General features: G+C 31.3%; 1 long non-coding RNA gene across 1 annotated transcript; it reads right to left on the reverse strand.

The window, feature by feature from the left end:
• Nucleotides 1–26,577: 26,577 nt before the first annotated feature.
• LOC145279976 (uncharacterized) lies at nt 26,578–44,589 on the reverse strand. The gene is made up of 2 exons (XR_013868513.1): nt 43,869–44,589; nt 26,578–28,336 (listed from the first exon to the last, which is right to left on the reverse strand). It is a non-coding gene; the product is annotated as an uncharacterized LOC145279976 (long non-coding RNA).
• Nucleotides 44,590–72,089: the final 27,500 nt, after the last annotated feature.

The following is a 72,089-nucleotide window of genomic DNA, read 5'->3' on the forward strand; positions in this document are numbered from 1 at the left end:
AGGATCCCACCATCTTTCCAGCGACCTTGGCAACAGACTTGATGTACGTGTTCCATTTCAGATCAGGAGTAAAGGTCAAAACACGGGGCCTCACCCAGACGAGAGTCATCCATCACAATTGATGCCAGATGGGGATCAGAGCGTTGATGATGTAAGGATAGGAGTTTGGTTTTGGATGCATTAAAGGTAACCAACCACATCTTCCCCCACTGAACCACGCGCTCGAGATCAGAGGAGAGAGAATCAGAGAGAACTTTGTCATTTACAGCCTTTGATGTGTTGCTGTAGATGGTCGTGTCATCAGCATAGATGTCAACGAATGATTTAAGTATGTGTCTAGGGAGGGCATTGATGTAGATCAGGAAGAGAGTTGGGCCCAAGATTGACCCCTGAGGGACTCCAGCATTTATATTGCAGGCCTCCAATTTTTGTCCATCGACCACTACTCTTATGAGCCTATCGGAAAGAAAATTATGAATTTTCTTCTGGATGCATTCGCATATGTTTGACTAAATTTGATTTCTCAGAAGAAGCATAAGCACATACTTTATAAGAAAACGGTCTTTCTCTTTTCTCTTTTTTTTTCATTTTTCTTTCTTTGAAGATTGTAATACTGGGTATGAGGAAGCCAAACCAGCTACCAACATTACCCCGCTTTTTATTGAAACCAACCGAGAGCTCTTTTTAGTATCCTCGCTGTTCCCTTAAGTGCAATTGTCTGGATCTGTTTTGCACTTGGTTCACCAGGAATATTAATAAGGTAGGACTTCAGGTTGTTCTTCATAATCCCTGTAGCACCTATGATAACTGGTATGATTGATATCTCCCTAAGATTCCAGTTTCTTTTCATATCATACATGAGACCTTGGTATTTGGTCTGTTTCTCTCTTTCAGCTCTGTGCAGACCGCCATCATTAGGAACACTCACTTCAATCAAGGCTGCAACTCTCTCTGACTTATTCCAGCTGGATGCATTCGCATATGTTTGACTAAATTTGATTTCTCAGAAAAAGCATAAGCACATACTTTACAAGAAAACGGTCTTTCTCCCGTATGTGTTCTCATATGTTTGACTAAACTTGATTTCTGAGAACAAGAATATCTGCATACTTCGCAAGAATATGGCTTTTCTCCTGTATGCATTCGCGTATGTATTACTAGACTTGATTTCTCAGAACAAGAATATTCACACATTTTACAAGAATATGGTTTCTCTCCCGTATGTATTCTCATATGTTTAACTAAATTGTATTTCTGATGACAAGAATATCCACATATTTTACAAGTATTTGGTTTTTCACCTGTGTGTGTTCTCATGTGAGCAACTAGACTTGATTTCTGAGAAAAAGAAAATCCACACACACTACAAGAATATGGTTTTTCTCCCGTATGTGTTCTCATATGTCTGACTAAATATGATTGCAGTGAAAAACAATGTCCACATACTTTACAAGAATGTGGCTTTTCTTCGGTATGTGTTTGCATATGTTTGACTAAAGTTGATTGTACAGAACAAGAAAATACACATATTTTACAAGAATATGGTTTTTCCCCTGTATGTGTTCGCATATGTTTGACTAAGTTTGATTTCTGTGAACAGGAATATCCACAGACTTGACAAGGATATGGTTTTTCTCCAGTATGTGTTCTCATATGCATCGTAAGTCTGTATCTTTGTAAACTGCTATAGCCACATATTTCACATTTGTGTGAATTTTCAGTGGCATATTTTTCCATGCGTTTTGCTAAAGTTGACTTACAACAAAAAGAAGTCATAATCTTTTTAACAAGAATATGGCTTTTTTCTTTACAATTTTTTCTGATCACTTTAGCCTTTAATGTAAACGTAAATTATCAGAATGTTTAAGCTTAAAATATATATTTAACTTATTTGTATATGAATATGATTAAATATTTTTACGTTTATTATCTATTACAGTCACCATTTTGCAAGATTTTAAAAAAAGTAATATTTTATAGCAAATAAACTCATATGAAATTATTTTACACTGAAGATGTTGCTTTTATACTAATTTTATTTTATTGATGATTGTTAATTGTGCAATTATTTTTATGTTTTCTTAATTTCCAAATTTTTTTTGTATATTATTTCAGATTATGCTTTCTGCTAGTAATTGAACAACTGCAGAATTGTATGTTTTTGGTTGTTGCTGTGTGCTGAAGTCAGCATTTCTTCTCAGGATTTATGCATTTTTGTAGGATAAGATGTTCTTGATTGTGACCTTATCCTTTATTTATAAATCATCGTTTTATATGTACATACTCAGATCTTTTATAATCATAGATTTCACTTTTGTATTCAATATAAAAGTCACAAAGAATATGATGATGATTTATTTCAATTCACAAACTGCTTCAAAACAGGAACATCTGTAAATAAAAAGAAAATCAATTTTTTTTACACTTCAATGTATTCAATTTATTTATTCTTATCATTGCATTGAACTCACAACTTCTCGGTAGAATTCACTCAGGGACGTCATACTAGAGACACACAATTACCCAAGATCTTTCTCCTTGACACATAACCTTATAAATTCACTCTGGAAACTTATAATAAAGATATTATGGAAGCATCTAATATATATACATAACAAATAGCCTTGTGGATAATGGCAATATTTGAAAGATATTCTAGAGTGACTTCTACCTTGAGTTCGTGAGTTCAATTCCTGGTAGAAAAACAAGAATTAAATGCATGTCATTGTATATGAAAAGTCTGTTCCAGTGAAGTAAATACAGTTTTCAGGTTGTTTCACGTCAGAAAGTTTATTATTCTTATAATTGAAGATGCTTTTTATTTATTTACCATTGAGGTCTCCATTTTGCTAGATTTTATAGTAAATAAACCTATCTTGAATTATTTGATGTTGACGATGTTACTTTTATATTAATGTTATTTTTGTTGGCGATTGTTAATTGTGCAACTATTTTCATGATGCTTTCTATATTTCCAAATTTTATTTGTATACTATTTCAAATTATGCTTTTTGTTGTTAATTGAACATATGTTGAGCTGTGTGTGTTTGGTGATTGCTATGTGGTGAAAGCAACTTTTCTTGGGATTTGTACATCATTGTGCATGATCTTATGGACCTATGTGTCGCTATGACACATAGGTTATGAGCTTATAGCTTAGGAACTTAGGAGCTTATGAACTTATGGACCTATGTGTCGATATAGCACACAGGTTATGAGCTTAAAGCTTAGGGACCTATGTGCCGATATGGCTCTTGAGGTCACCTAATTTACCTGGATTATTACATCACTTGATATCCACTGATAGTCGATTAGAATCTTGTGAGTCGGTGTGTAATCAGCGATTAAACATTTTTTTTTTATTTGAATGGCTTATTAAACAGGCACAATAATATGCGACGTTGGTCAGAAATAAATCCAAACTAGAAAGGGGAAGAACCTCATAAAAACAATCTTAACATCATGGTCTGTAATATGTGAAGAGGAAATCATTTTTCAATAATAATATCATCGGTAAAAGGAAAAAAAATAGAATTTCTGCAAAACTTTTTGTTTGACTACCTTGGACATGTTCCCATAACTCAATAGTAAAATTTTTTCAGCAAGATAGGGCTCTACCATACATTGTAATTTGAGTGTGTAACTACTTGAATAGACCTTTACTCGAAGAGAGATTGGGTGAAATGATCCTATAAAGCAGCCACCTTGATTACCAGATTTGTTCTCCTTTAAGAAATTCTTAGATTATTTGTGGGGCAGGTTTGATGATTTAAAACCTGAAACAGAGTGAAACAAGTTCATTACTGATGCTTAACCTTGACGCATCTACAATATATATATATATTAGGATTTATATGCAAGATGTCCCAGAAGTTTACTATGCTTCATGGAGTGGCCACCCCGATTAACAGATTTGTACCCATTTGACTTTTTCCTTTGGGGAGATTTCCAATCTATCGTGTACCAAAATCGTCCACACATTCTTAATGATTTGAAAAAACAACTCATTGTCAAAGGATCAAAACTCGAACACAAAACTTAAAGACATTTTCATAAAGAGAATCGATGCACATTTCAATGAAGAGAGTTAACAATTTGAGCATCTGTAAAGTTAATGATTAATAAAATAGATATGTGTATTTTATTTTTAAAAAAACTCACTAGTACAGGACTTGTAGTATACCATATATTAGCATTACAAGCATATGCTGTTTTTTGTGGACATCGGCAATATTACATACCTAATGTGATTCAACAAGCCGTATCTTTTTTATTTGTTGGTCAATTTTTAAAAGAATTACATTGCTAAAAAGAGAATCGAATAAGCATTCCAATGATGTTAATTTATTTTTTCTTTTATGCGTTCAATATTTTTATGCTCCAAGTTAAAAATAAATAAAACGATAAAAAATGACGATCGCAAAACGGGAAACTGTTATGTCTGGCTACAAATGCGCGGAGTCACATTTGACTGCTCTACTGGACTTTGATTTATATTTTTATGACCACAGAAAGCAAAGTTACGACTGAGCAAAGTTGAGGAAGAATATGTCAAAATGGATAAGATAAAGCAGCATATATCATCCATTTTCATATAGATAATAAGTTTCAGAATTATTTTCATGTATAATATGTAAATATTTGATAATTATTAATTGTGCAAAAATTTCTTTAAAATGTTATCTTTTATAGAAATTACAGAATATAGAATTTAACGGGAAAACAGCTCGCTATGCTGACCAGCATTGAGCAGACTAAAGTCAGCGAATTAACGAGTTTCGTTTGTATTCTCTTAAAAATAGAAAACTGTTTTTTCCACTTTCAAAATGAAAGCGGAAAAAACAGTTTAATTTTTGATTCTGAGTTAATTTTTTAAAATTCTGTCAATTTAAAAAAAATATATTTTCAAACAATACCGGAGCAAAACTATTTTGTTGTTTTTAACGCATTTAGTACAATGTACTGAAACGCTTTTAGCACAATATACCAAAAGCGTTAAAAACAACAAAATGTACGAAGTACATGCGTTTCTGTTATCGTGGTATTAATAACTTCTTACTTGTACTTAAGGTAGAATTGTGTTTTTTAGTGGTCAAATATATATATATATATATATATATATATATATAAACAAATAAAAGGTACTTGTGCACTAGCAGTGTCAGAAATGCCATTAAAAATGCGTGATAAAAACTTGAATAATTGGACCTCCTATCTTTCGCAGCTTATAACTACTTGAAAAATGTAATTCAAACCCAATTTTTTTTTTCAATTAAAGGAGCAAAGACCAAATTTAAAAAAATAACAGGTTTAATAGCTAATTATGCAATATTTGTTTTTTGTTAATCGGTTTTCTTTAAAAAGATTTAAGAAAATCAACGAATTTTAACTTCGATAATATATATATATATATATATATATATATACATTCCAAAAAATCACTTACCTATAAAAAATACTAATCAATGGGTACTTCCATTCTTCATTGTTAAGAATCTATCCATATTTGTATTTTATATTCCATGTCCTTTTTAAAGAAAATACTTTTTTAAGCAAGGATTAAAAAAATGTGACATCAGATGTTCTTCAGAGTTTACATCTTCGGTGGCTTTAAGCGCCAGAATTAATGTCGCTTTCTATTGCATGCTGTAAACAAAAGATAGTAAATATGGGCCACTGTAGGTGAAAAATGATCCCATTTCACTTATCAGTTTTTGCTGTTAAAAATCACTCTACCGATTTTTTTTTTTATTATTCTTTTAAAGAATACATGAGTTTTTGATTTAATATATGTTATTTCTTCTTTATGAATTTTTTTTAATATCTAAAAAAGTATTGAATGACATAGAAAAAATTGTTGTAATTCTAAGAAATTTTCTGAACAATATAACAAGATTTTGAGGTTTCACTTAAAAAAAATTCAACGTGGTTTTTAAAAAAGAAAGATTTTAAACTTTGGACCTTCCAGGTAAATTTGCAAATAGTGTTCTTTCTTGTTTTAAATTAGCTTATTTTATTTATTGATCTTTTATCTTCAATTTGTGATATATAAATTTGAGATGAGAAAATTAATTTTCTCCATTTTAATAGACATTTCAAAATGAGGGATTGAATTTAAAAAAAAACGCTTGTCTAGAATATTATATTCGGTTTATTGGAAAGAGCATAAAATTTCACATTGAACCGGAAAATATCTTAAAAATTGACCCAATAGAAAAATGTTGATAGATTTTTAAAGCTTAAAAATTGAAAAAAATTTAACTTGTAAAATTCAATTGATTTCATTATGTACAAAAAATGGCTGCATGAACGCATGCAGGCACTTTGTAAACATTGTTTTTTAAAAAACAAAAAATAATATTTCTATTATTTTTTAAACAACTTTAATAGTTTATTTTGGAAGTATATTCCATAAAGAAAATAAACAACCCACTTTAAAAAGAGAAATTACGAGGTTTTTATATTTTATTCACAGTTTTGTGTTAGGGGTGTCAAAAATTCCAAAAAACATTCTGATACACCTACTTGTGCACTTATGCTACCATGCTGAAATAATAACAATATTATTTAGAAACCCATTCTTAACATGGGGGGAAGTGCTTTGTTAACTATTCTGTACTCCCATCTAACAATTAAATAAAAAAGATATTGTTAAACTTTAATTTAATTTGAAAATACTATTTGAAAAAATAGCACAGTAATATAAGCACCCAAATAAATATTACCAACGGCAAGATAAGTTACTCTTTCACGTAGTTGTATAAGTTTTTAGTGTATTTATTTAATGTAAAATGTTTGTTTATTTCATCAATTAATTAGTGTCGAGCGTTACACAAGCATAAGAAAAATAGCCACGGGGTATCTCATGTCTTTGAAATCTCGGCAATGACTTAAAAATATACAAAAATATTGTTAGAAACCCAACCAATAAATGTCCTCGTGACATTTATTGGTTCGGTTTCTAATAGTATTTTGTATCATTTTTTTTTAATTTTTAACTCATTGCTTTTCGAATCTGTAAAACAAAACCGTTTTTATTTTTAACTGAGGATAGGCGGTTCGATAAAGAATTTCTTTGTGACGCATTTTGTAAATTTTTACCTCGTTTCCAGATTAACACTTTTCTTTAAAATGACTACCGCTTAAGGTTTTCGGGTATGTTGAAAACGAATATTGCATTTAAATTTTCCGCAAATAAATAGCTTTCCAGATATTAAGCAATGTCATTTCTTATGTTATTGCTGGTGGCCATCTTGGTATGCGCGTTTGTGAATAGTTTTTCGGGGTTACGTTTGCGCTCTCCAAGATGGCCACCAGCGATAACATAAGAAATGACATTGCTTAATATCCGGGAAACTACTATTTGCAGAAAAATTAAATGCGATATTCGTTTTCAGCATACCCTATAACCTCTAAAAGTAATCATTTTAAATTATAAAAATTTACCGTTTTATTTCTTTGTTTACATAATTGAATTTTCGGTAAAACAACAATAAAAATGACGAAAATTACCATCAACTGGGGAATATATAGTTGTTATTTATCAGCATTCCTGGTATCCTGGTACTGTGAAAGCTACATTGAGAATTCATGTAGAGTACAATTTATGGTTGCATCTCAGAATATAGGGATATATTTTGGGCCAGAGAGAGAGGATTTACAAAATTGAAAATTGGACTGGTTCCAAAATGCATAACTTCTGGCCGACTATAGGAATTTTCATCTTTTACAGAAATCTAAAATCTATATAAAAAATTTTCTTTGATTTATTTCTGAGATTAATTCATATCTACTCAATTTTTTCTTTTCTTTGAGGGAAGTAGTAAATACCGGCCATGAATGCTCTTTAAGCATTCAATGGCTACACCCAAAATTAAGCTTCCTTTGCTGGGGAAGCAGGTAAATACCTACTCTCAATAAAGCTATATTTAAATACCACTATAATACTTAGTTTTGTTCACTGTATGATACCATGCACCAGTTTAAAAAAAATTTAAATTTGTACATCTTAATTTATAATTCATGGCTTATGGTAAAGAGATACATCAGATTTGACTGCATAATCAGACAGAGTCCACAATATTACATAAGAGTACAAAGTTTCATGAGAATAGCTTGAAAAGTAAATAAATTACCGAATTTCTTGCAATGTTTGAGGTCCGTAATTTAGCCCACTTTTTCTAAAGAAAAATGTCCACGGAAAAGCCTAAATTTTGGCACTTAAAATTCTCATAACTTTTGAACCACTGATGGTATTTGCAAAATTCAAACGGTTTTAAGCATCTTTTACATAGCTCTTTTAATGCAAGTTGATAAAATAACAATTATCTAAAAAGAAAAAATCAACTTGTGATGCTACATATGTGTTTTTGTGTGTGCATCCACAGATGCTTGCTTTCCTTATGCTAAATATCTAACACATGTAATAGTGTCATTATTTCACAATAAGGTAGTTTTCATAATATTAATCTTACTAATTATAAAATTCTCTGAACCGTCTGGGCGTTCTTGCTTGCTTGAACCTTTTATTGTACTAAAAATGAATTTCTTTGTCACTGTCGCAAATTTTAACGTCATGACGTCATTTCTAGCAAACTGTCAAACTTAATAACTAAGGCTGGAAGGCTATAGGTTTTGATTTCGATTCTGGCTGATTGCACCTAAGCCATATTTTGTTGTTTTAACTTTTAAAATCACTACTATACATTGAGCACAATATAATAATCCCTGGAGCATTAGCTGCATAATCTGAAAAAAAGAGCACCCAATTTTATATAAGAGTAGAAAGTTTCATGAGAATAGCTTGAAAAATAAATAAATGGTGGCGAAATTACCGAATTTCTTGCAATGTTAAGGTCCGAAATTTAGCCCACTTTTTCTAAAGAAAAATGTCCACTGAAAAGCATAAATTTTGGCACTTAAAATTCTCATAACTTTTGAACTACTGATGGTATTTGCAAAATTCAAACGGTTTTAAGCAACTTTTACATAGCTCTTTTCACACAAATGAAAATAAATACGAAATTTGCATGAATTAAAATATATCCAAGCGTATTTTACAACTGGCCATGCTGGAGTAGGGCACAACTTAATATTAGTTAAAATATAGTAATCAATAGAGAATTTGCTCTAGATAATAAATCTGAAATCTACATAAATTAAAATATCATATTAAAGCATATCTTATGACCGGACAAGGCCAGGCAGCCATCTAGTATTTATTAAAAAGAAAAAGAAAAAAGTAGAGAAGAAAGGAGAGAAATACAAAGATAGCAAACAGTAATACTATTGCTGTTACTAATACTATTACTAATACTATTACTAATACAGCCTGTTTAGATTTAGAATATTGGCACATTCAATTTGCAACATTTTATTCAGAACAAAATTTCTGTGCTATTAAAATGATTAAGTATTTATTAGTGATGGGACGATTCCAAACTTTTTCTCGATTCCGATACAATTACCGATTCTGTACGAAATTCCAGATTCTGATACAATTACCAATTCCGATTCTTTATAAATCTCTAAATATTTAACTATAAAAGTGTTATTTCATCCCGATTACTGTAAAAACACATCTTAAATGTCCCTATATTTTCTCAAACGTAAAAACACACTTGTGAGAGAGTGTGAAACATTATGTAAAAGAATACCAAAACATGAGATTCATTTATGAGAAGCAGAATACGGTCTCCATTTTTTATCGAACGGAAGTGAAGGTATATCCGAGACTTCTTTACTGAAGAGTTCTTTAAGGGGAGGTAATGGTTCATACTATCACATCCCTCTTCTTTCAATAATTGAAATGGAAAGAGAAAAAAAAGGAATTTATTTACAATGATTAGATAAAAAAGAAAATAAAAAGTCAGTTAGTAACTGTCTCATCTCCGAATCTTTTGGGGGGTCTGACGACATGTCCAGATCTGGTGGTTTGAACTGTCGTATGGTTGCTATAGGTGCCAGTGTCTGGCACTCCATGGGGTGTACGTTTGAAAGGTGCCTGTTGACATTGTGTACTGTCCGTCTCTATACTCAATGAACCGTCCCTGGTAGGTTCCTGAGAAATTTCAGTGGAGTGCATCTCTGGATGTGCTATGCTTCTGGAGGGGATTACTCTAAGATGCTGTCGATTTCGACGAAGAGTTTTTCCGGAGGGGGGCTGTACTATGTACGACCTTGGTTCTCGGTCCAATTGTGTGACAACTGCAGGAGACCACTCACCTGCTTCTTTATTTAACACACGTACAGGTTGTCCGATGGGCAGTCTGGGCAGCTCTTTTGTATGTTGATCATGGTACATCTTCTGTTTTTCTTGCTTCTGATATAGTCGTTCCATTATTTTCTCCTTGTTAGCGTTTTGGTTGGTGCATTTGACTGGGATGTTCCCTGCTAACTTCCTTTGGTATATAAGCTCATCTGGTGAGGGAAGGGTATGATCTAAAGGAGTCGAACGCAAGCATAATAGTACCATATCCAAGTCATGACCGCTTGAGGCAGCTTTTTTGAATGCAGATTTCACTCCCTGGATACAGCATTCAGCAAAGCCATTTGACTGCAGAAACTTAGGTGAGGATGTGTGGTGTTCAAAACCCTATTCTTTTGCGAATTGCTTGAAATGTATAGAGCTGAAGTGTGGGCCATTGTCACTTATCACTCTCTCTGGAATTCCTTGTCCTCCAAATATTTGCTTTGTCAGTTTAATAACTTCCTGACTGGAGAACTCCTTCAACACTCTCACAAATGGGAACTTGGAATAATAGCCCGCAATGAGCATAAAGTTGAGACCTTCAATGTGAAATAAGTCGGTAGCCACTATCTGCCATGGCATCACCGGAATCTCATGGGGCATCAGGGGTTCAGCACTCTGCATTTTTTGGTGCCGCTGGCAAATGGTACATTGTTGTACTATGTTGTCGATGTCTTTGTTAATGTTGTGCCAAAAAACGCAACTTTTGGCTCAGAGTTTACATTTCTCCATCCCTTGGTGCCCATAATGTATTTTCTGTAATACCTCTCGTTGCATCGATTTAGGTATTATTATTCTGTTTGCTTTCAATAATATGCCATTTTCAATGGACAGTTCATCTCGATAGGACCACTAAGGTTTCATATTCTTGCCCATTTCTCTGAGAGTGTCGGGCCAACCTATCAGAATAATGTCCCTCAATTCACATAGTGTGGCATCTTCACTTGTTGCTTGGTTTAGCTGAGCTAGCTTTTGGGTTGAAAATTGAACAAAATCCACCCTCAGATCCAAGTCAATAGCTTCTTTAGCTTTTTTATTTGGTAACCTTGAGAATCCATCTACTAGTGCCATATCTTTTCCAGGACGATATACAATTGTCATATCATACCCTTGCAAACGTAGTAGCATGCGTTGTAGGCAAGGTGGAGCTGTAACCAAATTTTTTAAGTTGATCATTTCCAAGGGTTTATGATCACTTTCCACCTGGAACGCACTTCCATAGATATAAGTCTGAAATCGTTCGCAGCCGAAAACAACTGCAAGGAGCTCACGCTCTATGTTGGCATAGCGTTGTTCAGTTTCTGTTAAGGACTTGGATGCAAAAGCTATGGGTTTACCTCCTTGCAGGAGTGCGGCGCCGAGTCCTTTACTTAATGCATCGACTTGGATAACAGTTTGCTTGGAAGGGTCGAAGTATGATAGCAACATGTCTTTGCAAATTAGATCCTTGATTTGCTGGAGGGATCTCTGGTGACTTTCTGTCCACTGGTATTCCACTTATTTCTTTAGGAGATCTCTCAAAGGTGCTGTGAGATCGGACAGGTGTGGAATGAAAGGTGGCTTTTTTATGATGATTCCCAACACCCTCTGCAGGTCGGTAGTGTTTGCTGGACTAGGTAACATTTTTATTTCTGTTACCTTGCTAGGATCAGGGTGCATACCATTCTGATCATAGATTGCGCCAAAAAAACAAATTTGTTTCTTATTGATGGCACACTTTTCGCGGTTGAAGCACAGTCCTTCCTTTTGAGCAATTCTCATTAGATTGTGGAGGTTCCTATCATGCTCCTCTTCGTTTTTTCCAAAGACAATGACATCGTCAACTAGCCCTAAGGTGCCAGAGCACTTCTCCAGAATCATGTCCATCCTCTGGGCAAACACATCCTGAGACATCACCAGACCAAAAGGCATCTGCTGGAAACAGAATCTTCCAAAAGGGGAGTTGAAGGTAGTCAACAGTTGTGAGGCTGCATCTAGTTTGATGGACCAATATCCATTCTTGGCATCCAACTTGGAGAAATATTTGGCACCAGAGAGTTTATGTGCAAGTTCTTCCATTGTTGGGGTCTTGTAATGACATCTCATGATGGCCTTGTTTAAATCTTTTGGATCTAAACACAGACGGAGCTTTCCATTGCCTTTCCGCACATAAACCAAGCTGCTGACCCATGGTGTAGGCTCGGTTACTTTCCGTATGATGCCTTGTTTTGTCATATTTTCCAATTCGGTCTGGAATTTATTTTTACTTTCATCATATTTTGCTTTCGTTTTAATACCGCCAAATTCGAAGCTATCTCTTTACAACCCTTCCTTTTCATAACCTATTATACTTTCATAAATCAGAGTCCATTTTCTGTAGGCTTTTTTTGAACCCAGTCAATGACGGGTACTTTTGCTAGTATATATATATATATATATATATATATATATATATATATATATCTAATAAATGTTAGCAAAGGCAAGGTAAGTTACTCTTCTACCTCCCTAGATAAGGTTTGTGTTTTAACTAATTTTAAAGTGAGTTTTAAGTGTGAAATAAAAGTTGTGCTGAGCGCTTAAGTTAAAATGAAAACAAACATGGTGCAATGGAGGCTCTTGCCTTTGGAAACCCGAGAATCAGTCAAAAACATTTTTTTAAATAAATAATAATGATGACAAAAATCCACCCAATAAATCTTGCCATAACATTTATTGGATGAGTTTCTAACAGTAAATATTTTTATTGACTTTTTTCTTTTTTTCTTTTTTTTTTATCATGGCCGAAACTTCAAAAATGTAAGAGTCAAGTTGTGGCCATTTTTTTTCTTGTTCTCGTGTAACACTAGACAAAACTTGCTTTCAAACAAAATAAATGTTTAAAAGTGACATGACTAAAATGTATCCAGATAGATAGGAGAGTAACTTGTCTTGCCTTTAATACATTTATTTGTTATATATTTGGGGGGTACCATTTTTTTCGTACCTTGGTCTATTGTAAAACAAGCCAAAAAAAAAAAAAAAAATAGGTACGGGCAAAAATGACCGAAAAAACAAAAAAAACAAAATAGGACGTAGTTTTGATTGGTTTGGTTGGTTGGTTGGTTGGTTGGTTGGTTTTTGTTTTACGGCATATCAACCCTTTTTGGGTTATTTAATGCCGAATCCAAAGATTTTGAAGAAAAATTTTTTTAATAGAATATATTTGTTGTTTTCACGTCGGTTTCTATTTAACCCATAGTTGAGACCCTAACAGGTAATACCACTCCGGTTCAGAGTGGACCTGGGAGCAATGGTAATTAAAGGGTGGCTCCACACTCCCCAAAGCTCACAAGCTGGGGCCTCACCACTGGATATAGTTTAAGGTCATATCCAGGACCCCCATTGAGGGACTTTTACCCTCTCCAGGGGGGCAGTCGGCGTATTCTAATACCCCACCGACAGGGCCACGTAGTTTTGAAAGCTGGTTTATCATTATGTTTTGTAGTTCTTTAGGTACCTCCACGGCGATGTGGAAAACGTCAATAGTATACATTTTAATAGTGACGTTATCATTTCGGGTGTTTGTGTTAATTTCTATGGATAAGCGTGCGCGTTATAATTATTAATGGAGTTACATTTTTTTTTGTTTTTTTTTGATATGGATAAAAAATAATATAAAACTTACCTTTTGTAAAACAAATACATTTTTATTAACAAACCACACAGACTAGAGTTAATAAAATAAGATTAATTTTAACGTCTTCTGTTGACACATGTATTTAAAAATAATGTTATTTACAAGCCTCCGTACATTTTTGAAAAAAAGTGGCAAACATAAGAACCACCCTCTATCAATTTAAATAATAAAATCAAAACGAATTTTTTTAAGGTTGATTTTGGATTTACAATTTTTATTATTTCAATAGTCTTATATTCTTTTATATGAATATATTTTTTTTATTATTTGAAACCTATTATTTAAAAAATCCCTTTAAACTTCATATCACATAATATTTGAATTTAATATCATTTAAAGCTGTTTAAAAATAATTATTTTTTAGAATTGTTTTTGTTTTTTGTAATTCGAATAATTATATTACCGAGAAAAAATTATCCAGAAAGTTTGTTTTTGTTCTTTTTTAACATAATATTGAACTTATGTCCAATTTTATTTACAACTTTGGGGTAAGTAAAATAAATAACAGGATTTTATATATATATATTTTAATTTTTTGATCTACTTGGCTTTAAAAAATGTTTAAACTTTTATCAACCCACATTTATTTTGCTTAGTTTTCGGACCATGAAATATAGGGGGGGGGTAGAACACCTAAAAAATATATTTTCGCTAATATATTTATCGAAACCTACGTTTTATATGTATGTTTATTTAATATTGATTGAATATCGAAATTTTCAGGAAAATACGATTATTATTTGATTTTTACTAGATTTTTACAACATGGGTGTGTGAACAGCTTAAAAACGTCACTAAATAGGAACGTTGTTTTAAAGCGTCGATAATGTAAACACGATTTTTGTCTCGCATTTTCATTAGTTTTGTATGCTGTAAAAAAAATTTTTTAAATATTAGTTTATTTGAAGCTTTTTCTATTAAATGATAAAAAGTTAGGATGATAATATTTAATTAAATTACATCGTATTACATATAGGGGGGTAAAACTGTGGCGCGCGTTGGAGGTACCTATAGTTCTTCGACTACTTTTGGATTATATTTGAAAGATTAAAGACTAAAAAAAAAAGGGTTTGTATTACTGTACACATAGATTCGAAAAAGTTGTCAAAAAACAAATATATAACAAATAAATGTTATCAAAGGCAAGATAAGTTACTTTTCTACCAAACTGGATACATTTTTTTTGTTTTTATTCAATGTAACATGTTTATTCAGCTCGAAAAACATGCAGCGTTTACCGATGTATTGGAAAATTTAAAATGGCGCCCGACACTCTCTTTAACATGGTAAGTTTGGGAAAAGGTGTTATAAATAATAAACTAAACAAAATACTATTAAAAAACCACCGAATATATGTCAACTTATGTCACGGTAACATATATTGAGCGAATTTCTTACAGTATTTTGTCTAGTTTATTATTTATAACATCTTTTCCTAAACTTACCGTGTTAAAGAGAGTGTCGGGCGCCATTTTGAATTTCCCAATACATCGGTAAACACTGTATGCTTTTTGAGCTGAACTAACATGTTACATTGAATAAAAACACAAAAAAATATATCCAGTTAGGTAGAAAAGTAACTTATCTTGCCTTTGATAACATTTATTTGTTATATATTTGTTTTTTGACAACTTTTTCGAATCTATGTGTACAGTAATACAACCCCCCCCCCCCCAAAAAAAAAATTAAGTGTAAATTGTGGAATTTAGAAGGGGAGGGTCATTTTCCTAAACATCCATCAAAACCAGTGTTTACTTATTAACATACCGGTGAGTAGGGAAATTTGGTTCCTTTTATGTGATATAGGGTTCAAGACTATTTTACCACCTGCCTTGAGGAATATGCCGGATTGCCGACAATTTTTTAAAAATATTTTATCTTCGTTCCGTGACTGGTACGTACATCACATCATACAGATTTTCTGTATTTTCTTCACTTTTAATTGCCGCCATAAATGCAATTCTGAACATGAACTAATGGTACTTATACAGTTTAATGACGACATTAAAAAATGGAAATATTGAAAAAAAAATTTTTTGTACGTACCTGTTATAGACTGAAGTTCTTTGAAAAAAAATTTCACTTCATTTGATCAAGTAGTTTTTTTTTTTACAGCGAAAAACAATTATTTATCACGACGACGTCAATGTGCCCATTTTGGAAATGTACCTAGCAGAATACCTCCATTTTAGGCCAGATTTCGCAATCTAGCCTTTTTTTTCGCCAGAATGAGATGCGCACATCTGCAATTTTTTTCTGTTTTTTTTTTTTTATTTTTAAAGCAGAATACGATTGAATATGCCAAGAAATTGAAGAATGCAAAGAACTGAAGAATTTTTTACGCGATTATTTTCGAAACATGCGCAGTAGTGTTTACCGATGTATTGGAAAATTCAAAATGGTGCCCGACAGTCGACACTCTCTTTAACATGGTAAGTTTGGAAAAAGGTGTTATAAATAATAAACTACACAAAATAATATTTAAAAAACACCGAATATATGTCAACTTATGTCACGGTAATATATATTGAGCGAATTTCTAACAGTACTTTGTCTAGTTTATTATTTATAACGTCTTTCCTGAAGTTACTGTGTTAAAGAGAGACTCTGGCGCCATTTTGAATTTTCCAATACATCGGTAAACACTGTATGCTTTTCGAGCTGAATAAACATGTTACATTGAATAAAAACACTAAAAACATATCCATATACAGTAATACAAACCCTAAGTTTTTTTTTTTTAATTCGAAAATTTCGGTTGCATATTTCTAATTTTTCTAATATTTTATTTTTATTTTCTTCTGTTACAAATTAAAAAAAAAAAAAAAAAAAACACTCCAAAAATGGCATCTGTCTTCAAAAAAAAAAAAAAAAAAAATTCTCATTCTGGTGGGAAAAAAAGGGCTAGATTGGCCTAAAATGGAGGTATTCTGCTACGTAGGGCAGTTACCGGCCCTTGGGGAAAGCTACCTGCCCTTGGGGAATTCCTGGGCGCTGCAATAACATTTCCAAAATGGCCACCTTGACGTCGTCGTGATAAATAATTGTTTTTCGCTGTAAAAAAAAAACTACTTGATCAAATGAAGTGAAATTTTTTTTCGAAGAACTTCAGTCTATAACAGGTACGTACAAAAAAATTTTTTTTCAATATTTCCATTTTTTAATGTCGTCATTAAACTGTGAACTAATAATTAATCGAAACAAAAGGGATTATTCAAAGTCTTCACCGGTTAGCTGGCAGGCCCGCAGTAAACCGTCGAGAGACGTAGTTTGAAGATAATCGAAAAAAAAAATGGTTGGCATATTTACAACAAGGCGGTTAGAAAAATTGAATTTTTAACCTTTAAAACTGCACTTTAGGGGGAGCGGGTAAAGGAGCTTGAATAAAAGTTTCGGTGACTGATCCGCGCTATTTTTTAAATCGTATTTCCAAGTTTAATTAAAGTTTTATGATATGTTTTTTTATTCAATTGTAAGGCTAAAGTACAGAATAAGTACAAAACACCCTCCCCTCCCATATTAAGAATGGCTTTTTAAATAATACCGTCATGATTTCAGCACGGATCAATAAGTGCACTAGTACCAAAGTTTAAAACGCACTGTGTTGCATTATTTCTGCTCTCTTCTAACAACATTCGTTTTTGCGCGCAGCCATACAAAGAAACCGGTTTTTCTCATATAAAGTAAAATATAACCAGAATTGAAATGTACGATGAAAGCCCAAGATTTACACCTTACAAAATAATTCGACGTAACAAAAAAATAACAAAAATTACCTATATTCGTATTGTGATGCAAATTATTCATACGATTGGAGGCTTTTCAGTTGTTTTGATTTGGCCATTTTTCCATTTTAAAAAGAAATTTTTTGTGTTGGTTTTGGGCTACTGAAAAATTACTGTTCACTGATTGGATAAAATTTTAATATCTACTCAGGCTTGCCAGACAAAATTAAATGTTTGAAGCCAAATTTTTTAACAAAAAGGCCAAAAAAGACAAAAAGAAATTTTTTCTTTATTGATAAAGGAAAAAAAAAAACGTGGCTATATTGAAGATGTTAGCTTCCAAATTATTAGTGTACTTTCTAAAAGTTAATTTCGTATTGTTTTCTTAACATTATAGTAAAGACGTTCTTTGTGAAATTGGAATCATTATATATATATATATATATATATATATATATATATATATATATATATATATATATAGCTGAACGTACGTGTGTGTGTGTGTGTGTGTGTGTGTGTGGTCACGAATAGGCTCGTATATGGTTGACTATTATAGAAAACTGATCACATATAATGATAGATGTATCGAGACACAGGAATGGGTATGTTTGATCTGGCATAATGATGATTCATTAAAAGTGTGGGGTCTGCGTACGTGCCTGGTCCACAAAGTATGTAAATAAAAAATTAAAAAAAAAAACGTTTACAAGTGTTTTTGATATAGATGTACATAATAATACTTTGATAAGTATGTTTTAACTTAAATAGGGATGGTATAATAAAATTGTTGGGGTCTGCGTTCGCGCCAGGTCTCCATAGAATGGAAATAGACACAAACTTTAATAAAGACTTTTCATATCTCTCTGCGTAAGTATACTTTGATAATTACGTTTTAGTTTGAAGAAATATGGCCATTTTTTTTCATATTGCTATTCTTTTTCCCCAAATTATTAAGTGTTTTTTTTAATAAAACACTAAAACTCAAGGTCCCATGAAAATGCTGTGCTGCGCCCTCCAAAAAAAAAAAAAAAAAAAAAAAAAAACATAATAATTTGGACAAAAAAAAAGAATGGCAACATGAAAAAGAAAAAAAAGGTATTTTTTTAGATTAGCCCCACCTCCACAATTTTCTTTTAAATAACACCTTTAATGGGTTTTCGACTATGCTGAATACGAAAATCGCATTGAAATTTTGCAGAAATAATTAGTTATCGAGATATAAAAACTTATATTATGCATTGTATTCTTTGGCGGCCATCTTTTTTACGCGCGTGCAGTGTCAGTTATATGAGTAGATTTGTTTATGACGCACACGCGTAAAAAAGATGGCCGCCAAAGAATACAATGCATGATACAACTTTTTATATCTCGATAACTAATTATTTCTGCAAAATTTCAATGCGATTTTCGTATTCAGCATAGTCGAAAACCTATCGAAGTCGTCATTTAAAAGAAAACTGTGATTGTGGACCTAATCTGAAAATATACAAAAAAAAAAAAAAAAAATGGCCACTAATGTCTTAACAATAATTTACGCACTTGAAGTACACATTTAGAAAAATACCCCCCCACACACACACACACACACAAAAAAAAAAAAAAAAAAAACACGGCGGCCAAAATCGTGGTTCCATGCAAGAGCGGAAAAAAGGCTAATCTGGCAAGCCTTAAAAAGGCCAAATTTTCAAAACAAGATGGCGGCCTCGATTGTCGTACATTTAGTCTAATAAAAAATGTTGAAAAAATAATCAAAATTAAATTTTTTTCGGGTTTTATTTCAGCCTTAGGGTCTAATCATGTGTTTTATATAAAAATAAATAATTTTTATAAATGTTTGTCAGTCAAATAATTTACGCCATTGAAATACACATTTGCCAAATTTTCAGTATTTATCAAATAATGATCACGGAATATATTGAACTATTATTTTTATTTAAATCTTCGTGGTAATGATTATTTTGTTTAAACAAAAACTACCTTTACTAAAGTTATGGTTTTCAGTAGTGAAAAAAAAATTCATGAATTTATTTTTGCTTTTTTTTTATAAAAATAAAGCATCGTAAATTATAACAATTAAAAAATATATACATTTCATTTTTGCAGGAACATTATGAAAAAAAGTCACTAAGTCTGTATTAATGAATTCGATACAACTCGAAGAAAAATGAATTTCTCGAACTACCGATATTATCATTGAATTAAACATTGTTTATTTAATATTTTCACACAAAAAATTATAATTGCAAAAAATATTTCTACTTTTTTTTTTATTATAGGTTTCACATAATTTTTATATGTAAGATTCTTTTCTTTGCTTGCATGAATGTGAAACTTTCAGCGTAACATAATTTTTACATAATCTTGAAAAAAAAATTTAATTTAAAAACAGGAACATAGAAAATTATTTAAATTAAAAAATGCTCGTGTAACCACTCAATATTACAGGTGGAATGGTAAAAGTCTCACCCTAAAGAAAACAATACTACAGCTTCATTTCAAAACTTGGATCAAGTAAAGAATAGATACCCTGTAACAGACGGCGCCGCCTGGCGGCGACCGGCGCACATTTAAACTAACACCGGTGATTCGACCTTGACATTGGCACAAGCACATGGCGTCGGTTGTTTGTAAACACGTCAAATAGCAAACATGCTCGAATATTCGCCAGCATTTTTTTTTTTTTTAAATATATTTACAAAACTTTTGAAGATTTAAAAGAAAAACTATATATTTACAAAACATTTTTTTTAAGTAAGTAACAAAACGAACGTATTTAAATAAAGATATTTAAATAAATGGGTGTCTTTCTGTTTCGGATTTTTGCGACCAACATTGATTTTTATGTACCGTGTTTTTTTTTGTTTTTTTGTTTTGTTTTTTTTTTTTTGTGGCGGTCTGTGTGCGTTTTTAAGATAATTCAATATTTATTTAATTATTTTTTAAAATATTAACTTCAGCGACAATTAATATATTTTTAAAATAATATTTTTAAATATTAAATTTGGACGAATATTCGCGAGCAAAATTTTTTTTAAATAAATGGGTGTCTTTCTGAGTGCGTTTTTTTTTTTAATAAAAATAAAAATTATAAAAAGATTTCTATCTTGTGATACTACATTTCATCTTTATAAAAATAAAAGTTATAAAAAGATATGTGAATAAAATAATATATTTTTTTTTAATCTCGATTGCTCATACTTGTGATTTTATTATGTATAAAAATTGCCTCGGCCTAGAAGGATTTCTCCTTCACTGACCACCGACATACATCGCACTTTAAATAAATATTGAATTGTATTAAAAACGTACACAGAAAAAAAAATGGACCAAACCGTATAGAATGAACCTATTTTTATATATAAGTTTTATTCAGTCTTTATTTGAACTTAATGGACTGTTTTTTTTTGGGGGGGGGGTTGTATTTATTAACTGTTTTATTCTTGTTATCAAACAAAAATAAAACTTTTATAATGAAATATATATTATGAGCTGTTTTTCAAACATCGAAATTTTAAAATTAAAGTTTTATTTTAAAAATTAAAAAAGACGAGGTGTTTTTTCTTTTCGAGATATTTTTTTTTCGCCATTTATCACTTTGAAATTTTATTCAACAATGAAATGATAAAAAAAACTTTTCGTATAATATATTTTTAAAAAATTAGTATAAAATATCAATAAAGTTTATTTTTTATGTCTGTAAAAGGTTGTTGAAAGTTCAAATAAAGTTTATAATTTAATTAAAAAAAAACACCTCGTTTTTTTTTTAAATAAAACTAACTTTAATTTTAAAATTTCGATGTTTGAAAAACAGTCCATGATATATATGTCATTATAAAAGTTCTATTTTTGTTTGATAAAAAGAATAAAACAGTTATTAAAAAGTTCTGTAAATATATTTAAAACGCACTCAGAAATATCTTTTATTTTAAAAAAAATCTTGCTCGCGAATATTCGTCAAAATTTAATATTTAAAAATGTTATTCAAAAATATATATTACTTGTCGCTCAAGTTAATGTTTTAAAGAATAATTTAATACATATTGAATTGTCTTAAAAACGCACACAGAAAAAAAAAAAACTAAAAAACACGGTACATAAAAATCAATCTTGGTCGCGAAAATCCGAAACAGAAAGACACCCATTTATTTAAATATATTTTATTTAAATACGTTCGTTTTGTTACTTACTTAAAAAAAAATGTTTTGTAAATATATAGTTTTTCTTTTAAATCTTCAAAAGTTTTGTAAATATATTTTTTAAAAAATGCTGGCGAATATTCGAGCATGTTTGCTATTTGACGTGTTTACAAACAACCGACGCCATGTGCTTGTGCCAATGTCAAGGTCGAATCACCGGTGTTAGTTTAAATGTGTGCCGGTCGCCGCCAGGCGGCATCGTCTGCTACTGGGTATCTATTCTTTATTTGATCCAATAAAAGATATTTAAATAAATGGGTGTCTTTCTGTTTCGGATGTTTCAGACAAGATAGAAGGCTCCTATTGCTCTTGAGATTTGTACACAACTGGCCAACTAATAAATGGTCTTCAACCAAAAAATAAACCTGGTTTTCATAAAACGGAAATGGAATCATGTCGTCTTTTCTAGGGTGACAACCTTATCGTTCCTCCCTGTACTTGTTTTTCAAACCGAATAAACATTTTACATCAAATAAAAACACAAAAAAACTTATCCAGCCAGGTAGAAGATTAACCTATTTTGCCTTTGGTGACATTTATTTGTTATATATTTGATTTTTGACCATTTATTCAAATCGCTGTGGATTGTGAAACATACCACACACACACACATATATATATATATATATATATATATATATATATATATATATATATAAAGCTAAGAAGATAAAAAGTAAAGTTACATAGGAACTTTATGGCATTATCAAGTTAATAAGGATTACAAAAAGAGGAATAAGAAAAGAAACCTTTTATGCCATGGCATTTCGAAGCTAAATGCTTCTCATCAAAAAAGGAGAAAAGCCGGCATTATACAAATGTAACCATTTGTTGTCTCCAATGTGTAATGTCCATTGAATCAACTATTTATACACATTGTTGTTGCTTTGTTGTTCTAACATTTGTTTCCTGTTTATCTATTTTTAAACATTTAAATTTTGGGCAATCATGCATATTAATTAATTCGAGCCATTACTCCATGACACTTAATAGGAAATAGAAGACGGCAGCGATTTGACATCCTCACTGAAAAAAAAAAGATCAACGAGTTCTTGTTTGTTTCATTTCAATATTGTTTCTAAATATAACTAGCAGAGAGACCTAACGTTGTCCAGGATTGAATGAGGATGAACAAATTTTCCACCTTCCCATACTTTTATTGTCATCGTCCATTTTGAATAAAATAGATTGATCGCCTGCTCCAGTAAGGGGCCCCCATCCTCACAGTGTACCAGAAGGAAGCTGACTTCTTAGTTCAAAATAGATTGTGGTTTACATTGCACGGTAAAGAATCTACTGTTGATTTCATAAAATTATCTGTAAATAATGGCTTCACTTAAAGTTTTAAATGCAAAAGTTAAGTATTATAGTTCAATTGTGCTCTAAAAAGAAACCTTCATTTCAAACGCGCCTCTACCCTATAAAAAAATCTACGGCTGATTTTATAGGCTGGGTATTTCTGCTTTTGTGGTGATAAAACGTTTGAAAAGCACTCGTATAAAAGTGTTACCTTTGGTCAAAATCGGACTTCCTCTTTAAATCGAATTTTTCCGATTATCGTTACTTACCAGATGCATTTTTCTGATTATCGTTACTTACCAGATGCATTTTTCCGATTATCGTTACTTACCAGATGCATTTTTCTGATTATCGTTACTTACCAGATGCATTTTTCCGATTATCGTTACTTACCAGATGCATTTTTCCGATTATCGTTACTTACCAGATGCATTTTTCTGATTATCGTTACTTACCAGATGCATTAAAATCTATGTAAGAACATTTCCAGACACATCAAATACTTTCATGTGAAAATTTTTAAAAATCGGCCTAGACGGTTTTGTAATCCATAAGGAACAAACACACACATACACAGTTCCTTTTATATGATAGTAGAGATAGATATAAAAATCCTTAAACAAATTAAATGAATGGCTCTCGTCTTGGGGAGGCGTCATGTTTTGACAAGCTTCTGGGCTTGACCTTTACTCCTGATCTGAAATGGAACACATACATCAAGTCTGTTACCATAGCTGCTGGAAAAATGGTGGGATCCTTCTATCGATCCAGTAGATATCTCACTACTGATGCAATTCTCTATCTATATAAGAGCCAGGAACGTCCAAGGATGGAGTACTGTTGCCACATCTGGGCAGGAGATGCTAGAAAGGACTTGTCCTTCCTTGACAGAGTCCAAAATAGACTTTGTAGCCTCATAGATGTCCTTTTCTCTTCCCTACAACCTCTTTCTCACAGAAGAGATGTTGCGAGTTTGTTTCTGCTTTATCATTATTTTCATGGCAAGTGCTCGACTGAGCTTCAATCTATGGTCCCCCCCTCGCCAAACTTTCACAAAAACACTTGTCTAACTGAAAACACTATCAATAATTCCCCCCATTCTTTATCTGTGCCTAAACCTAAACGTAGATTCCATGAACAAAGCTTCTTTCTTAGAACTGTACGCCTGTGGAATTGTCTTTCGTTTTCCTGCTTTCCAGCTGACTACAATATGGTTATCTTCAAGTCCAATGTAAACAAGTTCTGGAGAAGCTTTCCCCTTAGGTTAACAAATTTACTGAATTTCCATTACTGACAATTACTATATTGTCTAATTGACTACTATATACTCTTTACCCCTTATCCTTGAGTGGCCCCTTGGCCTTGATAAGTGGTGATGCCTATGTAAAAAGAAAAATTTTTTAAATGTCAAATCACTTCTCCCACTTTGTAAACAAACTCAAATCACTATCGGCAGAAATCGGCACTCCTTGAAATGTGACATGGTCATGCATGCTAAAAATAGCAACAACTTTTTTGCAGACAATAAAGAACAAACACAAAAACTCAATTTTTCAAAACTAAACAAAACAGACTTTTAATTTCAAACTAAAATTATTAATAATAATAATAAGGTAATAAATGCCGCAGACATTTTTTGCTGTAAGAAATCCGGCCAGAAATTATTTATAGGTATTTATTTGTTTATTGACACCTTTGCCTATAAGCGGAACACCTTTCAATTTGTCTGAGAGCTAAGAGCACTCCCGTCCTAACTTGATGATAGTTAAGTTAACGATCTCAGCTGCTGTTGGAACAAAGGGCTACAACAGTACCCAAACAGCAGCCTCTTGCAGATTCCAACGACTCTAGTGACTTCCACCTTACTTCTACAGGTTCCAGAAGCTCCAGCTCACTCCTCTGGTTCCAGAAGCTCCAGTTCACCCCTGCGGTTCCAGCTACCAGTTTCCAGAGACCAATGACGTTTAGCTACCAGTCCCAGAATCCATTGATGTCTGGCATCCTACCTTAGGAACACAAGAATTTCAACTCTGCGAGAAGTTGCAAAGTGGATTCGCCCTGTGTTAGTCACATGGGTGTTCCAATCGTGGTTAGTCCCATGAGATGTTTATACACTCCAAATACAAAAAATGTTTATAGTGTTATTATTTTGTAAAATATAGTTATCTTGCCGATACAAGATATATCTACAGTTCCTCTTGAACAGTTTGAATCACTTGTAGTTTGTTGAAGTTAATATAACATTATCCAATAAAATAAATTATAAAACTAAGAAAAAAATTTAAAAAATCTTGTATTTATTTAAAAATACCCACAGGATACACCAGTTTGTATTATTTTTTAATATCTATAATGAACACAAAATGTTTCCATAAATTGAAAGAACAAGAAAAATGAAGAACATTACATAAACATTACCTTCCAATCTGATTGAGATACAACTGTGCCATACCATGTGTGCTGGGAGGAAGGAAAAAAAATAAGTTGCCAACTACTATTTATGAAAACTTAAGCAAAATTTAGAGGATATTACAAAGGTTGCTGCAAAGAAGGTTGGTTCCCTCTATTGAGCTAGAAGACCACTCACACCTAAGAGTATCCTGTACCTCTACAAGGCCACCGTTTGCTCATGAAGGGAGTATTGTTGCCACATCTGGGCTAGTGCATCAACCATTAGTCTCTTCCTCTTGGATAGGGTTCAAAAGAGAGTTTTCAATCTAATTGGTCCCATATTGTTAACTAAGCTCCAGCCCCTGTCCCATTGCTGCGATGTTGCATCTTTGTGCCTGTTTTATAAATATTTTAATGGAATGTGTTCTGATGAACTCGTTGCACTCGTATCATATTGACGTACATATCCCTGACAAACTTGCTTAGCAATAAGATCTCGCCCCTTCACTGTTGAGATCCCTAAATGCCAGAAAGCTTTCTATTCTAATAGTTTCTTCCCTCAAACAGCTAGTCTTTGGAATTCCATTCTTGCTACCTGCTTCCCTGCCTGTACTGATATGTAGAAGTTTAAATGTAACATAAACCAACATCTTGTTAATCTTTCCTAGACATGGTCTCAAAAAGTAGCCACTTATGTCCAAGTGGTGATATGCCTTGTTAGTAATGAACAGGAGTAAAAAAAAAAAAAAAAAATTAGGGTGCCAACTACGAATCATGAGAACATAAGCAAAATTGGGGTGACAAAACACTGCATGGGACTTACACAGGGTTAAAAGCGTTTTTGTCTTTTGAAGTTTTTATGATTCTGTTGCTATAAAAAATATTAATATTGTGTACAACATTAGCTTAACATCGGTCAGAGGAGACTATACAAACTGGAGAATAAATGAAATGAGATTCACCCAGTCAGCAAAATTCAATATCATCTATATATTATACTAAACTAGCAGGGAGACCTGACGTTGCCCGGGATTGAATAAGTATCAACGAATATTCAACTCTTTTAATAGTTTTATTGTCATCAAAATCAGTGAAATTGCCCATTTTTCAATTAAATCGATTGATTGCCTGCTCTAGTGAAGAAACATGTTTTACTAAACTTAATTTTGTCGCAAAAGATAAGCAACACACTTTGCAAGAATATTGCTTCATCCAAGTATGTCCGCAACTCATTATATTATTTTTGTTATGCATTACGTTTATTTCTTTTTCCCTTTTCCTGTAGTATTCTCTATGTCCAAACTTGCCACAGCACAATTTTATGATAAAAGCTTCCAGGTACTTTACAAAAATGTGTGTTAGATCAAGCGTCTGAGAGGATATGTATTAATCAAACTTGATTTCAATTTCTGAAAAAACAGCAAGACTTTTACATTTGACAAAATTATGAATTTTCTTCTTTTTTTATTTTCTTTCTTTGAAGATTGTAATGCTGGGTATGGGGCAGCCAAACCAGCTGCCAATATTGCCGTGCTTTTTATTGAAACCAACCGAGAGCTCTTTTTAGTATCATCGTTGTTCCCTTAAGTGCAATTGTCTGAATCTCTCTTGAACTTGGTTTACCAGGAATATTAGTTAAGTAAGGACTTCAGGTTCTTCTTCATAACCCTTGTAGCACCTATAATAACTGGTCTGATTGATATCTCCCTAAGATTCCAGTTTCTTTTCATATCATACATGAGACCTTGATATTTGGTCTGTTTCTCCCTTTCAGCTCTGTTCAGACCTCCATCATTAGGGACACTCTGGATGCATTTGCATGTTTGACTAAATTTGATTTCTCAGAAAAAAGCATATGCACATATTTTACAAGAAAACGGTCTTTCTCACGTATGTATTCTCATATGTTTGACTAATCTTGTTTTCTGAGAACAAGAATATCCACATACTCCGCAAGAATATGGCTTTTCTCCTGTATGTGTTCGCATATGTGAAACTAAAGTTGCTTTTGCAGAACTAGAATATTTACATACTTCACAGGAATAGGGTTTTTCTCCTGTATGTGTTCGCCTGTGAACTATTAAATTTGATTTGTCAGAACAAGAATATTCACATAATTCACAAGAATATGGTTTCTCTCCCGTATGTGTTTGCATATGTCTGACCAAGTGGCATTTCTGTGAAGCGGAATATCCACAGACTTGACACAAATGTGGTCTTTCTCCAGTGTGCATTCTCATATGAATCATAAGTCTGAATTTTTTGGAACATGTGTAACCACAGGTTTTACATTTGTACGGATTTTCTTTGGTGTACTTTTCCATGTGTTCTGCTCAAGTTTATTTTAAAAAAAATAAAAAAATTAAAAAAATACCGCACCCTTAAATGAGAGTACAGCTTTTCCAATCACTTTAACATTTTTTGGAGGTTCTTGAAAATGTAAATCATATTTGTCATGAGATCATTTCTTTCCACTATGAATGTCTTTATGAAAGCTTGAAGTATACTAATTTATTTGACTATTAACAATTTGAGAACAGATTTTTGCATATCATATAAACTATAAACAATTAACAATTTCGCTTGTCTTTTGAGAGAGTATTTTTTCACTTTTTCAATTTTCTTATATTAGTGTTTTTGGTTGGCAAGAGTTTCTTTTTTTTCACTTTTTCCAGTAAGAAACTAGTAAATCACCAGGAAAATGATAATCCATCCAAAGTGGTTCGCAAGAGTTTTTCTTTGTTTTTTTTTTTTACTTTTTCCAATAAAAATGATGATCCATCCAAAGTGATAAAACTTTTTAAAACAGAAACATCTGTAAAGAAAACAAATAAAATTTAAATTCTTTTATTTATTCTTAAATACATTCAATTTTTTTAATTCTTATTGCATTGAACTCTCAAGCTCTCAATATATTCCACTACCGAACATCATACTAGAAATATTAGAAAATCACCCAAACTCTTTCTGTTACGTTGTTGCTCTATAATAAAGGGTTGAGTGTTTGATTATATATTTATGTTGTATCATAAAGGGAATCGTGTGTGAGTGACATGTATTTTCAGAACCTACCTCTGCTTCTTCGATGTTGGACCATCTGGAATTTCTCGTCCTGGAGGGAGACTTGATACTTGTTTTTGGATGAAGATTCAATCACTCCAAAACAAGGAATTAGTTCTATAGTTTATTTAACTTTTCCCCAGATGTCCTGCAGAAGGTGGAAAGTGAAATCAGCCTGTGTGGGTTCTTCTTCTACACACGTCAGCGTTCGCCTCCCCCCCCCCCAGTGAAGAGGAGGAGACAACGGGAAGCTGTCCGTTCTCTTCTAAGTCCAAATCAAATCTCAACGATTCAGCTAACCTGATCACATGACTCGCACACAATCCAATCAGCTGATCTTTTACTTCCAGTCAATGTGTCTACATTATAACTCACCTCTTCCCTCTCTCTCTCTCTCTCTCTCTCCCTCTCTCTATTCCTTAACATTTCTACTCAATAATATATATAATGAGGTCATAATCATTAGATCAATATGGCCAAATGGTATATTTAAAAAATAAATGTTAAAATTTCAACAATAATGTAGCTTCCTTCAGTATTGACTGAGTATGGATACCCATTGTAAGGGTGCTTGTGTGGAATTTTTGTGACAAGAGTTGCACAATTTCCAACCACATCTCTCCTAAGTCGACGTTGTTAAAGACCAGTGGAAAATGGAGGTACAAGATGACTGGAAACAATGCCGAAATAATGGGAGAGCACATACATACAAATGATCACCTATCTGGTACTAGCCAGGCTCAATGTTGCTTAACTTCGGTGATCTGATAAGAACCGATGTGTCAATGTAATTATACCATTATATATATATATATATATATATATATATATATATATATATATATATACACTAGCAAGGAGACTGGCGTTAACCAGAATTGAATGATGATCAACGAATGTTTCACACTCCTTATTTTTATTACCATCAAAATTGGTAAAAATTGCCCAATTTTCAATCAAACTGATGGATTGTTAGATTTAGTTTGAGACACATTGTGATGCACTGGGAAGAACCTTCACATGCCTCCTCACAGTGACTTAGTCCAAAATATATTCTAGTCTACATTGCACTATAGAGAACCAACTGTTAAATTTATAGAACGAATTTCAATATATAATGGCTTGAATTAAAGTTTAAAATGCAAGAGTTAAGTATTATGCTTCAATTGTGCTCTAAACTGAAACATTTTGAAGGCACTCCTGTCATATTAAAGAACCTGCTGCTGATTTTATATGCCTAGCCTTACTGCTTGTGTGTAGACAATGGCTTGAACCTAACTTGAAGTTCACTGAACATGATGGGTTTTTAATGAGATGGTCAGTTAATTAAGACCATTATGTACTGGCAAGTACATCAATTGCTCAGTATATCCCATTCATGAACCCTTTTTTTACTTCTGAGTCATGCTCACTTCACATTTCATCTAAAGGTCTTGGAGGTTATTCACGTTTGGTTGAAGAGGCCTTCTCCCTGTAAACAGAGGGAATGTCTCTTAGGTTTGAGTGTGATTAACATCTAGGATCTTTGAAAATATAACGTTTCTTTATTTTAATCACTTCCCTGTTCATTTTTTTTTTTCATCCATGAACAGAATGCAACATAACTTTATTTTAATAATGTACATATTTTTTATTTTTCCTTTTTAAATCTCTTGATACAGCGAGGGTGAAACTGGTCAGGTTTATTTTTCTTTCCTTCTCCCCTTTTTTAAATGTGTTTTATGCATTTTACTTTTAATCATGAATAATAAGTCTTCCCTTCCTGGTTGCAATATTTAAATTTTGTACCCCCCCCCAAAGATTCATGAAAAGTGGTAGCTAGCATAACAGTTATTCATTAATTATTTTATCCTCTCACTTTCCCAAAAGAGACCAGGAACTTTTACAGATTTGTTAGTTTTTCACAACAACACTGTCCATGTTTACTTTTTATTGCAATGCATTTAACATTAGTTCTTTTGTCTATGTGATAGACATAGAGAGGGCCTACCTCAGAAACGGGCGAGAATCTGTCTCGGCAGCTGAAAGACAGAAAAAGAAAAAAAAAGAGACCCAAGATGGCGGCTGTTGTCTTTTAAAGCCTCCTGTCATGCATAGATCTCGAGCAGTCTTGTGTGATATATGTAAATTGGGTGTGCCCGAAACATTATAAAAGGCGAGTCGCTGGGAAGAGTGGGAGAAGCGTTTAAGACATGTGAATAGAGAACGTCGACACTTATCTCATGTTGTAAACAATAAACTCTACTCGACTCAACTTGTGACTAGCAAACCTCTGCGAAACGTCTTGTGTGCTATCAAAAAGTTTTGTTGCTTTGCGTTAGACAAAGACTTCTGATACAGTCTACAATACTTAAAATGATGACATCTTCCTTAACAGGTTACAGGCTATTTCAGTGGCCATTTACAATATCAGATTAAGGGAATATCAGAATAATGGAATTTTGAATACCTATAAACACTAAACATGCAATAAACAGAATGGCATCATCCAACAAAACATCAAACAATCAGATTATTTGAACCTACCAAGATTGTCTATTCACATTCGATGTTATTGGTGAATTTTTGTTTTTCTAACATAACAGAGCCATTAGAATTCAAACAGGAAAAAATTCAAAAACATTTCATCAAATCAACTGGTATCCATCACTCAGATGTGATTTATCAAGGGCTTTCATCATAAAGCACAAATAACAACTTCCATAACTGTAAACAAATACAGATGGACTTTATTTTAACTCATTTTTCTTTTAAAAAGTATTTATTTTGGAAATCTTACTGTTTACCACTAAACAAACTACCATATACATTATTGGGAATCTTTTTTATTTACTCCACACACGAACCATTAATAAACTATGCACTAAAAACAACACACGTTTGCCAGTCAACAAAAAGTAGCATTACAGCAATGTTTAATGCTTTCCAGCCTGCTACTGCTGTTTCTTCATTGTCTGTGTGGGGAAAATGGCTTACCATACAAACGTCCTCATGTCTGTCTGTCTGTCTGTCCTGTAAGTCGCGCGCATCGAGAAAGAAAGAAAGAGTCCATCATGGCGGCCGTGATGTTTTGTAGTGGACGAAGTCTCATGATTGTGTGCCTTATAAAAACAGGTCACTTGTCGTGGTAAAGCATCGAGAAATCATTTGATGTTTGAGAAGTGGCAAAATCAGTTGGGAGAATTTGTGTGAGCAGTGATTTTTGCCTTTTAATCAATCACAGTCTACAAATTAGAGACCGTGATGAAATAATAATAGTATTATTTAGAAACCTATTTTTAACATGGGAAGCACCTAACAATTTAATACACAATAAATAGTGTATACAATTGATTTTAACCTAATAGACTAACAATATCTAACATGTGTTTAAAAAAAAAACACACATTTGCTAGTCAACAAACAAGCAGCATGACTACAGCAACTTTTAATGATTTTCAGCCTGCCGCTTCTTCATCATATGCAGATTACAAACCGTGATCAAATAACACTATTAGTAAGAAATCCATTTGTAACATGGGAGGCACCTAACAATTTAATCAACAATACTGTATACAGTTGTATTTAACTTGGACAGTGCCCACAAGTAAACACCAATACCCGCAAGTAACTGCCTCAATACAGCAATGCCTGTCACTGCTATCAAGTGACACTAACCACTTTAAAAAAGCACTAACTTCCACTTATTCCAATAACAGTCAGCAGCGCCACTGGATGACAGTACCTGCTATAGGATGACAGTGTGCTCCACTGGGTGACAGTGCCGAATAATAGAAGACAGTGGCGATTTCATTTCAGAGCAGTCCAATGGATGCCGAAAATGGTCATAACCGACTATGCTCAATAATTGCAGAGGAAACAAGTGCCCACCAAATGCCTCAAAACGTCACTGAATGATAGTGGTTACGAGTGCTCGCCACTAGCATTCAGTGACAGCCATTAAAAAGACATCTTCATTTTGGAGTAGTTGCAAGTAACTGCCTTAAACTAACAGTAATCGCCAGTAACCAACAGTGCTGACAATTGAAGACAGGCGATTTAATTTTGTAACAGTCCAATGGCCGCCAACAATGGTCATGATCAATGCTGACCAACAATTACTGCTACTTACAAAGGCACACAGTTCCCACCAGTAAACACAAGCAACCGCCTCAAAACATCACTAAATGCTAGCTTGTTTTTTTATCACATTTTCACTCAAAATAAGGCGGCACATTGCCACTTTGATGTAAGGGGCTACTATCAAGGACCTAAGTTGCAGGGGTCCAGTGCTTGACACTGGCATCCAGTACCAACTAATTTCATTTTGGAGCAGTCCAATTTAGGCCAATACTGATTGTGATTGCTAGCGAATGACAGTATATGCCAGGAATAGATGGTGACAGTTGTAAAGTTAGTCAGTGTCCACTGGTAAACATCAGTATCTGCAAGTAATTGTTTTAAGCCAATGCTAATCACCAGTAACGACAATAACAGCCAGTGGCTTCCACTAGCTGCCACTGCAAAACGATGCTCAACAGTGGAAGCGAGATGATTTCATTTTGGCTATGGCCGTCAGTGTGTGCAATTTTCGAGAGCTGACATTGACCACCATCAGCAACCACTGTCATGTCTCTGTGTAAAGATTTTTTTAACTGTTTATCTATAGTCAGTAATTTACACAATAATGCACTAGATAATCATACTTTAATTTGTTAGAGGGGGCTGGAGGTGGAATTTCCTTTACCGAATCTATTCTGGCTTTGAGTCACAAGGCTCTACATTGTGAGTGAAACAGTCGCATTTGCAAGTGATTTTTCAAAGTGGCGACTAGAAATAATGAAGCGTTTATCTTTTGGCAATTGTATTTTTTTCACTGATAATCTTCAAAAGCTCACTACTCAGTGAAAAATATCTTTTGAACTTTTTTTTAATAAAAACAAAGGAAGTTAAATTGTTTAAACAATAAAAGTTTAATAGAACAATATACTCTTTTTTTTTAATGAAGGTTTTTAAAAAAAAAAACATCTGAAGAAATTAGAATGTTTATTACTTCAAGCATCATCATAAAATTTGATGTATATTTAGAATTACACTTATTAAAAAAACATAGAAAAATATTTATGTACATACATACTCGTCACAGAATGAAAATGTCTAAAATACTAAAAATCATATAGATTTGGCTAGTAACTTTTCTATTTTGCTAGTAAACGAAAATATTTAGTAGTCAAAGGTCAACTAAAGATAAATTTGTCCATAGAGCCTTTAGTTATATTTCCACCAGGTAATGCCGGTACACAAGTCTTGCTAGTTTAAAATAAATGTTAACCTTAAAAGACGTTAAAAAAAGAAATAAAAGCTATGACTACTTTTTTTTTTTTAATATAACAATGTTTATAGAATGCAACAACTATTAAAATGTATTTTGTTTTATGTATCCTAATGTTACATTTTGCATTTTCCAAGTGTCGTCACGTTTTGGTGGCCATGGTATCTAGCGACAGACCAAATGGAGGTGGGTTGTAAGGTTTTTTTGATAAAGTCACTGTTGAAAAATCTATCAAAATTCAGGTAATTATCTAATTGATATGAAATTTCCACCGATTATTAAGTAAAGAGTGGACTTTATAAAGGTGTAAATTTCTTTTTCATAATCGAGATTTATATATATATATATATATATATATATATATATATTTAGTCTACATACCCCCCCCCCACTTCTTCATTTGTTGTCACTCTTGCACTGAAAATAAAACGCCGGAACTGGACATATTCTTCATGTATGGGGGAGATGAAAATTGTAAAAGAAAAGAAAAAAAAAAAACAGTAAAAAACAATAGCTGTGCTTCAAATTCTGAGATTGAAAATCCAAATTTTGAATGCATGTAATTTTTCATCTTTTGTTTTGAAGTGTAAAATTTGTTGAATATATCATTAATAATTATTATCTTTCAGATTAGCATAAAAAATATTTTTATTATTTTTACGAAAAACACTCATTTTAAATCTTTAAAAGTAAATCAAAAAGTTCTTTTTAGAAAGCACAATTTTTTCCAATATGCCATTAAATAGAGAATGTTTGGCAGAATTGATACCAAAAAGAAAAATATATGCCACTGAGGAAGTTTAAAAATTATAATAATTGTTTCTGCAATTTGTCATTTATATGACATATTGGAATGTATGGTGGCCGATAAAGAATACAAAAAAAAAAATATAACTCTACATACATGACATAATATTGGAGGTATTTTACTATAAAAGGCATTTGGAATTAAAATTTAATTTATTTATTCAAAAAAAAAATGGCATTTACTGTTTGGTTACATTAAAATTTTAAAATTCATGGAAATGCTTAAATAAATGTTTAGACAAGTCTATGCTTCCATACTTTGAAATATCTTGCAATCATCCATGGTGCTGTCGTCCATGTGTTTAAAGGAAACTTTCTACTCACAATAAAAAAATGGAATTATTTGAAATTTAAGTACATTTTGCATATTCTTGTAGCAAATCACCTTAAATCCTATTTAGACTTAAAAACATTTACTTTAATTGATTCAAAACCTTTTTAAAAATATTTAAATCTTATTTTCAGCAAAAATAACAAAAATGGGATCAAATGTGTTTTTCTTGGAAAAATTTAAAATTCTATTAAAAATTAGAGAAAAAAACTATTGCTTTTAATATAAAATACATAGTTTTATTCTTCCAGAGAAAACAAAAGTTGTTCAGAAATAATGAAATTTAATAGATTTTAACTAGTTTAAAAAGACAAAACACAAAAAATGCAAAATCAAACGCATTCAAAATTCGGATTTTCAGTCTCACAATTTGAACAGCAGTTTTTTTTTTGTTTTTATTTTTTTATGTACAATTTTCATCTTCCACCCCACCCACCCCATACAGAGTGTATATGTTCAGTTCTGGGTTTTTAATTTTAAGTATAGGAGTGATCACAAATGAAAAGGTGAAGGGAAGGGTTACGTAGGCAATATGAAAAAGAAATTACACCTTCAATTCTTCACTTAACAATCAGTGAAAATTTTATATTGATTAGATAATTGCCTGCTCCAATTTTTTTGTTGCTAGTTAGCCAAAATTGCTGTCTATTTAGGCTATATTGGATTACTTTACCTAATGTTTACATATTAAAATGTGTATTTCTCAATAGATTTGAGCTCGAAAAGATTCTTCATAAAAAAAATAAATAATACCTACACAAAATTCTTGCAAAAACTCACTCCGTGATTTAGGGACCTTGCCTAAAAGTCAGCCAGAATTGAAATATGCGACGAAAGATAACATTTACATCTTACAAAGTAATCTGAGGTGTTTATGCATGGTGCTCGGTAAAAATGGCACTGGTAAAAATGGTAAAGTGAATAAATAGGTAAAAATGTCACTCTGCCAATGGATAATTAAGATCGTTTGAAAAGTTCCCATCCTCCTAGTTTAAAATAGGGCCAAGGATCCCCCCCAACAAAAAACAAAGTAGTAAATAAATATTTTATATAGGTATTTACATTGTCAGGGTGGGGGCTAGGCTTTTTATTTAAAAAAAAAATAGGGGCTAATCATGGTCAGCATTAGAAATTGGCTATCGTTGCTAAGTTCCAATTTTCCACAAGAATTGCCAGTATTTTTTTATATAATTATTTGATTAAAATTATTTTTGACTCACTTCTACAGAATTTAAACTAAACTGTTTTAGAAAAGTTGGTTTGGTTAGGTTCAAATTCCGTAGAAGCACTGAAGATAATTATAAAGTTTTCTTTAATATTTTTTTCATAATAGTTTTGCATAATAATAAAAAAAAAGCCTAAATAAAATCTATCGCTGGTATATTTACCTAAATTCAATATATTTTTAAGTTTTGAAAATAGAAACATAATTCAATTATTTAATCACTGTGGTCACTGTTTTTAATTTTCTTGCATCAAAACGATTTTTACTTTAAAAAAACATTACAGAAATTTGGTAAAATTGATTTACGAAGTTACATATATAAATAATTAAATAAAACCTTTTTTATACTATGAATGTTTTACAATTGACTTTAAAACGTTTATTCAGTTAAAAAAAAACAACTAGTGACGAGCGTTACATGAGGATAAGAAATGTGGCCAATATGATAGTAATATCTTTGTAGTCTAGATAATGACTTAAAAATAAAAAATAAAACAAATTACTGGTAGAAATTTAAGGATGACTTTCTAAATAACCTATAGCTTACTGACTGTGCTGAAATAATAATGTCATTATTTAGAAAGCCATCCTTAACATGAATAGGAAGTTTCTTTGTAAACTATTCTGTACTTTCACCTAACAATTTAATAAATACATAAACTTAGAAAATTGAAACCTCTCACCGGAAGTTATATTACTGATGAAGTTTAATATCAGGAAAAGAATAGGATCAAACACTGTTTACTGCTAATTTTGAATTGGGTACTCCTCTGGTTTGTCAATATTTATGAAATAATCAGTGCTTTTGTTTAGTTTTTGTTTTGTTTTTCCCCAATTCACAATAATAACTTTTTTATGTTGTGAAAAAAAAATTTACTAGCAGAGAGAAATAGTTTTTCCTGGGATTGAATAATGACTAGCGAATGTTTCAAACCACCATATTTTTATGATGGACACCCATTGCGGTGCACCAGGAGGAAGCTTTACATGCCTCCTGTAGTCTACATTGTAGAGAACCTATTGCTGATTTTATATTACTTGTATATAATGACTTGAATTAAAGTTTAAAATACAAAAGTCAAGTACTATGGTTCAATTGCATTCTAAACAGAAACATTTATTTCAAACGCACTGGTCATATCAACAAACCTACTGTTGATTTTATATGCCTGGCCAGTCCACTTGTGCTGTTACGCCTTTACTAGGATTAGAAATAATGATGAATAGTCAAACGAATAGAGAAAGCAAGTGGATATACAAGCAATTAAGTTTATATTCCTTATCTTTACCTCCTTAAAGACTTCACACTGGCTTGCTAAAAGAATCAGTCAAACTACCAGAAAGCATTTTCAGTTTTAGTTGATCTATGGTTAGCCCTTATTAAAAAAAAATCCAGCCTCCACTCCTACCAGTGTATTGGGGAGGGGGGTCTTAAACCTATTTTAAACTAGGAGGATAGGAGCTTTGTCGCACTTTTCAAACGGTCTTACTTTTCCATTGTCAAAGTGCTGTTTTTACCTACTTATTCACTTTTGCCATTTTTACCAATGCCATTTTTACTGGTGCCATCCTTACCTAAATTCGTTTATGCACTTATTGTACCACGCGGTATTTGTAATAGTATTTTCAAGTTAAATTCAAGTTTTACTATATCTTTTATGTTTTTTTTTTACAGTCCACAGAGATTTGAAAAAGTCGTCAAAAAATCAAATGTTACCAAAGCCAAGATAAGTTACTCTAACTACCTACAGGATAGGTTGTTAGTGTTTTTACTTAAAATGTTTATTCTGCTCGAAAAACAAATAATCTCAACCAATACACAAGCAGAAAAAAAAAAATTGCCGTATAACAAATACATTGTGACCATTTTTCCTTGTGTGTGTGTACCGGTTGATATTACTTGTTTATTGAGCCGAATAAACATTTTACATTAAATAAAAACACTAAAAAAAAATACTATCCAGCTAGGTAGAAGAGAAATTTATCTTGCCTTTTTTGTAACATTTATTTGTTATATATTTGATTGATTTTTGGTTGACCTGAATGAGCGTCACCCTTCTCCTCTAATTATTTTTCTGTTGGTTTTTGTTTTTGTTTTTTTTACAAATTTTTTAGTGGATTATCATTGATTGGACACTAATAAGCCAGATTATCTAAAAAAAAAAAAAAAAAAAAGTCATTTCAACATTTGAAAGGGGTATTCATTTTTTAGTTACAACATTATAGTAAATCAATCTCCCTTTTTGTAAACATAAAAAGGAATTATTGCCCTTTGTTTTTTCTTTTGGTACTTTTAAATCAATCACCCATTTTTTTTTTTCTAAACAGGGAAGTTAATTATTACCCAAACATGGAAGTAGATTATTACCCTTTGTTTTTTTATTGCCTTTTTTCTTTTCTTTTCCCCTTTCTCTCTTGCTCTTTTTCATTGGAAACACGCGAGAATAAAGAAATAGTATGGCTACTTGCAGAAACCCAAGATGGTAATTATTGAAGAAACTTAATGAAACACTGATACAATATGCCAGGAGAAACAATAACACAAAGCAAGGTTTGCTCATGTGGCTATGACATGACCCTGCCAGAACACTGAAACATGTTATTTCGGAATGTGTTGCTACTGGCTTAATGATTCATACAGACCAATGGAGGAGCTATTCCAGTAAAACTTGCAGAGAATTCTGGTTTACGTTTGTTTTAAAAATGGAATGGAAATTTAAATTTTATTCTGTTTTTATCCTTTTTTTTTTTAATTCTGCATGTGACCCCCAAAATTTGAAAGTAATTGATAAAATAATAAAAATTAAGTTAAAGAAAATAGACAGCATGACCATCGATATGTGCACAAAATGCAAATATAAGAATTTTATATAATAGTAAAATTTTGGGAACAAGAAGATCTAAGTAGGAGGTTTCTTATTTAACATAATGGTCATGTCCCAAGTGCCAAATTCCAAAAGCCATTCTTAACATGGAGAGGTTGGGGGTGTCTATTCCAAAAGCCATTCTTAACATGGGGAGGTTGAGGGTGTTTTTTCATTGTAAGCATATCTTTAAAAGTCGACATTTCCAATGTGAACAGCGAGTTGAACTTATGTAAAAAAAAAAAAAATACCAAATTGATTTTTTTGTTGTTTAAAAATTAAATTATTTCGCTTTTGTTAATAAAATTATGTTTATTTCTTACAAAAAGTATGATTGTTTCGGTGTTATTCTTTCGATTTAGGGACGCATGTGCAATTTAAAAAAAAAAAGATCAAAACAGAATGAAATTTAAATTTCCGTTCCATTTTTAAAACAACCACAAAACAGAATGTTCTCCACAAGTTTTACCACTATTCCAATTTGGGAAATCGCTGCTACATGCACGGGACCATGAACCATTCTGAAAATTTTGTTGTCCCTATCATCAGTGTTTGTACCAACAGCATTGAGAGATACTGGTCTTGTATTAAATGGAGATAAAAGTACGTTTTGGAATCAGCGGGAGATATGAAATGCTCACATGTACAATATGAAAAGGGGAAAGTGGGCTTGAAAATTGCGAATTATTTCTACAGCATATTAGCAAAATTTATAGCAATTAAACAACCCCCTCAAAACAAAAATCCGGCACTTCTGCATGACAGTGGCATGAGTCAACTGAGACGAGTTATTGACCCTTGTTCTTTGAATGAGAAACGCCCTCTATCGACCCTTCTGTGAACCTCAAATATAAACAAGTGTCTCCGAGAACACAAAAATATATAACAAAATAAATAACACAAAAATATAGGAAAAGCAAAACATTTATTGTATAAAACATATAATTTTAATGTTTTAATATTATTTCTTCTAAATGAGTGATTTATAAGTGAAAATAAAATTAATGTAAAAAACATGAAACATTTAACACTTTAAAGCCAAATAACAATGCGATTTTTTTTAAACTTTATAAAATAAACGGATGCTTATTTTATAAAGAGAGAGATATATTTCGGAGATTAAAAAAAAAAAAAAAAAAAAAAAAAAACCCACAGCTAATATCAAGTGGACTGAACTTAAAATTCTTCCATTCAACATCATGACGAAGAATAAGAAAAGAAAAAAAAAAAAAATATATAACTCTTTTCCTGATCTACATTAATGATCTTCCAAATCATATCCTTACATCATTTGTAGACATTTATGCTGACGACACTACCATTTATGGTACCACATCTAAGACAGTAAACGAGCAAGTACTCTCCAATTCTCTCTCCTCTGATCTTGAGCATGTAGTACAATGGGGAAAGGAGTGGCTGGTTACTTTTAATGCATCTAAAACCAAGCTTCTCTCTTTACATCATCAACATTTTAATCCACATTTGTCATCAATTGAAATGAATGGCTCTCGTCTTCAGGAGGCCTCAAGTTTTGACAAGCTTCTGGGCTTGACCATTACTCCTGATCTTAAATGGAACACGTATATCAAATCTGTTGCCAAGGCCGCTGGAAAAATGGTGGGATCTTTCTATCGATCCAGTAGATATCTCACTGCTGATGCTATTCTCTATCTATATAAGAGCCAGGTACGTCCAAGGATGGAATACTGTTGCCACATCTGGGCAGGAGCTGCTAGAAAGGACTTGTCCTGCCTTGATAGAGTTCAAAATAGACTTCGTAGCCTCGTAGGAGATGTCCTTTTCTCCTCCTTACAACCTCTATCTCACAGAAGAGATGTTGCGAGTTTGTCTCTGATGTATCGTTATTTTCATGGAAAGTGTTCAACTGAGCTTCAATCTATGGTCCCCCCTCGCCAAACTTTCACAAGAAACACTCGTCTAGCTGTAAACACTATCAATAATTTCCCCCCACTCTTTATCTGTGCCTAAACCTAAACATAGATTCCATGAACAAAGCTTCTTTCTTAGAACTGCACGCCTGTGGAATTGTCTTCCGTTTTCCTGCTTTCCGGCTGACTACAATATGGTTGTGTTCAAGTCTAAGGTAAATAAGTTCTTGATGAGCCGTTCCATATAAGTTATTAAATTTACCAAATTTTCATTACTAATGATTACTATATTGACCAACTTCTACTGTACACTCTTTAATCCTTATCCTTGAGTGGCCTCTGGGCCTTGATAATGTGGTGATGCCTTTGTAAAAAAAAAAAAAAAAAAAATATATATATATATATATATATATATATATATATATATACAGATTGAAAAAGGGAGTGTATATCTCCGGAATATATCTCTCTCTTTAAAAATAAACATCCGTTTATTTTATAAAGGTTAAAAAAAATCGTGTTGTTATATGGCTTTAAAGTGCTAAATGTAACACGTCTCTTATTTGATTTTCAAATTTCACTCAACGCCTTTAATGGATAACCTACCCAGACGATCTAAATATAATTTTCGCAAAATGTAGCAAAATATAATTTTAAAATCATGAAACATTTATAGAGGCTTAAGAATATTTTTTTTTTTTTACACAAAGATTGTTTGTTTGTTGTTGTTTTTTTTTTTTTTTCACAGTATGCATATAGACATATTAAAATATAATTTTTGGTTTGTCAATAGAACAAAAATAATTTTAATATAGAAGTTTTTATTTATTTATTTATAAAAATTTATAGTAACTTTTAATAATATTTTTTTCAATGAGTGATAAGATTTATCGACAGCCACCCATGTGCCCTCTATCGACCATTTTTGAAACTAAAATACACACATTCGCCCCATAGCACTGTCATGCAGAAGTGCCAAAACTAAAAAAAAATAAATAAATCACATTTCATCGAAAAGAAACCAAAAAAGTAAACTTCTGCATGTCAGTGACATATTAGCAACAGAGACGAGTTATCGACCCCTGTTCTTCGAAACAGAACTGACGTCTAGCGGCCATTATATGAACCTCAAATATAAACAAGTGTTTATAATAACGCAAAAATATATAATGACAAAATAAATAACATGAAAATCGAAATGTATCAAAACATAATTTTCAAGTAATATATATTTTTTTTTCAATGAGTGATTCATAATTCAAAATAAAATAAATATGACCACATGAAACATTTATAGATTGTTTTAGAATTATTTGTTTTGTTTTTTACTATAAGATTGTATAAAAATGTAGCAAAATATAATCAAAAAACATGAAACATTTATAGGGGGTTTAAGAATAATTTGTTAGTTTTTTGTTGTTGTTTTTTGTACAGAAAGATTGTATAAGAATGTAGCAAAATATAATTTTACTTTGCATGCACTTTTAGAAAAGGTGGAGTTATCGACCCCTGTTCTTTAGCTGACAAGTGACATCTGTCGGCGGTTCTTGACACTAAAATACACGCATTCGCCTCATGTCACTGACTCCACTGACATGCAGAAGTGCCCAAAAAGTTTCATAACAATCAAAAACGCATCTTTCATGAAAAAAAAAAAGCAATTTTTTTTAAACCCACAAATTCATTTTTCATCAACAAAAAAAAAAAATAAACAAGTTAAAAAAAAAAAACTCGAATAAACGCAAAAATAAAAAATTTATTTTCTTGTTTTTTTTTTGTTTTTTTGTTTTTTTTTCATTGGGAAACAAAATAAATATTTCTGAATTACAAATGTGCATTTTTTTTTCTATTCTTTATGGTTTTGAGTTTCTTGATTATAAAATGAGGGATTGATTTACAAGAACGTTTTAATTAAAAAGTGGGCATCCTTTACAAATTTTGAAATAATGACTTTTTTTTTTTCATAATCTAGTTAATTAATATCCAATCAATAATAATCGACTGAAAAAATTTGAACAAAAATTTACAGGTGGGGGGGGGTTACTATACACAGATTCGAAAAAGTTGTCACAAAACAAATATAGAACAAATAAATGTTATCAAAGGCAAGATAAGTTACTTTTCTGCCCAACTGGATATGTTTTAGTGTTTATATTTAATGTAACATGTTTATTCAGCTCGAAAAACATACAGTGTTTACTGATGTATTGGAAAATTTAAAATGGCAGTCGACTCTCTCTTTGAGGCGGTAAGTTTGGGAAAATGAGTTATAAATAAAAAAACAGACAAAATACTGTTAGAAACTCGCTCAATATATGTTACCGCGACATAGGCTGACATATATTCGGCGGGTTTTTTAACTATTTTGACTGTTTTTTTTATTATTATTTATAACTCCTTTTCCCGAACTTACCGTCTCCGAGAGAGAGTCGGCCGCCATTTTGAATCTTCCCATACATCGGTAAACAATGTATGTTTTTTCGAGCTGAATAAGCATGTTACATTAAATATAAACACTAAAAACATATCTAGATGGGTAGAAAAGTAACTTATCTTGCCTTTGATAACATTTATTTGTTCTATATTTGTTTTGTGACAACTTTTTCGAATCTATGTGTACAGTAAAACAAACCCTACAGGTTCTGAGGTTCACAGGTTCACCTGATTTTTTTACCACTTTTTCAAATCTCTGTGGTTGTAAAACAAACCCATCTTTTTTTATTAAATTGTTAGGTGAAAGTACAAAATAGTTAAGAATGGGTTTCTAAATAATAACGTTATTATTTCAGCACGGTACAATAAGTGCATAAATACCTAATTCGATGCAATAGAACAAAAAAAAAAGCATAATAAAACTTACCTATATTCATACTCTGATTTGAAGTGTTAATACAACAGAAAGCGTTCCGGTTGTTTAAGTTTAGCCATTTTGTGTTTGTGTTTGTGTGTGTGTGTGTGTGTGTGTGTGTGTGTTTAACTTTTTGGCTCGAAATTTTCTTATTTTCTGATTGGATAATATTTATTTCTTATAAGTAAATAAATAAATAATAAAATTTTAAAAAATAAAAATAAAGGTGCACATAAACAATCGGCAACCCCACTTTTTACCCTTTTTCGTTTTTTTTGTTTTTTTTTTGTTTTGTTTTTTTTCAACTATTTCTGCGGATTATTATCGATTGGACACCAGAGTTGCCAGATTGGCCATTTTATGGCCAAATTTCATTAATCTGGTCATTTTGATAGCAGTTCGGCCTCGAAATTTATATTTTGTCCTTTTTTAAGACTTGCCAATAAATTTGGCCTTTTCTTAATTTTATAATATTTTCAGTATTAGTTCCTATTGTGTTCCTATTTACAATGCCTCCCCACGGGACAGAGTTAGACACCAGGGTCGTTTTTTTAATGTGCCGAAAGGGAACAAAAATTAAAATTTTCTCAGTCGTGAAGGATTTCTCCTCCACTGACAGAGAACAAGAAATTGAAGTGTAGCATCTGAAGAACAGATACTACACTTTGATCTTGACCCGAAATGTTACTACCAACTTTTCAATGGCGGTTTAGAAGAATAAAGATCTCTCAAGTTCGACAACTTTTTCACGGTTTTTTTATGCTAGAGGCAATGTACAATGCTGGCACCGTTTTGACGTCATTGAGCGAAAGAATATGGAGTAGGGGGCTTCTACACTATTGGGACGAAATTTCGGAAATCGTAATACTGAATTTCACATGAAAAAAAATAGTATTCCTCATATTTTTAAGATGATTGGTAAATGTGTAGTTTAGCGGCGTAAATTATTTGACAAACAAAAAGTATAAAAATTATTTATTTTTTTATATAAAACACATTATTAGACCTAAAGGCTGAAATAAAACCAGAAAAAATTTTCATTTTTATTATTTTTTCATTATTTTTTTATTAGACAGAATGTACGACAATCGAAGCCGCTGTATTGCTTTTAAAATTTTGCCTTTCTAAGGTTTGACAGATTGGCCTTTTTAAGGCCAAATTAGGCCCTTTTTTTGCGCTCTTCCATTACAAAAAATATGGCGGCCAAAAACAGTTCACGAAAGAACGTTAAAAGGGCAAATTTTGCCTTAAAAAGGCCAATCTGTCAAACCTTAGAAAGGCCAAATTTTAAAAACAATATGGCGGCTTCGATTGTCGTACATTTAGTCTAAAAAATTATTTTAAAAAAAATAAAAACGAAATTTTGGGGGACTTTATTTCAGCCTTAGGGTTTAATTATGTATTTTATATAAAAATAAATAATTTTTATAATTTTTTTGTCTGTCAAATAATTTACGCCGCTAAACTACATATTTGCCAGATGATTATATTAAAAAATTACGAAAATCGATAAGGTAGAAAATTCAGTGTTGAAGATTTTGTTACGTTCACTCATATCTCTCTCTCTCTCTCTCTCTCTCTCTCTCTCTCTCTCTCTCTCTCTCTCTCTCTCTCTCTCTCTCTCCTCTTAATATTCTCACTAATTTTTTTTTACACAGGCATTATCAAGGCCAAGAGGCCACTCAAGGATAAGGGTTAAAGAGTGTACAGTAGAAATTGGACAATATAGTAATCATTAGTAATGGAAATTCGGTAAATTTGTTAATTTTGGAACGGCTCATCAAGAACTTATTTACATTAGACTTGAACACAACCATATTGTAGTCAGCCAGAAAGCAGGAAAACGGAAGACAATTCCACAGGCGTGCAGTTCTAAGAAAGAAGCTTTGTTCATGGAATCTACGTTTAGGTTTAGGCACAGATAAAGAGTGTGGGGAATTATTGATAGTGTTTTCAGATTCTTCACTCACATACACCTGTATCTGCATTATATAAAATGATATCAGGAAAGAACTATGAATCCGCTTTGCGTAGCTGACTAAATACTTTGTATTTTTATGTGAACACAACTAAACGTAAAATGAGCACCTACAGTTGACCCCCTCTCCCAGACAAAAGTTCTGTTTACACTTTTTGAAGGGGGGTGTTCATTTTACATTAAACTGTGTTCATTGTACGTTGACTCCCAACCCCCAACATAAAGGTGGCCATACTCATTTTTCTTCGCTTTTATTTGTTAAAAAGAAAGCGCCCTAAAATAATTGATGGCCATAAAGTGGATGCTCATTTTACGTTAAATTTTTATAGAAAAGTGATCCCCCATTGTTTAAAACTAAAATTTCTTCATATCTTGGAAATTACTCGTTTGCCATAATTTTAAACATTATTTTCATTTACAGCGCCACTAGCAGTATCAGAATTTGGGGGGAATTTTTGACAACCCTAACACAAAACTGCGAATAACATATACAAAACTCCTAATTTCTCCGTTTAAAAGGGTTGTTTATTTTCTTTATGGAATATACTTCCAAAATGAAATAATAAAATTGTTTAAAAAATAATAGAAATATTATTTTTTTTATTGCCGGCATTTGGTAAACACTTTTTTTTTTTTAAATAATATTTCTATTATTTTTTTAAACAATTTTAATAGTTTATTTTGGAAGTATATTCTCCAAAATTCTGACACCTACAGGGCCACAACATTTACCACAAATAATTATTAATAAGCTTTTGGGATAACAAAAACGGTCACAAACTTAATTAGGTAGCTGCATGGTGCGGTTACAAATTATATTATAAGATTACAAATTATATTATAAGATTACAGATTATATTATAAGATTACAGATTATATTATAAGATTACAAATTATATTATAAGATTACAGATTATATTATAAGATTACAAATTATATTATAAGATTACAGATTATATTATAAGATTACAGATTATATTATAAGAGCTGAAACGACTGCAAATTCTTTAAAAATGTCTGGTGAAGTTATTAGTGACAGCCTGTTAATTTCCATGGGTTTTTTCTTTCTGGGTTATCATCGTGGTAAATGGCTTGAAATCGCTTGGTAATCCATTGAAGACCATGGAAATTAACAGACTGTCACTAATAACTTCACCAGACATTTTTAAAGAATTTGCAGTTGTTTTAGCTCTTATAATATAAAATATAATCTGTAATGGTTTCGGCTTCCATTCGTTTTAGAAATGTCAGTTCAGTATATAAATAAATAATTTTGGGTTTTCCTTTCGATAAGTAATGCTCTCTCAATATGTTCAATGCTTTGCAGCCATCGTTTAGGGCTTCCTCTCATTACACGTGATAGACTTCAATCATCTGAACACTGTATTAATTCCGCAAAGACAGTTGCGTTGTTTTCAATGAAGTCAGGGTCGTTTCTACTTTCAGGTTGTGTTTGAAGTACTTTGTGTGGCTTTTGGATTCATAGATATCCAAAAAATTTCACTTGCCACAATTTGAATTTTGATTCGGATCCATCGAAATAAAGACGCACATTGGGTCTATAACCTCTAGAAGTGTAAGCCATGTTTAGTTTCAGAACAGTTTCCGATGGTTCATTGTTCTACACAAGTTCTGGGAGGTGACTCGTTTGCAGGAGACAGTTCTCAAGTTGGAATCCACAGAGCAAAAGATTCTTCCTGTGTTGACACGAAGAAAACATATGCAAAATTGCTACAGAAAGGTTTAATATTTATGGAGCAATTCTGGTTTCTCATTGGTTGGTAGCAGAACGTGAATTAATTCGATTCGTCAGTTTCTAGCAGCATCGTTTATAAATAGAATCTCTCGACTGTGCGGAATCATACCCCATTACAATAAAAAAAATATCGTAACAAAGGCTATTACACACATGCCTCTTCCTGAAAATAAAAAATGATATCTAACGATTTTTGGGAATGACAAACTATTTATGCAAATTCATATCAGAATACTCAGAGGTAACAACACCATTAAGAAAACTTTCACACAATGATACATTCTGGTCGTTTGATAAACTTCAGAAAGAGGCTGCAGGGAAATTAAAATAAACAATAATGAGCCTACCAATTTTTAAATTCAAGCAAACAGATAAAAATCACCACTTATGCTAGCAAACACAGCTTAGGTGCAGTTTTACAACAAAAACATAACGAAACCTGGTAACCTGTATCATATGCATCATGCTTGACAATTCCTGTAGAACGAAATTATTGTCTGATTGAATTGGAAACACTTAGTATAGTGTTCGCCTGTAGCAAATCTTATCAATTCATCTATGGAAGAAAATTTCTCATAGAGAACAATGATAAATAATTAAGGCAGATCTTTAAAAACCAATCACTAAAATCCCTCCAAGAATACAAGGATTCCTACTGGCACTCCAAAAATACGAATTTGAAATGATATACATCCCAGGTCGAGAATCCATAATTGCTGATGTATTATCGCATGCATATGTATTGGACAGCACAGGAGAGATATCAGATACGGAGATGAAAAAATATATCCATACCATTTTAATATATTACAATATGAGCGATCAAAAACTCGACGTCTACCGAGAAGAAACTGGGGAAAAAAAACAACACTACAAATGCTAATGAAATATGCCACATCAACTTAGCCAGAAAATAAAGACGTACCATCCATAATAGCGCCATACATGCTAGCTCAGGATGAGATATCGATTGTCAAGGGACTTGTACCGAAAGGTGCGTGAATAGTGGTCCCTACCTCTCTAAGAAAAGAAGCCTTACAAAAAAGATCCATACTGGACATTTAGGGATAGAAAAGTGCATTGCAAAAGCGAAGGAAGTCATAGATTGGCCCAACATAAATAATCAGACAGAAGAAATGATAAGCACATGCACACATTGTTTAGATCGTAGAAATGAACAACCATCAGAACCTTAAATGCACTATGAAATACCAGTAACACCATCGACGAAAGTTGCGACAGACATTTTTTACTTATATAATAAAGCATACGGAGTAATAATAGACTACACAACGAGATACTTCGATATCCACAAACTTGATGACTGCAAATCACACACAGTGATCAATAAAATAAAAATACTTACGTAAAATTTGGTTTTACACAAATAATGATCAGCGACAATGGACCCGAGTACAGATCATCAGAATTCAAACAAGTTGCTAAAGATTGGTATTTCAGACACATCACAACAAGTCCAAACTATCCACAATCTAATGGACTAGCGGAAAGAAATATACAAACTATTAAAAGAACACTAATAAAGTCCTTTGAAAACGACCAATACCCATATCTAGCGATGTTAGCAATACAGACTTCCCCATTAAAGGATAAATCGCCGTCACCAACCAAACAATTAATGAAAAGAACGCTTAGGACAAACCGTCCTAACATCTTTCATAATAAAGTCATGAAAAAGCATGAAGCAGACAAAAAGTTCAAAGAGCTACCAACATTAAACAAAGACGATACTGTTCATATTCGTTCCCAAGCAAAAATGAAACCTGAAAGGTAAAATTGTCAAAAAACTAAGAGAGCCTCGTTCATATCTAACAAAAACAGAACAAGGAAAATATTTAAGGCATAACAGACGTCACCACTTAAAAACAAATGGACATCTAACATGCAAAGATGCATATAACTATGAAAACATATTCAATCAAGAAAAGAGTCCAAGACAAGCCACACCACGAACAGGCACGGAAAACAGAAAAACAAACTTCACAAATAGATTTGTTGCGGGCCAGGATATAATAATCCTAACTCATTACAAAAGAAAATAATGAAACGAATGGAATGAAGCAAACAAAAACTCAATGTCGTTTATTTTCTGTTGAAAAATGAATGTTTTAGGTGTAAGACGTGTTCATGTCCGCACGTGGAAAAAGGAGTGAGTAATGTAGTGGAAATGGGAATGACAGTCCAGCGTGTAGACAAAGAAAAAGATAAAGGTTTGACATCAGTAAAGCTGCACGCACATATTGGTACTTGTCCACGTGGAAATGTCTTCAGGCCACTAGCTGTGGATGCAAACTTGTCTGGTTGATGGACCAAAGCATAAGGGAAAAAAGAGTGAGAAAGTTAATCCAGTTCATGGAGAGAGAAAGCATATAAAGTGTATGTACTGTCTGTCAGCTCTTGCCCCACACAGTAGCAGGTGGCATGAAGCAAACAAAGGGGCGAATGGTCCGTTGACCACTCAGCTCGAGAGCTAAGTCGAAAAAGGGAGGAAACAGCTTGTCTCTTGCTTTTATAGTTGTTTCCGATGGTCTTTTGTGCATGTGTGGATTTCCTTCGGAGGGGGAAGTGACGTTGCCCATGTGTGCGTACGTGTGCGTATATGTGAGTACATGTGTGTACGTTAGTGTGTGTGCATATGCACGTGAATGTGAGTGTATGTACGCGAACGTGAATATATGTATGTGTGTGTACGTGTGCGCATATGTCTTTGTGCGCGCATGTATATGACAAGAAAAATGGCTTGAGATGTGAACACGTGTTTTGTGTGAGGCTAGAAAGGGTTCGCACAAGAGGAAGAACACTTATGCTTCCAGCCAGATATAGATACTAATTATATATATGTCCAAATCAGTTGAGTCAGAGTTCCATTCAGTTCAGTTCAGGATGCAGTACCACGAGTAAGCAACTCGCTGCCCGACTCCATCTCTGTCGACATAAAATCACTAACATGACTTCGCACGTCTTTTCTTCTTTGCTTCTTTTTCTCTTTGTCTGTCGTTCCAGCAACATATCGCAAAAACACACGACTCGTCTAAAAGGAACAATATGTTTTTGCCGCTCAACATTACTCGTCTTTCGAGCCGAGCAGAATTAGTATTTGGACAATCGACTCGGACACATTTGCATGAAAAGGATTTACCCTTAATTGGATTTAATTATTCTTAGAAGAAATTTAATTCCTTTTTGATCCTATTTCTTTAAAAGACATTATTTCCTTCATCCAGAAAAATTCTCTCATTTAATTCCAAGATCAAAAACAAAGTTTAACATTTTTTTTCTCCTATGCAATGACAGAGCACAAATGCACAAATATAAAAAAAGTGATATTTTCTTCAAGAAATTTTTATATTAAATGTTGAAACTGGTCTTCATATTGCTAATTACAGACACCTTTTATTTTATTTTTTGTTAAGGGTTATTATTATTATTTTTATTATTATTATTATTATTATTATTATTATTATTTTATTTTATTTTGGCTTGAACTGTGTGCTGTTTGGATTATTTTGTTATTATGTGTTGTTGTTTTTTTTTTTGTTGTTTGTTTTGTTTTTTTTGCTGGATATTTTTGGGGGGATTATTAACAGGGAAATTGGTGCAAGGCCAGATTAGCAGTTGTGGCGATAAACAAAAATAAAGAAAAACCTTTATCGTGTACCTACCTGTCATGGAATGAAGATGGTTGTCAAACCGAGTTTTCATTTCAATGTCGTCGGTGTTTTCTTCTCATATCGAAAAACCGTGAAATTTTATTTGGTGCTAGTGCACTTATTGATCCATGATGTTTTTTAAATAGTATTTTTCAAGTTTAATCAAAGTTTTACGATATTTGTGCAAGTATGAGAACTGCTAATGAGTACAAATAATAATAATAATAATAATAATAATAATAAGAAGAAGAAGAAGAAGAAGAAGAAGAAGAAGAAGAAATCCTAAGAGTGCAAACTAATCTACCACTCCCTTAAGAATTGTGAATTACTTCTTAAGGAAGAAAAATGGATGTCAAAAAGGGAACACGATCATGACGGAGCCTCAGGGGTCTATCCTTGGACCCTTATTATTCTTAATATTCATAAATGACCTCCCTGATAAAATTGTCTCTGAGATGGGTATATTTGCTGACGACCAGTAGAAGAAGACCTCCAAGTGGAATGGAGACAAAAATGGAAGGTCACATTCAATGCTGCCAAGACTAAGCTTGTTTCCTTCAATAATTACAAGAAACCTTCTCTACCACCAATAGCAATGTCCAAAAACACATTACCTGAAAGTACTTCCTTTAAACTCCTCGGCCTAACGTTCACAAGGAACATGAGTTGGAAAGATACATTGAGAGCATTGCCAAGGCTGCTGCGAAAAAGATGATCTCTCTCTACCGTGCTAGAAAGTTACTTACGCCTGAAAGTATCCTGTACATCTACAAGGCCACCATTCGCCCGTATACTGGCGTATTGTTGTTACATTTGGGTTGGTGCATCTGCTATTAGTCTCTCACTCCTGAACAGGGTTCAAAAGAGAATCACCAACCTGATAGATCTTGAACTGTCATCTAAGCTTCAACCTCTGTCCCATCGACAAAATGCTGCATCCCTCTGCTTATTTTACAAGTATTTTAATGGTGGAAGCTCCAACGAACTACAAGCCTCAACGTAAATAACCTCAACAAACCTGAGAAGCAGCAAAGTCCCACCCCTACACAGTAGAGATCCCCAAATGTCAGAAAGCGTTTTACTCTAATAGTTTCTTCTAGAACTGCTAGACTTTGGAATTCCCTTCTGGGTTCCTGCTTCTCCAATTGTACTGACATGCAGAAGTTTAAGTAAACAGACATCTTGCTGCTCAACTCCCTACATAGTATTCTTGCAACTTATGTCCCTGATAGTAGCCCCCTACATCAAAATGGCACTGTGCCTTGTTTGGGGTGAAAATGTAATAAATGAAATTAGAAAATGTTGTTTCACCACATTTCAGCCAACTCATCCTCTGGCCTTCTTCAGGTGATTAACTGCGATGGGATAGGAATACTGAGTCTTGTAACTTATCTCCATTTATTACTGTAAGCAGGCCTGAGGATTAGTTGGTCAAAACGTGGTGAGACAGCAACTATGGAAGCTAGTAATTAGTGGGGATATATAGTTACAAGACTAAATGTTTCTATCCCATCGCAGGTAATCATCTGAAGAAGGCCAGAGGATGAGTTACCCGAAACTCGGTGAAACAACAACAACAACTATGAAGATGAAGATAACTGTGCGCAAAAAGAATGAATGCACAAGCTCATCAAGGTTGCTCTCCACCAGAGGAAATAGATATCAATGTTTGGTGCACGGTAAAAATAGCACAGGTTAAAATGGTACTGGAAAAAAATAGTATGGTGAAAATGATACAAATTAATAAATGGTAAAAAAATGGTACAAAGTAAAAAATAAAAAATTTCATAACGGAACATTAGGACCATTCATTGGAATGAAGATAGGCTCCCTCACCTATAAATTTAAATATGGCCTAAGCCTCCTCCACATATTTTAAATTAAATATTTTTAAATAAATATTTACTCTTGTTTTCAAGCAAATAAAATCAATTTTTTCAAGCCATAAGGAGCTAGGTACCCTCCTCTGTAGTTTTTAATAGGAATTAAACTCCTCCGCCGCTTTAATATTTTAAGTTATATATATATATATATATATATATATATATATTATTATTATTCTGTTATTTTGAAGCAGCAAAAATCTATTTTCTTTTAATTTTAAATTGGAGTAAGTGGTAAGGTTAAAAGACGTTGACGGCAGTTTCCATGAATGGTGGCACCCGAACAGCAACAGCATTGGAGCATTCAATTTCAGTCATAGTGAAGAATTTGTATATATTTGTATGTAGTCGGGGTCACCAATTTGTAGGTTTTGTGAATACTTTCAAGAGATTAGATAGGCCTACAAAACTTAATACACTTGGTTTTTATCTGTTCAGGTACTCCCTTATACTAGAAGGATGATTAAAGTTGATCAGATTCTTTCTTCAAGTTCACCAGGATCAGGAAACGACCTTAACATGCTTTGGCACTTATGCAGAGCACGAACCGAGCTGGAACAACGGTGTTATGTAGAAATCCATTCTTTACTTTCTGTATCTTCATTGTTAATAAACTAACGCACCGCAAAAATTGGATCCAACTTGAAAAATTAAATCCAAAAAAAAATGTAGGATATAATGGGCCAACTTACCAGAGTATAGCTGCCCGGAAGGGGGGGGGGGCGATGCTTTTCTAATTTCCAAAATGAACGATTGCTTTATAGCTATGCTAACAGATGGCAGTTCTTTTATTTCTATTTATGGAGGCTTCAAATAATCAAAAGTTTTAGACCAATCAGAAAAAAGGTTAATTATTCTTTTTTTTTCTTTTTTTTTTTTAAGTTTATTATCATTTATATATAGATACATTTTTATTTTTAGTCTATATTTAATAAAAAATATCAGAAATACGACACCACAAGGGCAAATAAAATCGGTTATGTTATTTTTTTTTTTTTAATTTGGGAGAGTGGGGCTATGTTTGCTCCTCTATTCTTTTAAATAATATCTAAACCTCTCTATTAATATTGAATCCAAACATCCAAGTTTTTTTTTGTTTTTTTTTTTGTTTTTTTATTGTGGTAAATCTTAGATGCAACCATGTTATTGTTTTTTAGGGATGTGAAGAGAATTCTGTTGTCACTTAATGTTAGAATTAGTAATGAGATTAATGTCATGTTTATGTCAGACTTTGGATTAGTAGTTGCGCTAAGGGTGTTTTTGAGAGGCTGTTGCCAAGGGTATGAGGTCTGTTGTATTACAATCTTAGGATTAACAGTAAGTTTAAAGGATTTTTTTAAATGGGTTATTACCCGTATTTAGGGGTAAGATTGAGATCTTTTTTCGTCCTCTCCCTCCGATGAACATGCAAAATTTATCTCCCTTAACAAAAAAAAGAATGTAGTTCCTTAAAATGTTATTTGCTTAGCCCAGAAGTAAATTTTAATTTTATGTTACATTTATATGTGAAACTGATCCTCTATTTTAAATTTTAAACTATTTTTTCTCTAGTTTTCACAGTTACTATCACCTAAAAAGGTAGAATCTCAAAGTTTTTTAGGAAGGAGGCAGTAGCCGAGTTTCCTTATCTACTTTTAAATGTAACACAAATATAGTTTTCGTTTTAATTTGATATTTTTTCATTTCTTACACCAGGAAGTCCACTTTAACATTGGACGATGAAAAAGAAAAAAAAGAGTATATTTTACACGTTGACAAGGGAAATTTTTATTTCAAAAGCTCAAATTAAAATAAATTTTATTTGTTATAGTTTTTCTATATATAAAAAAATACCCTTATGAAACAATGTTTTCCTTTCTCTCCAGGAGGTTAGACACAAGGTCAAGTGTGGGTTTGATGAAAGTGTTTTTGTGGAATGAACTGGATTTGAACTTGGCACACCCATGTTTTCAATCTGTACCGTTAACCACTTAGATCCAAGATTTTGATAAACTCATTAAAGATATTTTTCACTTATGCCATTTTCTTTTATTTATCTATTTGTGTCCTTTTTACCTCTTCCATTTTTATTTTACCATTTTTTCTGTGCTATTTTTTGCCTAAATTCCAATGTTTATCACTGCTATAGTCTCTTTCACCTGCATTTATATCCACCTGTTACATCCAGTGTTCTATATTTTTATTGATAAATATATCATATATTTATATATGCATTACTGATTCTAACCTTGGTATATAAATGACTGGGTTTGTATTACTGTACACATAGATTCGAAAAAGTTGTCAAAAAACAAATACAGAACAAATAAATGTTATCAAAGGCAAGATAAGTTACTTTTCTACATAACTGGATATATTTTTTGTGTTTTTATTCAGTGTAACATGTTTATTCAGCTCGAAAAACATGCAATGTTTACCGATGTATTGGAAAATTCAAAATGGCAGCCGACTCTCTCTCGGAGAGGGTACGTTTGGGAAAAGGTATTATAAATAATAAACTAGACAAAATACTGTTAGAAATTCGCTCAATATATGTTACCGTGACATAGGTTGACATGTATTCGGTTGTTTTCTAACAGTATTTTGTCTAGTTTATTATTTATAATACCTTTTCCCAAACGTACCCTCTTCGAGAGAGAGTCGGCTGCCATTTTGAATTTCCCAATACATCGGTGAACACTGCATGTTTTTCGAGCTGAATAAACATGTTACACTGAATAAAAACACAAAAAATATATCCAGTTAGGTAGAAAAGTAACTTATCTTGCCTTTGATAACATTTATTTGTTCTATATTTGTTTTTTTGACAACTTTTTCGAATCTATGTGTACAGTAATACAAACCCAAATGACTTATTAACAGAAACTATTATGTTTAATATGATTTAGGTTGAAGGCGTATTCAGTTTTCCACTGGAGCCTTCCAAGCTCTGAAATTATGACACTCTATTGCAAAAAAATAATCCATCAAATTTTGGTCTATGTTTTAAAATTATTTTCTCTATATTTTGCATATATTTCCATAAATTTGAAAATAACAGTACGTATTTTGAAAACTAACATATTTATCTCCCTTATCTGAGTTAATTACTTCTGTAATTGCTTCCCTTGCCTTAGTTGACAACTGACATAATTATTTCCCTTGTTCTAGACATGATTACTTCCCTTGCGTGACTACGGGTATTAACTGGTATTCTACGTCATTTGAAAGCTCAATGTTCTTCAACAAATGTTTTCTTTTTTTCTTTTTCTTTTTTCAAAGTGCAAAATTTTATTTTGTAAATTTAACATTGTCTTGTTGACAGTTAACTATTTCAGGTCATTTACAAATGAAACATTGGTTTATTACAATTAAAATTGATATAAAATTCAAGTTCAATTTTTAGCTAGGGCGTTCAGTTTTCTATTTAAGTTCAATATAAAAAGGTTACCTCAACTTATACATAATAAACTGAAAGCCACCGTTTATAATTTAAAAAGTGATTAAAAAGAATGAAATAAAATATTTAAAAAAAATAAGACACCGATTTTACGTTTAATTGATATATGTATATACCCAAAAACTTTTTCTCAAAAAATTGAAATAGTAATAATTTCCAAGGATGTTGAAGAATAAGGTTCAATTGTAGCATAGGGGCTGTTGAAGTATCTTCAATTTTTCGGTTGTTTTTTTCACACAGATTTTCAATAACTTAATTGTAATTTTCAATAATTTAATTGTAATTAATTGTTAAATTATATTTTTAGCCTTTTTAACTAACTTAACTAGCGTAACTTAATCTTAACCTAGTCGGTTTTTGTCCGGTTTTAGTTGTGTTCTTTGGAATTATGTTTGTCAGTTCCATTAAACGGACCACTGAAATAGGTATAATATTTGTAAGTTTGGTGGGAGGGGGCATAGATTGAAGCTCAAACGAGCACTTGCCATGAAAATAACGATAAAGCAGAGACAGGCTTGCAACGTCTCTTCTGTGGGAAAGAGGTTGCAGGGAAGAAAAAAAGGCATCCCCCACTAAGCTACAAAGTTTATTTTGAACTCTGTCAAGGCAGGATAAGCTGCTTCTAGTAGTTTCTGCCTAGATGTGGCAACAGTACACCATCATTTCCATAAAAAATGGTTTTAATTGCAGACAGACATTGTGTGTGTGTGTGTGTGTGTGTGTGTGTGTGTGTGTGTGTGTGTGTGTGTGTGTGTGTGTGTGTGTGTTTTACTGAGAACTTTTGAACTTTATTGACTGGATTAATTTCGTTTTAGTTAATTTGAAGTTTTATGTAACCTATTGCCATAATGTTACCCTATTGTCTTATATATATATATATATATATATATATATATATATATATATATATATAAATTACAATTAAATTTACCAAAATGATTCAAGATGGTAAAATTAAAGTATATTATAAATATTAAAGAATAAATATTTATAAAGTAATCTCAACCAGATGTAAAAGCTCGATAAATTTTTTTAACATATTTTATTAACTATTTGCTCTTAAATATATATATATATATATATATATATATATATATATATATATATATATATATATATATATAATTTAAAGGAGATTAGAACAATAGTCTAAAGAGCAGAGTGTATTTTAATGTAATAGTGAAATTACTAGTTTAATTAAAATACAGGAAAGAAAAAGTGCTCGTTGTAATTTAGATATATAATAAGCTCGATAGGTAAATATCCTAGAGCTAATTTAATATTTAGTAATGTGATTGATAGTTTAAAAATAAAATTATAATTAAATTAAAAATCCGTTTCATAAGAAGGAACAACAACAAAATCAATTATTTGTACGATCGTTTCGGAAAACAGTGTTTTTATTGTGGTAGACATCAAGTTACGGACAATAATTATTACATATAGTTTTTTAATATATATTTAATATATATATTTAATATATATATATATATATATATATATATATATATTAATGTAGTAATAAAAAGTGATATCTGACCTGGTCATAAACAGATTTGGCTGAAAATTATCTTAGATTCTTCTCAACCTCTTTCATCTCAATTGTCTCATAACGACAGCCTTTAAGATTTTCCTTGAGCTTAGGGAATAACCGAAAATCACATGGAGCAAGATCTGGACTATAGGGAGGGTGAGGAACTGTCTTGATGCTCATCTTGGTCTGTGACAAGGATGGAGTTGTGGACTGCACCCTTGGAAACAAACTTTGCGCAAATCTTCAGCATCTTCAGTTCCTTATGAATAATTGTGTGTACAGTTCCCACACTGACATCAAACTGTGCACTTATTGTTTCTATAAACATACAACGGTCCTTATCTATGAAATTCTTTATTTGACCGATCAGCTCTGGTGTTCTGACTTCCTTACTCCCCCCCCTCCTCCTCATCATCCCTCACAGACTCCCTGCCTTCCTTGAATCTCTTATGCCCCTCAAAAACTGATGCTCAATTCAGGCAAGATGCTCCAAAAGCAGTCTGAAGCATTCCATACGTTTCTGTGGTATTTTATCCAAGTTTAAAACAGAATTTTATTGCATATCATGCTTCTAAAGTCTCCTCACGTCCAGATTGCATTTTTTTTGAAATTCACCAGCTGTGACAATCAGGCTTTAGTAGGGTGTACTCCAATTCCTGCTGTAGCTGTTCATTCGAACCTGGAATTATAAACATTGGTCAGTCATCTCATAAAATGTATAGCAATAACATACTGAATTTTGAAGGGTCTACGACAATTTTAAATGCCTTCCAAAAAGGTCTAGAAATGTATTGAAGATACCCAATATATCCCATTAGGAGCTGGGTTATTATTATATAGATAAATTCAATATCTCAAATCTAAGAAAGTTCCGAGAATGCATGGATTCAAACTGGTCATCATGGTTGGTGGTAACAGCCGGGGGGAATCTGTAAAATGATATTGTTACAGGACTGTGGGTATCGATGTTAACCCTGCAAACTCAAAAAAAATTTAAAAAATAAAACTAGTAAAATGGAGTTGAACAACCAAAACAAAGATGACCGAAGTGGAGAATAAATTTTATACAAAATTTATTTCCTCAAAATCGTAAATAAGTGGAAAGAGAAGACCAGAAAGTTTCCCTTTTAGCAAAAGTCTCTTCCTGCGACTGAGGTAATAAAATGTTCTGTATAAAACGAAGTAGAAAAAGTTCCTGCGACTGAGGTAATAAAATATTTCTTTATGACATGCAGTAAAAAAGGTTAAAATTCTAGGTTGGATAAACCAGTCCTTTTAGAAGTAATTAAAAACATAAAATTCAATTACGTACTAAATAAAGGTAAACAAAAAACAGTCCATTTCCACATCGAAAATTAAATAATGGGTGTGCATGAGTTTAATGTGAACAATGATGGAGTCAAGCTGTTTGTTTATGATGTGCTGTTCCTGTGCTGGTGCACAGCCACCGAGAGTAAGAAGAAGGCCTGTTAACTGAAAAATGTCTGCAGGCAATGTAGGTAAGATTTGTCAGACTGTCAGTAATATATGAGGGCCATTTGAAAAAGAGTAATAAAACATTTTTAAAAAGAAAAAGGAACACAGTTCAATTACTACTTAAACTGAACTTTATTCGATATAAAATATAAACATTATCTAAGTAAAATTAAGTAATTTTAAAGCAATATACAATTTAATACTGATAAAACTGAATTATGAATTTAGGGACAAACAATTAAAGAAACATTAAAAAATATTTTTTGGACTTCGTAACACGATCAGTGTAGTATCTGTTTTGATGCTACACTTTACCTTTTCTGTCTTCGGTCGGTGGAGGAGAAATCTTTCATGACTGAGATTATTTTTGTTCCTATCCACAAGATTATATGTTGAAATATTTAAATAACTATTACTTTAAATACAGAAATTATATTTAAAGTTTTGGTTTTCTGTTCTTCTATGTCCAATTTTTCTCATGTTTTTCATCAAAATGTGTAGCGTATTAGTTGTCTCACAAGCCATCATCAGTGATTGCTCACTGGCAGTAACCTGTGGTGTTCCCTGGAGATCAAGTGATAAGTATCCCCAGATTTCCAATGTTCTCTACCTTTTGACCACTTGTGCAGATGGTTGCATGTTATCGCAACAGCCGTTGTCACTGATTTCTCGTTTGGCATCGGCCATTGGTGTTTCCTGGGGTTTGGGTGACAAAATGCTTCCCCAAGGTACCAGATTTGAACTGCACACTTCCAGTGGAGATTTGGTCAGTACTCTCTCACCTCGGTCTTTCCATCCTCCCTAACCCTTCACAACTAGTTGGTGTGGTGTGGCGCCAGTCGATGTCATCTACACCAGTTTTTTTATTATTATTACTATTATTATTATTATTATGATAATAATAAGGTGTTTGTGCAGTGTACGCACGTGTATTTTAAATATTATTTCCTAGTTAAATTAAATTTTAGGTTATAGATTAAGAAAAGTTGTCAAAAAACAAATACATCACAAATAAATGTTATCAAAGGCAATATAAGTTACTCTTCTACCTATCTGGGAAGGTTTTTAGTGGTTTTACCCACTTTAAAACGTGTAATCGCTTCGAAAATCATACAATGTTTATCAATATATTTTAAAAAGAAAAATATCGGCATGTTTGTAACTTATCTTGCCTTTGATAACATTTATTTATTATATATTGGTTTTTTGACAACTTTTTTGAATCTATGTGTACAGTAAAAACAAACTCGTTATGTAAATTATTTACAGTTAAAATGTTATTAAAAAAAAAAAAATTGAAGTTTTAAATATATTTCAAAGAAATGAATTACGCCCCGTGCGAAAATATTGATAATTCACCAATCGTAAAAAAAAAAAAAAAAAAAAAAAAAAAAAAACTGCCGTGAAAAATGCTTACTTTAAAATATTTGAAAATACTCAGTGAAAAGTTTTATTTATTATTAAAAGAATGGACTGAAAAATATTATATAAAAATTGGGGGTTTGTATTACTGTACACAGATTCGAAAAAGTTGTCAAAAAACAAATAAATGCTATCAAAGGCAAGATAAGTTACTTTTCTACCTAACTGGATATGTTTTCGGTGTTTTTATTTAATGTAACATTTTTATTCAGCTCGAAAAACATACTGTGTTTTACCGATGTATTGTAAAATTCAAAATGGCGCCCGACTCTCTCTTTAACACGGTAAGTTTGGAAAAAGGTACTATAAATATAAAACTAGACAAAATACTGTTAAAAACTCGCTCAATATATATTCCCGTGACATAGGTTGACATATATTCGGTGTTTTTTAATAGTATTTTGTCTAGTTTATTATTTATAACACCTTTTCCCGAACTTACCGTGTTAAAGAGAGAATCGGGCGTCATTTTAAATTTTCTCATACATCGGTAAACAATGTATGTTTTTCGAGCTGAATAAACATGTTACATTGAATAAAAACACGAAAAATATATCCAGTTTGGTAGAAAAGTAACTTATCTTGCTTTTGATAACATTTATTTGTGATATATTTGTTTTTTGACAACTTTTTCGAATCTATGTATACAGTAATACAAACCCAAAAATTGTTTGTTTTGCAGTAAAAAATAAATAAATAAATAAAATGAAATATTCGACTTTCACAAATTCACTTACGATATTTTTATTAAAATCATCCCAAATGTGCAATTATAATAATTATTTTCCGAATGGAGAATTGTTCTTTTTCTTTAGAACATACATGCACAATCGGTAACATATTGGTAGCCATATATTTTTATGCCAGTTAGCATGACCACGTGGTTGAATACCGGAAGCTGTCTATACCTACAACTTAATTAGGAAGTGACGTTACACTTGGTCAAGATCAAAGTGTAGTATCTGCCTACATGAAAGAGTGCCGAGCCGCGCTAAAACGACTACCAAGGTCCAGTGACCTTGTGACTGCTACCCGTAGGGAACTCCACAGGGATCTAGTGAAGGGGGCCGCTGACGACCCGCTATGCGCGCGTTTGGGGTGGCAGCAGAGTGAGATCCGCTCCGCGTGGAGCTGGGCGCCAGGTTCGAGTCATCTGAACAATTCGGAGTTCTCTCTGACCTGGCGATTGGCCCGAAATGCACTTCCACTCAACAACATACAATGCAGTTCTGGGTTTCTGGAATCGCCTGATTGTCCCCGTTGTGGGACAACGGCCGTGGAAACTACGGATCACGCTTTCTTCGATTGCCGCGAACTCCGCCAGTACTGGTCATATGTCAGTGGGGTGACGGCTCGCATCGATCCTGAGCATCCTCGCCCAATTACTGTATCCAATGTTGTGGACAACGTGAGGCCGCCGTGGGACCGGGAAAGACAAATGGTCTACGTTACGATCCTGGCCGTGGCGAGAATGGTGATTTGGACGTCGCGTCTGCAAGGTTGCCGGGGGGTGTTGTCTTTTTCTGATCAAGATCTGATCGCGTTCTTTAAACACCAACTACGGGTGAAGATCAGATGTGATAGAAGAAGGCTGCATCGCGCGGCATTTGACAGAAGATGGATACATGTGGCAAGTCTGTGTGTACGAAGAGGAGCCAAATTTGAATACGTGTTCCCCGCCTAGGTGTGGAACGCGCAGTTCTGTAAAGTTAAATTAAACAAGTAGTCTCTCAGCTAGCTGAGTGTGTGTTCCATCCCTCCCCGATTAGGAAGCCTCCAAGATCCCCATCCCCTCTTACCTGCAATTTTTGTTTTCACCCCTTCCTCTAAATTTTACCCATCTTGGAGAAAAAGAAATACAAACTAACCTCCATCCCTTACCCACAAAAATTTTCTTTTCTCCATTCACCCCCATCTAGAGGGCATCCCCACCTAGAGACTGACCCGCAGAAGCGAGGTTCCTTTTACAAACCTAGTGGAACGGGCAGTCTATCAACTAGACGGGGTTGGGAGGGTCCTACTAATCACCTTTTGTTTTTTCTTCCCCCTCCCTCGACACAAATGAATTATTGTTACCATTTTATTGTTATCTTTTTTGTTTTTACACGTCAATAAAAAATGTTTTAAAAATTGGGAGTTACTAGGACGTCCCCCAATATGAAAGGGTGAATGCGGTATTATGGTGAAAGAAGATACTAGCTGGGAGAAACTTTTGACTTTGTTTAGTTCTGGAGTGACAAGGATGACCAACGACCCCCAAAATCCCCCCTTTTGAGTTGGCCATGTACCTAAGTTTTTTGTTCATCGTTGATTTTTTTTTCTGTATTTTTTTAACATGAATAAAAGATTTAATATCTCAAAGTGTAGTATCTGTTCTTCAGATGCTGCACTTCTATTTCTTGTTCTCTTTCGGTGGAGGAGAAATCCTTCACGACTGAGACAATTTTTATTTTTGTACCTTTTCTCCACGTTAAAAAACGACCCTGGTGTCTAACTCTGTCCCGTGGGGAGGCATAGTAAATAGGTACACTGTCATATGCATCGGCCTTCTTTCTCGGTAGCCTGACTCTTTTTGGTACTTAATAGGTTTTTAAGGATCTCGACCAGCTACCGTGTAGACCGTCAAAAAATATTTACAAAAATGCGTTTATTTTCGAACAACAGTTCGACGAAAAGTCGGGGTCCGTGGAACGTGGGGTGCTTCCAAATACGTATGGGCGAAAACAAAAAATCTTAGTTTTTATGTCCGCAGAATTGGCGTGGGTGTAGGAAAGCAAATGTGCACATAACTGGAACGTTCTTTACACAGCTATGCACGCAACTGGGTTTTATGTTTAGGGACCAAATACGCGCTGTGGGCTATTATTCCTGTTGAATAGACCTCGCCATTGTTTGCTAGAGCGACAGCGAAGCTACGATATAATATGCAGCTATATATTATTTATTTTTTGGAATCCTATATTATTTATTTTATTGGAATCCTATATTATTTATTTTTTGGAATCCTATATTATTTATTTCATTGGAATCGTATATTATTTATTTTATTGAAATTCTATATTATTTATTTTTTGGAATCCTATATTATTTATTTTATTGGAATCATATATTATTTATTTTATTGAAATTCTATATTATTTATCTTATTGGAATTCTATATTATTTATTTTATTGGAATCCTATATTATTAATTTTATTGGAATTCTATATTATTTATTTTATTGAAAGTCTTTATTATTTATTTTATTGGAATTCTATATTATTTATTTTATTGAAAGTCTTTATTATTTATTTTATTGAAATTCTTTATTATTTATCTTATTGGAATTCTATATTATTTATTTTATTGGAATCGTATATTATTTATTTTATTGGAATTCTATATTATTTATTTTATTGAAAGTCTTTATTATTTATTTTATTGGAATTCTATATTATTTATTTTATTAGAATTCTATATTATTTATTTTATTGGAATTCTATATTATTTATTTTATTGGAATCCTATATTGTTTATTTTATTGAAATTCTATATTATTTATCTTATTGGAATTCTATATTATTTATTTTATTGGAATCGTATATTATTTATTTTATTGGAATCCTATATTATTTATTTTATTGAAAGTCTTTATTATTTATTTTATTGGAATCCTATATTATTTATTTTATTGGAATCCTATATTATTTATTTTATTGAAATTCTATATTATTTATCTTATTGGAATTCTATATTATTTATTTTATTGGAATCCTATATTATTTATTTTATTGAAAGTCTTTATTATTTATCTTATTGGAATTCTATATTATTTATTTTATTGGAATCCTATATTATTTATTTTATTGAAAGTCTTTATTATTTATTTTATTGGAATTCTATATTATTTATTTTATTGAAATTCTATATTATTTATCTTATTGGAATTCTATATTATTTATTTTATTGGAATCCTATATTATTTATTTTATTGAAAGTCTTTATTATTTATCTTATTGGAATTCTATATTATTTATCTTATTGAAATTCTGTATTATTTATTTTATTGGAATCGTATATTATTTATTTTATTGGAATCCTATATTATTTATTTTATTGAAAGTCTTTATTATTTATCTTATTGAAATTCTATATTATTTATTTTATTGGAATCGTATATTGTTTATTTTATTGAAATTCTTTATTATTTATCTTATTGGAATTCTATATTATTTATTTTATTGGAATTCTATATTATTTATTTTATTGGAATCCTATATTATTTATTTTATTGGAATTCTATATTATTTATCTTATTGGAATCCTATATCATTTATTTTATTGAAAGTCTTTATTATTTATTTTATTGGAATTCTATATTATTTATTTTATTGAAATTCTATATTATTTATTTTATTGGAATTCTATATTATTTATTTTATTGAAAGTCTTTATTATTTATCTTATTGGAATTCTATATTATTTATTTTATTGGAATCCTATAGTATTTATTTTATTGAAAGTCTTTATTATTTATCTTATTGGAATTCTATATTATTTATTTTTTGGAATCTTATATTATTTATTTTATTGAAAGTCTTTATTATTTATCTTATTGGAATTCTATATTATTTATTTTATTGGAATCCTATATTATTTATTTTATTGAAATTCTATATTATTTATTTTTTTGAAAGTCTTTATTATTTATCTTATTGGAATTCTATATTATTTATCTTATTGGAATCGTATATTATTTATTTTATTAGAATCGTATATTATTTATTTTATTGGAATCCTATATTATTTATTTTATTGAAAGTCTTTATTATTTATCTTATTGGAATTCTATATTATTTATTTTATTGGAATCGTATATTGTTTATTTTATTGAAATTATTTATTATTTATCTTATTGGAATTCTATATTATTTATTTTATTGGAATTCTATATTATTTATTTTATTGGAATCGTATATTATTTATTCTATTGGAATTCTATATTATTTATTTTATTGGAATCATATATTGTTTATTTTATTGAAATTCTATATTATTTATCTTATTGGAATTCTATATTATTTATTTTATTGGAATCCTATATTATTTATTTTATTGAAAGTCTTTATTATTTATCTTATTGGAATTCTATATTATTTATTTTATTGGAATTCTATATTATTTATTTTATTGAAATTCTATATTATTTATTTTATTGAAATTCTATATTATTTATTTTTTTGAAAGTCTTTATTATTTATCTTATTGGAATTCTATATTATTTATTTTATTGGAATTCTATATTATTTATTTTATTGGAATTCTATATTATTTATTTTATTGGAAGTCTATATTATTTATTTTATTGGAATCCTATATTGTTTATTTTATTGAAATTCTATATTATTTATCTTATTGGAATCCTATATCATTTATTTTATTGAAAGTCTTTATTATTTATTTTATTGGAATTCTATATTATTTATTTTATTGAAATTCTATATTATTTATTTTATTGGAATTCTATATTATTTATTTTATTGAAAGTCTTTATTATTTATCTTATTGGAATTCTATATTATTTATTTTATTGGAATCCTATAGTATTTATTTTATTGAAAGTCTTTATTATTTATCTTATTGGAATTCTATATTATTTATTTTTTGGAATCTTATATTATTTATTTTATTGGAAGTCTTTATTATTTATCTTATTGGAATTCTATATTATTTATTTTATTGGAATCCTATATTATTTATTTTATTGAAAGTCTTTATTATTTATTTTATTGGAATCCTATATTATTTATCTTATTGAAAGTCTTTATTATTTATTTTATTGGAATTCTATATTATTTATTTTATTGGAATCCTATATTATTTATTTTATTGGAATCCTATATTATTTATTTTTTTGAAAGTCTTTATTATTTATCTTATTGGAATTCTATATTATTTATTTTTTTGGAATCCTATATTATTTATTTCATTGGAATCGTATATTATTTATTTTATTGGAATTCTATATTATTTATTTTATTGGAATCCTATATTGTTTATTTTATTGAAATCCTATATTATTTATTTTATTGAAATTCTATATTATTTATTTTATTGGAATTCTATATTATTTATTTTTTGGAATCCTATATTATTTATTTTATTGGAATCCTATATTATTTATTTCATTGGAATTCTATATTATTTATTTTATTGGAATTCTATATTATTTATTTTATTGGAATTCTATATTATTTATTTTATTTGAATTCTATATTATTTATTTTATTGGAATCCTATATTATTTATTTTATTGGAATTCTATATTATTTATTTTATTGGAATCCTATATTATTTATTTCATTGGAATTCTATATTATTTATTTTATTGGAATTCTATATTATTTATTTCATTGGAATTCTATAATATTTATTTTATTGGAATTCTATATTATTTATTTTATTGGAATCCTATATTATTTATTTTATTGGAATAGTATATTATTTATTTTATTGGAATTCTATATTATTTATTTTATTGGAATTCTATATTATTTATTTTATTGGAATTCTGGATTATTTATTTCATTGGAATTCTATATTATTTATTTCATTGGAATCCTATATTATTTATTTTATTGGAATCCTATATTATTTATTTTATTTAAATCCTATATTATTTATTTTATTGAAATCCTATATTATTTATTTTATTGGAATTCTATATTATTTATTTTATTGAAATCCTATATTATTTATTTTATTGAAATTCTATATTATTTATTTTATTGAAATCCTATATTATTTATTTTATTGGAATTCTATATTATTTATTTTATTGAAATCCTATATTATTTATTTTATTGAAATTCTATATTATTTATTTTATTGAAATCCTATATTATTTATTTTATTGGAATTCTATATTATTTATTTTATTTAAATCCTATATTATTTATTTTATTGAAATCCTATATTATTTATTTTATTGAAATTCTATATTATTTATTTTATTGGAATCCTATATTATTTATTTTATTGGAATCCTATATTATTTATTTTATTTAAATCCTATATTATTTATTTTATTGAAATTCTATATTATTTATTTTATTGGAATTCTGGATTATTTATTTCATTGAAATCCTATATTATTTATTTTATTGAAATTCTATATTATTTATTTTATTGGAATCCTATATTATTTATTTTATTGAAATTCTATATTATTTATTTTATTGGAATCCTATATTATTTATTTTATTGGAATCCTATATTATTTATTTTTTTGAAAGTCTTTATTATTTATCTTATTGGAATTCTATATTATTTATTTTATTGAAATTCTATATTATTTATTTTATTGAAATCCTATATTATTTATTTTATTGAAATTCTATATTATTTATCTTATTGGGATCCTGTATTATTTATTTTATTGAAATTCTATATTATTTATTTTATTGGAATCCTATATTATTTATTTCATTGAAATCCTATATTATTTATTTTATTGAAATTCTATATTATTTATTTTATTGGAATCCTATATTATTTATTTTATTGAAATTCTATATTATTTATTTTATTGGAATCCTATATTATTTATTTCATTGAAATCCTATATTATTTATTTTATTGGAATCCTATATTATTTATTTTATTGAAATTCTATATTATTTATCTTATTGGGATCCTGTATTATTTATTTTATTGAAATTCTATATTATTTATTTTATTGGAATCCTATATTATTTATTTTATTGGAATTCTATATTATTTATTTTATTGAAATTCTATATTATTTATTTTATTGGAATCCTATATTATTTATTTTATTGAAATTCTATATTATTTATTTTATTGGAATCCTATATTATTTATTTCATTGAAATCCTATATTATTTATTTTATTGGAATCCTATATTATTTATTTTATTGAAATTCTATATTATTTATTTTATTGAAATTCTATATTATTTATTTTATTGAAATTCTATATTATTTATTTTATTGGAATCCTATATTATTTATTTTATTGGAATTCTATATTATTTATTTTATTGAAATTCTATATTATTTATTTTATTGAAATCCTATATTATTTATTTTATTGAAATTCTATATTATTTATTTTATTGAAATTCTATATTATTTATCTTATTGGGATCCTGTATTATTTATTTTATTGGAATTCTATATTATTTATTTTATTGGAATCCTATAATATTTATTTTATTTGAATTCTATATTATTTATTTTATTGGAATCCTATATTATTTATTTTATTGAAATTCTATATTATTTATTTTATTGAAATTCTATATTATTTATTTTATTGAAATTCTATATTATTTATCTTATTGGGATCCTGTATTATTTATTTTATTGGAATTCTATATTATTTATTTTATTGGAATCGTATATTATTTATTTTATTGAAATTCTATATTATTTATTTTATTGGAATCCTATAGTATTTATTTTATTGGAATCCTATATTATTTATTTTATTGAAAGTCTTTATTATTTATCTTATTGGAATCCTGTATTATTTATCTTATTGGAATCCTGTATTATTTATTTTATTGGAATCCTATATTATTTAGTTTATTGGAATCCTATATTATGTATGGTATCGGAGTCTTACATTATATATTTGATTAGAGATGGGGATAATAGTCCGCAAATAAATAAATGATATGCATCGCAATATTAGCACTTGCATTACAGATTTTACCAAAATATTATTTTAGAGAATGGCTTCAGGTAAATGTGTGAAGCAACCTATACAGGTCAGTAGATAAGTAAATCGCAGAAAAAACCGGGTAAGGTCCAGTAAGAACAATATGAATATGACTGAAGTACTGAATATGCCAAAAGATGAGTAGATATGCTTGTGCAGCTTTTGTGATGACAGAGAATTGATAAGCATTCAACCAAAATGTTGTTTAAAGGTGTTGGACATATTGCTATTGCATAATTAAATTAATTAACCTGAAACAGAAAATACTTCACAAGTATAAATTTCATAGAATGACTAATTAGACGAAACCCAAGTACTGATATAGACATTTATTGATACATTGACAAATGCATTTTGGACAAATGATACAACATAACAGAGCATAACTCACCCACTGCGTAGAGACCTCTATTATTGATAGGATGTATATCTTCCGCCAATGTAAGGCTTCGTTCAAGGATGGAGTACTGCTGCCCCATCTGGGCTGGAGCTGCTAAAAACAGCCTATCCTGCCTTGACAGAGTACAAAATAGACTTTGTGGCTTAGTGGGGGATGCAGCCTTTCTCCCATAGAAGAGACGTTGCGAGCCTGTCTTTGTTTTATCATTATTTCCATGGCAAGTGCTCGTCCGAGCTCCAATCTCTGTTCCCCCTTCGCCAATCTTTTATGAAAAACATCCGTCTAGCTGAATCCACTGTCAGTAATTTTCCCCACTCTTTATCTGTGCCTAAATCAAAATGTAGATTCCATGAACAAAGCTTCTTTCTTACAAGTGCACGCCTGTGGAACTCTCTTCCGTTTGCCTGTTTCCCACCTGACTACAACTTGGATGTCTTCAAGTCCAACATAAACAAATTCCTGATGAATCACCCCCCCCCTTAAGTAAGACACTTTATCAAATCTCCAATACTAATGATTACTACGATACTATCCCACCCATTGATTACTGTACATACAATAACCCTTATCCCCGAGTGGCTTCCAGGCCTTGATAAGTGGTGACCTCCATGTAAAAAAAAAAAAAAAAAAAGATAAGTGTGTTCTACCCTGTGAAGTTGTATGCTTTCTCTCACATGGGTTTTGGCCCACTGTACGGGAGAAGGTGCTTTCTCGAATCCCTCATCAACTATCTGCTTACCAAGCCCGAGGGAAACCACTCATTGGTGTATCTACCACCGGTGTTGTTTCCCTAAGTTCCCTACAAGAAAATGGCTTCAGGTCAACATGTGAAGCAGCCTATACAGGTCAGGAGATAAGTGAATCTTAGAAAAACTGGGTATGGTCCAGTAAGAAGAACATGAACATGACTGAAGTACTGAATATGTCAAAAGATAAGAAGTTATGTTTGTGCAGCTTTTGTAATGGTAGAGAATTGTTATGAAAACAAAACATGCTCCTGTATTTAGTTCAGAAATGTTTCAGATATCACTGGTGATTTGCGGAATAAAATCCAAGTGATGAGTATAGTGAGGAAAATATTTATTCAGCTTAGAACACAGTGTGAACATAAACAGACGGTGTTTGGAGACATTCAAGTGAATGCTGACAGTGTTTCACTGTAAAATACATCGCTAGGAACTCATAGCCAATTGTATAGTAATGTTGTTCTGTCAGTTTCATCTCTCTCAAAAAAATATGTTAGAGGTTGTATCAGGTTGACAAGAAAGTTCTTGCAGGTTTTTAACTTTTAAATTCAGATGAACATATCTCGACTCAAACAAAAATTTATTGGTTGAAACAAGCATCATCAGAATCAACACACGTTTGGCAGTACAAAACAAGTGTTAATTATACCAGTAATGTAACAATCTTGCGTTCTGGTGGCGATGAAGTTGCTGAAGGTGTTTTTGATATCGCTTAGGTTTTTGAAGCATTTCTCATGCAGAAAGTTGTCAATATGCTTGAAAAAGTAGTAGTCGGTAGGTGAGAGGTCTGAAGAGTTTGACAGATGAGGCAGAGTTTCATAGCCCACTTCATTCAATTTCTGTAAGGTCGGTTTAGCAATGTGTGGTCGGGCATTGTCGTGGAGGAGAATTTGGACCTTTTCTGTTGACTAATGCTGGGTGTTGTTGTCGAAGTTTCTGATGCATTTCATCCATTTGTTGACAGTACTTCTCCGTTATAATGGTTTCGCCTGCATAAAAAAAAACTGTAATGAATGAGACTGGTGCAATTCTGGCTTCAGGAAGTCTCGTGGAGCTTCGTCAGTGTCTAACCACTGAGCTGAGAGTCGCCGGTTGTCATAAAGAACCCACTTTTCATCACAAGGCAGAATGATTGGCTTCGACTACGGCTCTTAATGGATCGTTGTCAACATCCAATGACCGACCACTACACTCATCATCTT

Source organism: Euprymna scolopes, chromosome 7 (genome assembly GCF_053919585.1).
Source record: "Euprymna scolopes isolate OS-2025 chromosome 7, ASM5391958v1, whole genome shotgun sequence".
Classification (NCBI taxonomy): Eukaryota; Metazoa; Mollusca; class Cephalopoda; order Sepiida; family Sepiolidae; genus Euprymna; species Euprymna scolopes.